Raw genomic sequence first — 72,089 nt, forward strand, 5'->3', positions numbered from 1 at the left:
TCACATCGCTTCTTCTTGTTTTGTTATAACATTTTTAATTAAATAGAACAGAAAACTTTGCATGCGTGAAAAACAAGCAAATAAGTCCGAAGTGTCTTGTTACACCAATTGTGGCTGCCACCATGGGAACGATGACGTTTCATATCCACTCACTTTGATTATCACCAAGAAAAGAGAATGAAACCTCTCTGGTGGAAGCCACATGGTTCCCTTGACTTTTATGTCTACTCCGCCATTTTAGGACGCCACACTAACCTCTCCATCTAGTTAGTTGTCTAATATCACAAGTATATTTTCTCGGATTCATTCAGTGATTATTAATCAATCTAGCGAAATGATCGTGTCGTTGTTGTTGTCTAGAACTTTCGTTATTCCACATCTTTTTCATTAACTCTGAACATCTTTTAAAGGAATTATAAAATAATCGTCCATTTTCAATGAAATATGAGAGGTAAAGAGAAGTCTAACTGACGTCATTTAGCTTTAGATCTACACAATAAAAGGTGAAAAAGAAAAATAACAGACAATAGCCACATGTTCATAAAAATTAAAAATGCAAACATATCTTCACTTTTGAATATCTTTTAAGAATAGTTCCCAAATTCATCGAATTTATATCTCATGAAGTAGATGTTTTTTTAAGTAGAAAAAAAAAAAACAACAAATAATTTTATAAAATATTTTACATAAATGATTAAAGCGATATTTTAAAAAATAAAAAAAAATAAAAATTCTGAGACTTTCAAGTTAATACACTTTTTCCAAAGAAGACTCTTGGATTCTATTTTGTTATCTTTTCTCCATTTTGATGGTGGTATTAACCTTGAAGGGTTAGCTGCTAATGGAGATTGAAAAGAATATGTTTGTTGTTATTGGCATTTGTTGTCAGTCTGAAATCGATATGCGTGTCTGCATGGTTGGCGCAAGTTTTAAACCGAAGAGTTTAGTCACATTTTTTAAAACATTATTTCATAAGGTTAATGTTTTTTTTTTTGTTTAACAACAACCATTAATAACACCGAATATATTATCTTCCTTCTCCACAAATGGCTGACCACTCTGGATTAATATCACCAGCAAACTGAAAATAAAAAAACAAACAAACAAAAAAAAAAACAGTCTTCTTTGAAAAAAGGTGTCTCACAATGAAAGTCTCAAAAACAAAAAATTATTTTAATCTTTTAATAAAATATTTCAGAAAATTATTTGGTCTTCTGAAATTTTCAAATTAACTTTGAAATGATTTGTTTTCAAAGATGTGACCAAACACTTATTTAAAATTTATCTTGTTTTAATATTTTTAAACTGTATTTACTTTTTGTAAAAAACAGTGCCACTTGGATGTAACGGGTTATTATTTAGGACCAAATCTACAGGAATACTCTGTAGGGAGTTGAGCAGCAAGATGTCTATTCATGCTACACTTGAATTTTTGCATGTTAGTACAGTCAGGGGAACAGGGACCCGGGAGGGAATTCCAAAGTCTAGCAATTAGGGGGAAGAATCTATTAGAGTAGAAGGATTTGTGGCATCTACACGCCTCTACAGTGTAGGGGTGGGATTTTGCTGCTTGTGAGTTAGTCAGAGGTATTTATGTTGAGGGGTACCTGGAGTTCGTTGAAGCACATTCCATTAAAATACTTATAAAACAGGGTCAGGGATGCAGCATTTTCGCAATGAGACAGAGGTTGGAGTTTGGTTGATATTATGGAACTTATTAGGTTGGAAATTTTCTTTCTGACTCTGTCCAAGAGTGAGGGACTAGTGGTAGATTAACTAACCTAAATGTGGCAGCAGCACTCCATGCATGACCTTGTGGAAATATAGAATATTCTCAGGTGTGAGCAACTTTCTAGCACAGTAGAGAACAAAACCTTCTTCACAGCATCTCTGGCAATATCCCCAATGTATTTGTTCCAATTCCTGTTGCCTGTGAATATTAAGCCAAGTGTTTTCAGGTTGTGTATTATTAGTTATGGTAAGAAGTGGTTGAGAAAGTTTCTGCTCAAAGTTTAAAATTAAAATCGCCTAAAAATAATTAAATTGAAAAAAAAACAAACAAAATAAATGAAAATTCTGTAGGACGAGCTGAAGAAAGCTTTCCCTCCCTTCGATGAAGCTATTAAGTCCTTACTCCTTTAACAACTGGCAGTTCGCCCACATGCCTTGATCGATAGAAGTGAAATCACCAATTTGGGATGATGAATATCGCCAAGTCTGAAATAAGTTTTAACTTTCAAAATTCGCTACTAAATAACACCAAATTGTTCTTTTTTATTTTAATTTTTAATACATTTTCTTAATTCCAATAACTTTTAGGTTTATCCAATGTGACTAATTTAATATATTTTATTTTTTGTCTGATAAACTTGTTCTTAAAAATACGATAGGACGTCTGTATCTTATGGCCAATGTCTGAAATTAAAATCCTGTACATGTAATTGAAACAAAAAGACTTTTCCATTTTGTCTTGTGCTTACTTCATTAACTGTCAAGAAAACACTCCACAAAAGAAAAACAAGTGAAACCAGTCGATTATATTCATGTATAACTTCTATAAAAAAAATGCTAACAATTTGGAGAAAATCTAGTATTTAAACTATTGTTTCACATGAAATGCAGATAGTTTATCTAAAATTTCTTAATATAGCATTTTATTTAATTAAACAAATATGCTTTTCTGTAATTAATTTTTATAAAATATTTACAATTTAAAAGATTAGACGGAGTTGTTTCCCTTACTTTTTCTTTATTTTATTTTATTTTATTATGGGTTGCTATTTTCAAATTATTATTATTTTATTATTATGGGTTGCTATTTTCAAATTATTATTATTTTATTATTATGGGTTGCTATTTTCAAATTATTATTATTTTATTATTATGGGTTGCTATTTTCAAATTATTATTATTTTATTATTATGGGTTGCTATTTTCAAATTATTATTATTTTATTATTATGGGTTGCTATTTTCAAATTATTATTTTATTATTATGGGTTGCTTTTTTCAAATTATTATTATTTTATTATTATGGGTTGCTATTTTCAAATTATTATTATTTTATTATTATGGGTTGCTATTTTCAAATGTTATAAAATGGTTTCAACGATGAAACCAAAACTTTAAAATTCTCGCCAAATCACATGAACTTTGAATTCAGATTTACAACAACCATTAAAAACATATTCTTTTCTACTTTCACAAAGGGTTGACCCCCTTAAGATTCATACCACAAGAAAGATTAAAAGAAAAGAAGCTGAATAATCAACAGTCTTGTTTTTCTAATATTTTTAAATTAATATAATTAATTTCAAAACATCTAAAAAAAAAGGAAAGAAATGACAAACTTTTTAAATCACATTCTAAAAAATAATCCCCAAACTAAAACAAAAAAAATCCTTAAAAACTGGAAAAATTTTGTCTCTAATATGGGAATATAATGAAAAAAAACCCCCAAATATTCTTGATTTTATTATTTAATCAATTAAAAAAATTTTTTTGTATTAATTCATTCAATTTTTCTTTCCAATATCAAATTTATTTTATCAACTCTACAAGAAGACATATTGGGTTAACTATGACGTAGACACTTGGGAGGGGGGGTCAATACGCAAAAGAGAAACTAAACAAAAACTCGGTTTGCCTTTTAAATTTATAGCAAACATTTACTTAATATAAAAGCGATTCTTTCCTTACTTCATATACTGAAAATTTCATTAAAATCAGTCAGTAGTATGAAAACGTTCCTGCAATCATATTTGGTATTAACGATTATTGGACATAACTATTTAATTCTAATCACAAATAGCTGCGATAGCACACATTGTGATTACAAGATCAGAAAAATCAAATCTGTTGCCAAGGTCGCTGGGAAAATGGTTGGATCATTCTATTGCTCCAGAAGGTATTACACTCTGGACACAATCCTCTACCTGTATAAGAGTCAAATACGTCCTAAAAAGAAGTACTCTTATGGGGTGAAGTTGCTCAGACCACCCTCTCCTGCCTCGGCAGGGTTCAAAATCGGCTTTGAAATCTTGTAAGTGATGTCCTTTTCTCTTCCTTGTAACCTTTTTCTCACATAAGAGACGTTGAGAGTCTTTTTCTACTCTATCTCAACTTCATAGCAAGTACTCAACTGAGCTTTAATTTATGTCCTCCTTGCAAAACATTCACAACACTTGTCTAGCTACAATCACTGTCAACTATTGTGTCTGAATCTAAACGCAAATTCCATGCATAAAGTTTCTTTTCTATAGTACGAGCTTTCTTTCCGGCTAAACAGAACATGGCTGTTTTCAAGTCCAATATAAACAAGTTCTTATTGAACCATCTCCTTAAATAATCAAATTCTATGCATTTTCCACCACTTACAATAACCACATTGTTGTCTCACTGATCACCTTACACTCATTAACTCTTATCCTCGAGTGGCCTTCAGTTCTTGATAAATGGTGATTCCTTGTGAAACAAAAAACTACCATAGTTCATTATAAACATTTGAGTATGCAAAAATGTTGTAATTTATGTTGTTAAAGAGAGATTGTTCTCATTGGAATGGACATAAATTGCCTTCACATACTTAAGTATTATAGCATTATTGCAAATATGGTGACTTGAATTTTAGAAATACATATTGCAAGAGCAAATCTTTAAAAGTAATTTCTAAAATATTTACATTTAATTCAAAAGATTAGACGGAGTTATTTCCCTTACTTTTCAACATTTTTACAAGGGACGCAACTCTTAAATTTGCATAAAAATCTCCATTTTTTTAAATGAATTTTAACAGAATAAAGACCTCATCGTTGACAGTTTTTTGATACATTACAACTTATAGGTTGGGGTTATATTAACCAAAAACGTCGTGAGAATAAGATACAAGTTGAGAATGCTTATGTTGAATTTGGAAATCTGTTTGAAATTTCGAACTGAACTATTATTATCCACGTGGAGCCGTGACAGAATGGATAACAATTTCCAAATTCAACATAATGATTCCTGAGTTTGAGCAGAGGCAACTGAAGAAGATAAGGTGGTTACATTGGCTGAAAGGTTATGAGAATAATATCCAATTCATATCATCAATACCTATCAAAAAAAAAAAAAAAAAAAATCGGAAATACATATTAGCAGTATTTCTTTGCATTAACTACATCCTAAAAATATAACACCCCTTTTTTGTGATGATGAAAGAAAAAGCTCTTGTCCAGAATTACCCTATATTAAAAAAACAAAAATAAAGAAAATTCTGCATATACCCACGACGAAACGAAAATATCATATTCCAAAAATTACGTAAATTGATTAAGTGGTTTTATTGTTAAAGAAAGTCATTTTTAAGTGATTAATGGGAATTACAACAAAAATCTTGCAAATTTGAATCATTGTTGAGTTATGTCCATGTTTTTTTAGGTTATTTTCAGAATGGCATTCCTAGAAAGTCATTCCTCTCTTCATTATAATTTGATTTTCTTAGTTAAAAATAAAACCCCTTGATCAACTCATATGATTTTTGGAGTATACTTTTGTTGTCACGTGTATGTACATCAAAGAATTTTCTGTATTTTTGTTTTTGAATTTGAATGTTGAATGTAAAAATAATAGACAAGTCAGTTTTTCACATTCCTACTGAAATATCTTTTCTCTTATATATGTTCTGAGACCAAGTTGGAATTGTTGCTACTTTTGTCACATTTCATCAACAAATTTTTTTCCCAGCATAAAATTTCATCCACCCATTAGAGGCTATTTACCATCTTCCCCTCCATAACAAAAATAATTGAATTTTATGCTTCTCTTTCTCAGAGAATGAAGTGAAAGGATGGGGAGCTGAGAAGAACTGATTTATCAAAACAAGTTATAAATTAGGTTCTAAAGAGGTTGGAAGATTCAAAGACAAGGATTTTTTTTTTCTAAGAGATCACCATTTATCAAGGCTTGGGGACAAGGTTTTATGCTGCAAGTGAAACAGTCACATTTGCAAATGATTTTTCCAAGTGGCGACTAGAAATAATAAAACGCTTATCTTTTGGCGATTGTGTTATTTTTTCATCAACAATCTTCCGAAGCTTATTACTGAATGAAAAATGATTTTTTAATCTTTATTTTTTAATACGAGAAAAGTAAAATTATTTAAACAATAAAAAATTTAATAGAATAATATACTCTTTTTTAATGACGACTGTTTAAAAAAACATCTGAAAAAATTCAAATGTTTATATGTTCAAGTATCAACATAAAATTTGCTGCATATTCAGGATTACACTTATTTAAAAAAATACAGAAAAATCTTTATTATATACGTACTCGTCACAGAACGAAGATTTCATATTCCAAAAATAATGTGGGTTTGGTTAGTAACTTTTCTATTTGACTAGTAAACAGAAATATTTAGTTGTCAAATGTCAACTAAAGATGAATTTGTCCATAGAGCCTTAGGGGATCACTTGATGATAAGGGTTCAGTTATGATTACCTCAGCAAGAGGATTTGAAACAAAGCTTACTTAAGGGGAATTGTTTGCCTCTGGAGACAGTTCAAGTGTTATTTCAAATTAGACGAAGACGATCATGCTGTAGTTAGTTGGGAAGCAGTGTCATTGTGTTTGTTCTACAGGAAGGATGTACTAGAAAAGAAACTGTTCTCATGGAAGTTTTTAGTTTTTGTTAAGGATAGAGAGAAAGGAAAGTTTCGTGCTGTGGTTGTAGCTAGACTAGTTCTTGCTGATAATCTAATATACCTATAAAGTTGAGTTTTTCCTCGCTATGACATTGATATTAGAAGAAAAAGATTTCTATTTAAAAATTATTAAAACACACTTCTTAATATGCTCAGTCATGAATATGTGAGCAACTTTATGAAGGTCAACTAATGTGCATATTCCTTTAAAAAACGAGTGTTCATTAATTTGATTTTTTATGGTTTCCTATTAAATGATTAGTTTCATTTAACTATTATACTTAATTCTTTTATGCACAGTTTCTACATTGTGCATAATTGCATAGAATTTAGGATGAAAACGTTCTAGTACATGGACTATATATATAAAAGTAACCTTGTCAGTAGGTCTGCAAAACTTCTCTATCAAACTCTTCTTTGAATATTTGATCTACAGAGTTGAAATTTGATGTATAGGATATTTGGACCTGTAGCACACTTTCGATTTAATTTTTAACTTGTAAAAATAGCTGCTAAGGAGTCAAAATTGAAAAAAAAAACAGTTAACTTTGGCAGAAGTAAATCAACTAACTTCTGAGCATGTGAACGTACACATTTTTAGCTTAAAGTAGCTTAATTTTTAGCCTTTTATATCCATCTAGCGATAGCTCAGATAGTAACGATGAAGGCTGGAGCACTGAATGTCATTTTAGACTGCACATCTCCATCTGGAAATGGAACAACATCTTATCTGGAACTTACTTCTCCATATTATATGATAGATTCTCGAAGGAATCAACTAAAATTTGATTTTCACTATTTCTGTGACTTTCACTTTGATCTATTTAGATCAAAAAAACTTTTGTACTGAGCTGAGAAAGTTATAGATATCATATATGAAATCCAGAAATTTTATCCATAAAAATTGTATTCTATGAGGCAAATAATTACATTGAAATAGTAACTATTTTTCATAGTAGAACATTTTGGTTGCTATGCAAATGTTGATAACTAAAACACTATTTTTCCGGTCAAACTGACATGTTGCACGGTTGTTACTGTTATCAAAGAGGATTCATACATCAAATTTGGAAAACATCAGAATATTAATATAATATTAATTGACCAATGGAGTGAGCAAAAACACACGACCACACCCAACAATCATATCTGAAAAAGAAAACTCATTTTTTATACAGAACTGGCTCCCAAAGCAAAAACAGCGCTGTCAACTATGTTCATCACAAATCATTCAATTAAAATCTTTTTTCCACCAAAACTAAAAAAAATGCTATCTGGAGTTGTTGACAAATTATGTAAGTTTAGATTTTCATTGAGAAAATAAATTGGAAAAAAAAATCACACATTTAACATCTACACGTTTCCACTTCTCTTCCACCTTTGAACTTGAGAAGCTAACATCAATTTTTCAACTCAGTCATATGCTTATAAACCCTGATAAGAAGCAACACACACAAAAACCTATACTGTTGCACACATATAAAAAAAAAGAGGCATAAATGCATTCATTTTATTGTTCCAAAGATTTTGAACTTTCTATGAAACTCAAAATTTCATACAATTACATAAAATGTTTCTTAATGTTTCATTTCATTCAACAAATATGTGTACTTTTTCTGTTTTCAATATTTTGTCAGCTTAATTGCCATTTGTTTCAAATCGCATCCTTTATTTAATCCACAATAGTAGCTCTTGTTCTGTTAGTGATTACTGTATAGAAATAATTCATAATTATATTCTTAGTATCACCCGCACTGTTAATTGAACCTTCAATCTTCAAGAAATTACCAAGATCTTTCTGATTTTCTTCTGATCCTGAGCACATGGTGCAATAAGGAAAAAGGTGGTTAATTTTAATGCATCGAAAACCAAGCTTCTCTCTTTTAATCATAATTGCTCTGACCCCCATCAGACCTGAATTAAAATGAATGGCTCTCGTCTTGGGAAGCACTATGTCTTGACAAGCTTCTGGGATTGACCTTCACTTTTGATCAGAAATGGAACACATACATCAAATCTGTTGCCAAGATTGCTGGAAAAATGGCTGAATCATTCTACCATTCCAGTATGGATCTCACTGCCAATGCAATCCTCCATCTGTATAAGAGCCAAGTACATCCTAAAATGGAGTACTGTTGCCACATCTGGACAGAAACTGCTCGGTGCACCCTATTTTGTCTTGATAGAGTTTAAAACCGGCTTCGAAACCTAATCAGTGATGCCCTTTTCTCTTCTCTGCAACCTCTTTCCCACAGAAGACACAATTGTCTCTGCTCTGTCATTATTTTCATGGCAAGTGCTCATATGAACTCCAATTTATGGTTCCCCCTAGCCAAACTTTTCAAAAAACACTCGACTAGCTACAATCACTATCAACAATTTCCCCCACTTTCTATCTGTGCCTAAATCTAAATGCTTTTTTTCCTACAGCTGCCTGCCTGTGGAACACTGTTTACCAGCCTGCTTCCTGATTTCCATGGCAGGTGCTCGTCTGAACTCCAATCTCTGGTCCCCCCTTCCAATCTTTCACGAAAAACACCCGTCTAGCTGAATCCACTGTGAAAAATTTCCCCCACTCTTTATCTGTGCTTAAATCAAAACGCGGATTCCATGAACAAAGCTTCTTTCTTAGAACTGTACGCCTGTGGAACTACAACCTGGATGTCTTCAAGTCCAACGTTAACAAATTCCTAATGAACCGCCCCCTTAAGTAAACACTTCATCAAATCTCCACACTAACGTAATGTACTTACAATAACCCTTATCCCTGAGTGGCTTCCGGGCCTTGATAAGTGGTGATCACTGTGTAAAAAAAAAAAAGAAAAAAAGTGCAATGTAAACAAGTTCTTGTTGAGTCATCTCCTGTAAATAATCTAAATTCTACTTAATCTACACCATTAAGAATTACTACCCTACCACCTTATATTCATTAACCCTTATCCTCAAGTGGCCTTTGAGCCTTGATAAGTGGTGACTCCTTTGTAAAAAAAAATGATGACTATTATTCATAACTGATTAACTTAGCACTTTTATCCATTGTGTCACAGATCTAAGATGAGAGCACTAATCTGAATTATATGAATTTCCAATTCTCATCTAAAAAATTCCAACACTGAAAAATACTTTTTAGATCACAGTACCTATTGAAGAACTAGGACCCTCACCCAATCTTGTTCATAAAAATAGATATTACAAATTCTAACATGAAAGAAATATTGTCAAGAATTTTTAATTTCTTCTTGAAGTTTTTCTAAAATCTTCTCTTTTGTAATTCCTCCATAGATTTTAAGCGTTTTTGATCGTGATTTTGAGCCCTGAAAAATAAAAAAAAATATTCTTTGTTAAAAAGTAAAAACTTATATGAAATTTTTTAAAAAGTTTACTTTTTATTCATAACAATGTGAAATAAAATTTTAAATTTCATTAGTCAAGTCATAGTTAACTAAAAAAAATGATCATTTATTTAGAATGTGAATAAATTTACAAACTGCACCAAGCAAATTTCTAGTGATTCTCATTTGTTACTTAGTTATAAGTTGATATTTATTGTCTAACAGAATTTTAGATTTTAAATTCAAACCAAGAAATTCAACATTTTATTTATAAAAAATCTTTTTTCTTATGATGAATATTTTACTATCCAAAAATAATGAGAAAAATGTTGTAATGACTACGAATTCCTGTTAATCATTTAAAAATGATTTTAAAAAAAATATAACTAGTTAATCGGGTTTTTGAATTTCATATTTTCTTTTCATCACAGGTATAGCCTTCATCCAGATTTTTTATTTAATTAGGAGAAATCTGGACAAGAAGTTTAAAGTTTTTAAAAAATCTAATTATTTTTAATAAAATATTTGCATCTCAGCATGGTTCCAAAGATATTTTGCCTGTTTATTCAAAATTTTTTATTTTTTTAAAGATGCTTCTAAGAGTTGTTTTTGACAATTCTAATTGATTCATTTATGTTTCAAACATCAAGAGAAAACTTACTATTATTATAATCCTCAAAGATTTTGTTTCTTGCATAGCAAACAAAATAGACAATTTCACAAACTCTTAACCAACTACTAATATAACCATACCATCTAAACTACCAAAAACCATATTATCTATCATGATTGCCACTTGAATTTGTCTATAGAGACATAACAAATACTAAGTTTATGCAAAATAAAGGGAGACTATCACTAACAGGTGCAGTTTAAACAAGATGATGGCGTGTTACACAGCGTGATCTGTTGATTACATAGTAAATTAGTCTGTCGACAGCAAAATTATAAATTCTTGTCCAGATTTCTCCTAATTAAATAAAAAAATCTGGATGAAGGCTATACCTGTGATGAAAAGAAAATATGAAATTCCAAAAACCGATTAACTAGTTATATTAAAAAAAAATATCATTTTTAAGTGATTAACGGGAATTCGTAGTCATTACAACATAAATCTTGCAAGTTTTTAATTAATGTTGAGTTATCTTTCTTGGTTTGTTGAAATTTTTGGAGACACTCACTCCTCAAAATTTGATTTTCTTATTTAAAAATAAAACCATTTGATCGATTTACATGATTTTTGGAATATGATATTCTTGAATTATCACTGGTATGTACATCAGGCAGATTTTTTTTTTTTTAATGTAAAGGGAATTCAAGTTTTTCATAATTTTGTTTGTAACTAAAAAAAGTGTCGGCCATAGTTGCCAAAAAAAAAAAAATCAACGTTGTAACTGAATTTTTTGTGATTTTCATGTGAAACATAAATACTGACCTTATCGAGGTTGACATCCGATTTCCGTATTCCAAGTAATTTAGAAACATATTTGATCAATTCTGCATTAGCTTCTCCATCGACTGGGGGTGCAGCAATCTGTATACCAATTCCTTCTTCTGTAATATCTGCAGAATCCAGATAGAAAATGGGAACTTTTTAAGTTTGTTACACATTTCCAACATTTCTTTTTAATTTCAGATCGAAATCAAGAATTAGTTTTATTTTTAATTTGGAGACCATAACAATGTATTTGTCAAAAATAAATAAGATTTATTTTAATCTAAGCTTTTGGAAATTACAATTCTCCTTTTTTCATATTCAGTCTGAGATGGAATGCAGACATCTAAGGTGACAGAAAAATTGTGTTGTGTATTATTTGGATTATTCTGACTGCTATCTTCATCTTGAGTTTTATTCACACGTTTTGGTCGATGTAATCTCCAACTTTCTTCAGGAGTATCTTGTCACATCCAGGAATCTGCACTGAGTTTCAGACAAAACCATTTATTTAATCCATAGGGGTAGGATGCTCTCATTTTGTCAGCCATGATTAGGTGGAAGTCTTAAGTAATTTGCAGTTATATTCTTTGTATCACCTGCAGTGAGGATTGAACCTTAAATCATGGTGGAATGGATAAAGTACTAGGTAAAATGTAGTTGTACGTGACACTCTTCAGGAGGTTGAATGTGAATAAAACTCAAGATGAAAACAATAGTCCAAATAATCTAAACCAAATCTTAACAATTCTCATCTTAAAAGCACTTTTTAAACAAAATGGCACTCAATGTTTATATAAAAACATTGGAGGTATGATTTACAAGCACTGATCCTATGGATTAGGAATAGAACAGGCATCAATTAGATAGTTGGAGGTTCAATTCTTGGCTTTGGATAGGTATTAGTCTAGCTGCACTGAAGAGCTGTGATACAGCAAAACAGTCTGCCTGTGGATCACTTATATATTATTTTACTCCCTACATTGGTAGAGTACTCATGAGGAAATTGCCAGAGGGCTACCTAACTTAAGGCATTGCTCATTAGGTAAAACTCCAATCTACTGAAAAGATGTTTACATTTTAGACATCTAAATTTTGCTTACATTCAGCAGGTGTTGTATGATAGTGCAGGGGTAGAGACAGAGATTGTCAATTCGATAATCAGGTTTCAATCCCAGCTTAAAACACTTGCTTGTCTAGCTGCACTGATGAGCTGTAAACAGCAAGACAATAGTGTCTGTGGATTGCCATATATATATATATATATATATATATATATATATATATATATATATATATATATATGCACAAATAAATACTCATTGATCTTAATAATAGAACAGAGGATATTTAATAATTCATTAAATTGTGAAGCTACTTGAAAATAGAAATTTACAAAAAAGTAAAGATAGAACGATTTTAATATTACAGCATTTATTACCTGTCACCGAAGTTTGTTTGGCTCCTGGCTTTGCAAGTATCTTCAACAATATTGCGTTATCCACTCCAACTTGAATTGAAATCTGGGAATCAGTTTTGTTAGCTTTTTCAACAATTTTATCAGACTGCAAATAAAAATGTGTAATCAAAATTTATTTCAACATTTATTAGAATACGAATTTACCAGATTTCTTCTTTCAGTTCATTCACTATTTATGGGGTAGAAAATGATAAGAATTTGGACAACTTTTGACGAAGTTACAAGTAAAGAATCCTAGCTCATCCTTAAAACTCCTCAACTTAACATTCACAAGCAACATGAACTGAAACAAATACATTGAGGGCATTGCTAGGGTTGCTGCAAAGAAGGTGGGCTCCTTCTACCATGCTAATAAAATACATCAGAGAGCATCCTATATTTTTACAAAGCCACAATTCACCCATGCATGGAGTACTGTAGCCACATCTGGGTTGCTGCAGTCTCTCACTTTTAGACAGCGACCAAAAAAGGGTTTCAAATCGAATAATTCTCGCATTATTGCCAAAACTCTAACCTATATCCCATCACTGCAATGTTGCACCCTTGAGCCTATTTTACACATACTTAATAATAGAAATGTGTTCTGATGAACTCTTAGCACTTGTGGCCCCTTGACTTACATACTTCTGATTAATTCGAAAAGCAGCAAAATCCTACCTCTTCACTGTTGAAGTTCCTAGATGCCAGAAAACCTTCTATTCTAATAGTTTATCCCCTCAGACTGCTTAACTTTGGAATTCCCTCCCTGTTTCTTGCTTCCCTAACTGTACTAATCTGCATAAGTTTAAATTTAATGTGAACAAACATCTCGCTGCTCAATTCCCCATGGTCCTCTGTTAGATATAGTTCCAAATAGTAACTGCTTGTGTCTCAAGTGGCAATAAACCTTGTTTGGGTTGAAAAGAGTAAAACAAAATTGTGTCTTTTCAAAACTAACATGGAAGTCAGGATGTAGCATGATGAGGGGGGGGGTAAACAGTTTAATTAGGAATTTGGACAATGCTATTGCATGTTAGGACTTTATTACATCAGTCAATGGAAAACGAACAATTGAAAGCTAAAGCAACAATGAGGTTTTCAAATCAGTTTTGATAGTTTATTAGAAATTTGAAATGGTATTTGCAAAAGTATCCAAATTGGAATTAATGCAAAAGTAGATGTCAACAATCTTACAAAATACAAACATGTCAACAATCTTACAAAATGCAAACATGTCAACAATCTTACAAAATGCAAACATGTCAATAATCTTACAAAATGCAAACATGTCAACAATCTTACAAAATGCAAACATGTCAACAATCTTACAAAATGCAAACATGTCAACAATCTTACAAAATGCAAACATGTCAACAATCTTACAAAATGCAAACATGTCAACAATCTTACAAAATGCAAACATGTCAACAATCTTACAAAATGCAAACATGTCAACAATCTTACAAAATGCAAACATGTCAACAATCTTACAAAATGCAAACATGTCAACAATCTTACAAAATGCAAACATGTCAACAATCTTACAAAATGCAAACATGTCAATAATCTTACAAAATGCAAACATGTCAACAATCTTACAAAATGCAAACATGTCAACAATCTTACAAAATGCAAACATGTCAACTATCTTACAAAATGCAAAGATCCTATCATATGCATGAATGATAGCATACAACCCACATATCTAACGTGTACTTTGCGAAATATAGTCAATGGTGAAAAATCAAAATGATGCAATTCCAGCGGCATGATGGCTAAAATTACTGGTCTCACTCTATAGGATTGCATGAGAAAGTGTACAACACAACACTCTCTTTATTTTCATGGCAAGTGCTCAACTGAGCTTCAATCCATGCCCCCCCCCTGCAAAACATTCACAACAAATCTTTGTCTAGTTACAACTGCTGTCAACAATTTCTCTTACTTTCTATCTGTGCATAAAATTATATGAAAATTTCTGTTACTAGAACCGGTTGCCAATGAAACTCTGTTTGCCAGCTGACTACAATATAGTCATTTTCAAGTCCACTTTAAACAAGTTCTTGTTGAGCAATCCTCTTGAATAATCAAATTCTATCCAATTTCTACACTGATCATCATAGTATTGTCTCACCAACCACCTGACACTCATTAACTTAAATGGCTTTCACGCCTTGATAAGTGGTAACAATTATGTAAAAAAAAAAAAAAAATGGTAAGCCCCATATTGATGCCAATAAACCAAAGCCATGTGATAGGTCACTTAAGACATAGAAAGAATTAGTTGATAACAACTTGATCCTTGCGGGCAACACAAATGTCAACAAATGGGAAAAGTTGGAAGTCATTCATGAAATGTCTAATTTCAGTGTGAAACAAGGAGACAAAACATAAAAATAATGTCTATGACGCGAATCATGATGCTAACAATAAACAGATAAACAGAGAGGAAACAGGCAGAAACTGGTTAGACAAAGTCAGAGGAGAAGGAGAATAAATGAGTTTACGTTAAACCAGGTAGAGGAAACAGTTCATCGATGCCTGCAAATGTATAAATGAGTCTTTGCAAGTATTTGTTTTTTAGATAAGTAAACAGAAGAGAACCTTTTTTTACAACCAAAAACAAACTGTACAAAGTTTTTGTGGTGTCTTGTGTATATTAACAAACACTAACCCAAAAATTACCAACAATCAAGAATTAAATCATGGAACAGCAACAAAAAACAGACCACAGTAGGAAGAGGGGAGGTTTTGGTATCAAATCAGTTACAGTCTTTGAATTTTAATTCTCTGTAATAAGCATGATGCTACAACATGAGGAGTTGGAGTTTTGTGCATGTTCACCGTAACTAATCGAAATATTAATACATCCTTTCTATCCTGAATCAGTAAAGGAGAAGTCCTTCTAAACGGAGGCAATTTTTATTTTTGTTTCAATCCAGAGTACTCCTTTCTGGAAAGCTGGATTAGCCCCCCCCCACTCTCTATTAAAACTCAATATACCCTCGTGGAGAGGCAAAGTAAATAGGGAACCGGGGAGTAGAAGAAAATTTATTGATTAAAAATTACTTACCATATGTTCTTATACGAGTCACTATTAACAACTTGCTCAAACTAAGGAATCTCAAATATAAAATTACACAAGCATTTTTTCTCCTTAATCAAGCCCTAAAATCTGCACTTAACCTGACCTATTTCTATCACAAAAACTTCCAGCATTTTAAGCAAATTACATAAAAATTATGTAATTCTCTTGATAATAATCTCATCATGAAAAAAAAAACTTTAGTATTTTGTTAATCTTCCAATTTTGGTATTAAGTATTAAATTCTGTTCATTTCCATAGAAAAAAATGAGCAATTATTTTTTTTTACTTACTACATAATAAAGTTATTTGTTTCAGCCTTTTATTGTGTGTCTGTATTAAACTACATGAGCATTATTTGAATATGTATGCCTCTTCATAAAGAGATTTTTTGTAGTGTCTTTAATTTTTGAAATTTTTTGCACAACTTCAGTTGACGTTTATCATGTAAGAGTAATAACTCATCTCCACTGATTTTTTGTTTTTTTTTATTTAAATGAGGATTTTTTTATTTCAATGACATTAAATTATATTTACAAAATCAAGGACTCCATTCAAATAAGGATTTTTTTATTTATTAAAAAATATTAAAAATAATTATTTTATTTCATTTTAAAAATTCTAAAAAGAAGGAATCTTTTTTATGACAGTTCAAGAAATTTACTATAAACTTCTTGTTTACGAAAACAAAGAATTTTTATTTAAAAATGTTAATAACTAAACAATATTATAAAAATGTTAACAAACATTGCAGAAAAACAGAGCAAATAAACTCATGAAAAAAAATTTAAAAAAACTACCTGATGAATGGATCTGGTGAACCAAGTGTAAGACAGATACAAACAATTTCACTTAATGGGACGCTTAGAATCTGAAAAAAGAGCTCTCAGTTGGAATGTATAAAATAGTAGGTCAATGTCTGGCATCAAATAGGATGCCCCATCTAACAAAAAATAAAAAAACTGGAAAGAGATATAACATCAAAATAAAGATTGTATTTAAATATTTAATCGAGATGAATTATCTCCCTTGCATCAACAACGAAAATTGCACCTAAAAGATTACCAGAAATATTACAATATTTCAAAAATAGAAGAGGTCCCCTAAAAGTCATTAAATGTACATGCGTGTATGTATTTCTTGTGCCTATGTAACTTTGATAATGTCACATTAAATTATATTCTTTTTACTATTAATTGAATATTTATTGAAATAATAAAAGCAATTGTGTAAAATAAACAAAATTTGTTTTAAATATTAAAAAAGAAATGAATCCAAAATGTTTTTAGTTTCAACCATTTTAATCTTTTGTTAATAGTTGAAAAAAAAAAAAATGAATGAAATTATTCATGAGCCTTCAAAATTTGGAAAAGATTTGTAAGCATTTAAACTGTCGATTTCATTGCAAATTTGAAAGCATCATAAAAAATATTTCTGGATTTAAAAAGCTTAACAAATCGTTGTTTTAGAAAATTGAACATTTTTGGAGTTATTTATAATTTGAAAAATAAATATTAAAACTTATCATAATAAAATTAGTTATTGTTTTATAATCATTTTTTACAATTAATAATACCCCTTTTTCATTTAACAAATCTTTTCCCTATCAGATGTGGCTTGTTCTTTGGCTATGGTGGCACTAAAACGAATTTTTCCATGAACCAATCATGTTGATTTGAATATGCTATTGCTTGAAGTCATCTTTGAATGTGTCATCCCAAGTCTTTCTTGGATTGCCTTCTCCTTGTTTACTCACATCTGTTTAATACGTCTATGCTGCTGGAGATGGTTGCAATGCAAAACTGACTCCAGTTTGAGTACCTTCAATCTCAATAGCAGAGAATCAAAATTTTGTTGGTTTGTTGCTTTTGTTTTACACTATATAAACCATTTTCGTGTTATTTAATGCCAAATCCAGTAATTTTGGAAAAAGTTTTTATGTTTCAAATTCTTTATATCATTTCTGACTAGGGCTGTGACAACAGTATATTTTTTTCATTGTTTTGACTCTTGAGTATATATCCGTTAATATCTTATATGTTTTTATAGAAATTGACGTGGTTCTCAATTGATTAAGTGTGTCTAACTGTGTCAGATATATACCCGAGAGTCAAAAGAATGAAAAGAATACTCTGTTGTCACAGCCCTATTCACGACTGGCCATCTACTAGATGAACATCTAGACCTCTATGTGTCAAAAACTTATTAAAATGTTATACATTTGTTTAAAATATTGTTTCTATCAGGAATACCTAGTATTGCCTGAGAATAAATGCTGAACTCAGTATTCTCTTGAGACGAATACTAAACCCAATGTTATTGTATTCTCATTATCAATATTTACCTCTCACTTAATGATATTGTCTCAACTACCCCTTTAACATTTTGGTGGATTTTTATAGAATTAAATTTTGAAGATAGATAGGAAACTGAAATGCATTCTGGTAAATTCTTATGAAATTATCATTTTTAATAGCCTTTTTAAAATTGCATTTTATTTTATGGTATTTGATTTTTCATTTCAATAAATATGTGATTAATAGTAAATAAAAGATAATTCAGTGAGTAAGAATCCAAGTTACATTAACACAAAGAAAACACAAAGTTATCTCATAAGTTTATTGATATATAGTTAAGTGGCACATGAGATATGTAACATTGTTCTTTTATGAAGACCAAAGTGATGGCTCGTGGGTTAGGGTGTTGGAAAGCCACAAGAAAACCCTGCTTGAGTTGTGAAAAGGGAGTTTAGATCAACTCCATTTTTGTGTGCTACTTGTAAGCATTGGCCACACTTTTAGTGCAGTGATTAAGGGATGACCAGTTTGTGTGCAAGAAGTGTGAAACAATTGAGACGGATGAGAATTCAATCGTGGAGGAAGTATATCAAGGCTATTGAGGTTGTTTAAAAATTTTGTTACCATGGTGATGTGATTGGAACACAGTGAGGTGCTAATGTGATTATAAGTTAGAAATGGATGGTAAAAGTTCAGGGAAATTTTGCCATTACTAACTAGCAGAGTATTACCACTGTCAACAAAGATAAGATTTTATCAAGCATATGTATGCAGTATTGATGACGTATGAAAGTGAAATTAGGTTATCGAGGGTTAAGGATATGCGTTGCATGGAGAGAAATAATATGAGAATGCTACGATGGATGTGTAAAGTCGTAAAAACAGGCTTAGATTTGATAATCTCAAAGGATGATTAAATCTGGAGAGTATAGGAAGATGTGTACTGATCAGGAGACTCCGATGTTATGGTCATATTGAACGATTAGATGAGAGTTCTTGGATTAGTAGATGTAGGATGTAGAACAGTAGAGTCAACCAGTTCCTTCCACAGGGGAAGACCAAAGAAAACATGGGAGGAAGTTAGAAGAATTGAGGGAAAGAGAGATAAAGATCTTTAACTGTTTTGACAAGCTTCTGGGTTTGACCTTTACTCCTGATCTGAAATGGAACATGTACATCAAGTCTGTTGCCAAGGTCACTGGAAAGATGGTGGGATCCTTCTACCGCTCCAGAAGATATCTCACTACTGATGCAATTCTCTATCTATATAAAAGCCAAGTACATCCAAGGATGGAATACTGCTGCCATATCTGGGCAGGAGCTGCTAAAAACAGCCTATCCTGCCTTGACAGAGTACAAAATAGACTTCGTGGCTTAGTGGGGGATGCCCTTTTCTCTACCCTGCAACCTCTCTCCCACAGAAGAGACGTTGCGAGCCTATCCTTGTTTTATCATTATTTCCATGGCAGGTGCTCGTCTGAACTCCAATCTCTTGTCCCCCCTCACCAATCTTTCACGAAAAACACCCGTCTAGCTGAATCCACTGTGAAAAATTTCCCCCACTCTATATCTGTGCCTAAATCAAAACGTGGATTACATGAACAAAGCTTCTTTCTTAGAACTGCACGCCTGTGGAACTCTGTTCCGTCTGCTTGCTTCCCACCGGACTACAACTTGGATGTCTTCAATTCCAATGTTAACAAATTCCTAATGAACTGCCCCCTTAAGTAAACACTTCATCAAATCTCCACACTAACGTAATGTACTTGCAATAACCCTTATCCCTGAGTGGCTTCCGGGCCTTGATAAGTGGTGATCACTGTGTAAAAAAAAAAAAAAAAAAAAAAAATTAGAGATAGGTTAGTGTGGAAGTCAATTCCGAAAAGCAGTTCAATGCCTGTAGACATTAAACAAATGATGACGATGATGATGATTAAGGATTTGATCAAATAGCATAAGACAGAACGAGTAACCCACATTTTGTATTTCCAAAATAGATACAATTTAAAAGTTTTTTGTTTTTATCAAAACTATTTTAGAATTTTGCTTTTTTGTTTGCGACTCATACTTTTGGGTTAATAAAGAGCATTACTTAAAGGATTTCCCATATATTTTTCAGTTGACCTCTCTTTTATTTTTTTAGTATTAACTTTAATAATAGCCCTAAGTACAGTTTTTTAATGTGAAAAAAATATTAAATATACTAGTTGTTCTAAAAAAGTGAGTTCATTTTTGAAAAAAAAAAATGGTTACTAATTCTATATTATATTATCTATATATCTATAAAAGTGACAATATGTACTCAACAAATTTTTAATTTAAACTCTTAAAAGTTGGTACATAGAGTATTCAGGCACATAGAAAACTTTTTGATCAGTTTTCATTGGAAAAAAAAAAGGCTGCTAATGGGTCACAATTGAAAGAAATGGTACTTAGGGGTCATCGGATTTTTAATTGTTTGTCAACTGTTTCACGAATACACATGTGTGAATCATTTATATGACAGATTACTTATGTTAAGAATAAGTAGGTTTGAAGACGCTATTTACAGAATGTGTCAAGCTGGCCTAACGGTTATCATACTTGGCTGTCTTTAGGTTTTGGTTTCGATCTCGGCTTGAGTATATATATTTTTTTACTCACAAGAAATGAACTGTTTAGAAAAAACAATTACTTGCATGCACATTTCTCAGATTCTTTCATTATTTTTTTTACTTCATTCTTTTAAAGAAATTTAATGTCATGTTTAATACCTACGGTATTTCTGTTTATAATAAATAAGAATTCTGCATTAATAAAAATATAATATTTATGCTTATTTAAAGACTGGAATATGCCAGGTGGCCTGCTAGTATATTATAGTCATTAAGAAGTGAATGAACAAGAAGACTTTCTATCATTATATGCTAGATTTATAAAGCAAATCCTCACTGTAAAATATTTTATTAAACTCTTTCGCAATATTCTCAGGGTGTTGATGTGTAATTACACTAAACGAAAAATAGAATAGCATCTTTATTTTCTGGTAGACAGTGGGGACCAACGGGCAGAATGTTAAAAAACGTTTGGTCTCAGTTAAAGCATCCTATGTATAAAATTAGATTCTACATTTTTAGGTGATTAAGTGTGAACACTAAAAAACTTGGCAGAAAACAAAACACAATTATTTTAGAATTTAAAGTGTGAGACCAGTTTAATGCAGAATGATCCCCCATTTCCTGGCCATTGTAGCTGTTTAATATAGTTAATCTTTCAAAGTTTTCCGAGTGGCTTTTTTGTAATTTTTTGGGGTCGTGGGTCATGCGGTAAAGTGAATACCATCCCCACAAAAGAACCTTCCCACAGACTTAATGTCAGAGTGGCAAAGTTCCTACTCCTCTTCACATTAAGCAAAAACACTAGCAAAACCTAAAAATATAACTAGAAATAACCGTTCTTCAAAATACACAGAATTTAGCTCTTATTGCCCTCAAACATTTAGTTAATACAATAATCGCTTGAAAGAGAGAAATTATTTTACAATATGTTTATATGCGAAACTGCCCCCCTCCGCCTCATCGAATTTCTGAAATAATTTTTTTTCATTTATTTAGATTTTCTTTTTGACAAATTTTTCAGATTGTTCATACATAATCGCCTAAAAAAGTAGAATCTCATTTTTTAGGGGAGGAGGTTAATTTATTGGAGGGTGTTAGTCTAAGAGAATGGCAAACATTTTTGTTTCATCTTTGGATATAATGTAAAAAGTCATCTTTGGATAAAATGTAAAGATTCATCTTTGGATAAAATGTAAAGATTCATCTTTGGATATAATGTAAAGATTCATCTTTGAATATAATGTAAAAATTCATCTTTGGATATAATGTAAAAATTCATCTTTGAATATAATGTAAAAATTCATCTTTGGATATAATGTAAAAATTCATCTTTGGATATAATGTAAAGATTTATCTTTGGATATAATGTAAAAATTCATCTTTGGATATAATGTAAAGATTCATCTTTGGATATAATGTAAAGATTCATCTTTGAATATAATGTAAAGATTTATCTTTGGATATAATGTAAAGATTTATCTTTTGATATAATGTAAAAATTCATCTTTGGATATAATGTAAAGATTTATCTTTTGATATAATGTAAAAATTCATCTTTGGATATAATATAAAAATTCATCTTTGGATATAATGTAAAAATCCATCTTTGGATATAATGTAAAAATTCATATTTGGATATAATGTAAAAATTCATCTTTGGATATAATGTAAAAATTCATCTTTGAATATAATGTAAAGATTCATCTTTGGATATAATGTAAAAATTAATCTTTGGATATAATGTAAAAATTCATCTTTGGATATAATGTAAAGATTTATCTTTGGATATAATGTAAAAATTCATCTTTGAATATAATGTAAAAATTCATCTTTGGATATAATGTAAAGATTCATCTTTGGATATAATGTAAAAATTCATCTTTGGATATAATGTAAAAATTCATCTTTGGATATAATGTAAAGATTCATCTTTGGATATAATGTAAAAATTCATCTTTGGATATAATGTAAAGATTCATCTTTGGATATAATGTAAAGATTCATCTTTTGATATAATGTAAAGATTCATCTTTGGATATAATGTAAAGATTCATCTTTGGATATAATGTAAAGATTCTTCTTTTGATATAATGTAAAGATTCATCTTTGGATATAATGTAAAAATTCATCTTTGGATATAATGTAAAAATTCATCTTTGGATATAATGTAAAAATTCATCTTTGGATATAATGTAAAGATTCATCTTTGGATATAATGTAAAAATTCATCTTTGTATATAATGTAAAGATTCATCTTTGGATATAATGTAAAAATTCATCTTTGGATATAATGTAAAGATTTATCTTTGGATATAATGTAAAGATTTATCTTTTGATATAATGTAAAAATTCATCTTTTGATATAATGTAAAAATGTAATTATGGCAAATTGTGTAGAATTTCGAGCAAAAAAAATAAAAAATCAATAGAGTGACATATTGTTACAACAAGCAACCTACTTACTTTTTTTGTGTTTTTAAACTATTTTATAACACTTTTATTTAAATTGTTTTATGCTTGCATTGATCTGAAGCTTAACCTAGCTTTACAAGACCCTCAGGTCTTGTAAACCCAGTGAATTAAAAACGGCACCAAATTTTACTCAATATGAAATGTCAATGCCAAGTTTAAAAACTTAAAAATACGAATTTAGGTAAAAATCGCATGGTAAAAAAGTGCACCAGTAAAAATGGCAAAAATTAAAAAGGTAATAATGGCGCTTTTAAATAGAAAATTAGGATGGTTGGAGAAGTACAGCTAAAGCTCCAATTACTCTAGTTTAAAATAGAGCCCCCCCCCAATAAATATTTTTAATAAGTATTTACACTAGTACGGGGGGGGGCAAAGCTTATTTTAATAGAGGTTAATCACAGAGTAAAAATGAAAATATTTTCAGCTAGTTTGGCCAATTCTTTTAGTGAATCAGTGTGAAAACTTTAGGGAGGTAGAGATAAATGAATATAACACTTTATTGCTTGTATATTCACTCTCTTTATTTCTCTATTCTTTGACTATTCATCAAAATTTATAACCCTAGCAAAGACATCACAGCACAAGCAGAAACACCGGGAGTTATAAAATAAACAGTAGGTTCTTTGATATAACAGGAGATTGTTCAAAATGAATGTTTCAGATTAGAGCACAATTGAAGCATGATACTTGACTTTTGCATTTTAAACTTCAATTCAAGCCATAAATAAATACAAATTATTTTATAAAAAATAATTCTAAAAATAATTTTATAACATCAACAGGTTCTCTACAGTGCAATATAGACAATAATGAATTGTGAACCAAGTCTCTGCAAGGAGACCTGTAAAGCTTCCTCCCAGTGTTTACATTCTTTTTTTGGAAATAGGATATTTTAAGATTTTCTTTTAGTTTTCCTTCTTATTTTTTTTTTTCAAATGTTAAAATTAGAGTTGGGGTACTCATGCAGAGAGTGATCCGTGCTGAAATAACAACGTTATTATTTAAAAAGCCATTTTTAACATGGGGAGGGGAGGGTGTTTTGTACCTATTCTGTAACCTTTGTGCAAGCCTTTTCTAGTCTCACACAAAAACATGCATTCACATTTCAAGCCATATTACTTGTCATATACATACGTGCACACGTCCACATATTCACGTTCGCGTACATACACTCACATTCACGTGTATACACACACGCTAACGTACACACATGTACTCACATATACGTGCACACGTACGCACACATGGGCGACGTCACTTCCCTTTCAAAGGAAATCCACACATGCGCAAAAGACCACCGGAAACAACTATAAAAGGAAGAGACAAGCTGTTTCCAGCCTTTTTCAGACCCGCTTCCGAGGTGAGTGGTCGGTGCACCAGCCTCCGCCGTTTCGGCAGGCACGCGCACGCCTCACGCCACTTGCTACTATGTGGGACAAAAAGCTAACAAACAGTACATACACTTTATACGCTTTCTCTCTCCATGAACTGGATTGACATTCTCACTCTTTCTCTCGCTATATATACAACTTGTCCCTGAGAACACCTTCGCGTAGCTGACTGCTAACTGATGTCAACCCTCTATCCTTTGTCTTTGTCTACATGCTGGACTATCATTCCCATTTTCACTACATTACTCACTTCTCATCCCACGCGCGAACAAACGATAGTGACCCGAACATGAAATGAACACACATTTCCTTTTTCCTTCTATACTACCAGTCCCGCAACAAACGATGGTTACACCCGAACGCGGACATGAACACGTGTTACACCTAAAACATTCACTTTTCAACAGTAAATAAACAACACGTTTATCTTATCCATCAATTGAGTTTTTGTTTACTTCTTTCCATTCATTGATTATTTTTCTTTTGTAACGGGATTAGGATTTATATATTCTAGTCCTCTACACCTTACAATTGAATAAAAAAAAACATAATAAAACTTTAATTAAACGTGGAAATACGATTTAAAAAATAGCACGGATCACTCTCTGCATTAGCACCGAAAACACTGGTCAACACAATATTTTTGGCAGGCAAAGTAAGACTGGTTTCTGGGGTTTTCAAGGGCGCTGAATCCGAATCTGACATTAGTTTTTTCAAATTGGCTCTAGTTTTTGAGATATCACAGGGGGGTCGTTTGTCTGAAATCACCCATTCGCGACCATAGCTAAACGTACAAAAAACGGCTAAATAGTGCATAAATGTCAGATATTGATTTTTATTATAATCTTAAACCACAAAGACAGTGTAAAATCTCAATCTAACAAGTTAAGTTAGATATAACATCATTTCATTTATCCTATAACTGAACACTTTTCATAGATTTCGAGGATATACAAAAAATTTGCTAAAAATTTGCTGAATTTTAATTCTCCAAGTGAAAAAAGAAACATTTACATAATCAGTTATATATCATAAATTAATGCAAAGCATTATACACTAGATTCTTAGTTACAATGAACACACAAAACAATATTTTATTCACAAAATTAAAATTGACGTTTATACGATTTTCGCTTGTGAGCAACTTTTGGGCAGTCTCTCAAAAGGTTCCAGCAGTAGTCTGCCAGCATGTGCTCATCCCATTTGCCTTGATACCTCTCTTCCATTGTTTTGATGTCTTGATGGAATCTCTCTCCCTGCTCCTCACTGTAATCACCAAGATTACCAGGAAATCTGTCGAGGTGGCTAAACAAGAAATTAACTTTAATGCTCATATTTGCCCCTAGTTTTCCGTATGCAGTAAGCATCTTACGGACCAATTGCTTGTAATTGTCAGCTTTGTGATTTCCCAAAAAGTTTGTCACTACATCTGTGAAGGACACCCAAGCATTTAACTCAACCGTGTTCATATGATTAGTGAAGTCAGAATCCCTCATGAGCGTTCGAATCTGAGGTCCATCGAAGATGCCACCTTTAGCTTTTTCGATGGAAAGACCTGGAAATTGCCTGCATATGTACTTGAAGCAATCCCCATCCTTGTTCAATGCCTTAAGAAACTGCTTCATGAGCCCTAGTTTTATGTGCAATGGAGGGAAGATGATTCTATCCCTGGGTACCAAAGGCTCATTGATGACGTTGGCTGTGCCAACTTCGAGACTTTCTCGTTCTAGCCAGTTCTCCCTTCTTCAGTGCTGGATTCTTGCTCTGCTATCCCACAAACAGAAAAAGCAGGGATACTTTGTGTACCCACTTTGCTGACCAAGCAGAAAATTCACCATTTTCAAGTCCACACAAATCAGCCATTTATGAGTGTTGTAATTCAGCTTTTCAAGAACAAATTTGATAGCATCATACTCTTCTTTCATCTTGGTAGAATGGCCAATAAGCAAACTTATTGCCATTGTGCAAAAGTACAATTTTTAGACTTGCTTTCGAGCTATCTATGAAGAGACGCCAATCTGCTGGGTCATATGACGAGATCCCCATGCAGTTAAGAAGTGCAGAAACGTCATTACAAAAGACCAGGTCGTCTTCTTTAGAAAAGAAACGAAGCAAGCTGCCTTCCCTTGTCCTATAGTATGTTACTTTTGTGCCAGAATGTGCCAGAATCAAGAATGTTTTTCTCTTGGAGTCGTGATGCAAGAACTTCAGACTGCTCCTTCGACAAACAAAGGTCTCGCACTAGGTCATTAAGTTCAGATTGATTGAAAAGCTGAGGGCCATTTGAGGGTTCTTCATAGTCACTACAGCTATCATCATTTAATATTGAAAGATCAGCTGGAATCTCTTCGGTTTCATCGATTTCAGGCAAACTGGTGAAAACAGGCACAGGTAGATCCTCAGAGTGCGCAACAGGACGGATAGCAGAATCCAGGCTCGGATACTGCCAATTAGCTTTCTTGTGCTTGTTAAACCCCGTCATGTCATTGAGACAGAAGTAGCAGTCATCAAAATGATTGTTGGGCTCTCTCCACACCATTGGTACAGCAAACTTCAACTTCAGCTTACCGTTGGTCCAACCGCGGAGACTTTCTACACAGGTTTTGCACACCATATGTGGGGCCCAAGACTTGTCTTGGTCACCAAGTATCATATCGAAGTATGCTTTGTACGCCCTCTTGACAAAGTCTGTAATATTCCTCTTTTGTTGTGCCATCATATACTGTCCACAGATGTAACAAAAGACATCCGGTTCATATCTGCAACATCTTCTAGAAGAACTCATTTTCTCTCTGAAACTCATTTTCAACTGTGGAATTAAAAAGAAAATTCTTAATTACTGTTTAATTTATACTTCAACTATATTTATGGAACATGTTATTAAGTAATTACAGTATATAATTATATAAAAATTCTCCCTATATAAATAATTATATAAAAATTCTCCCTGAAATACTTCAATATATACATAATCATTATAATGATTCAATAATATCAGAAAATTATTATTTACTGCTTCTTTATTGAAGTATTTCAGGGAGAATTTAGCAGTTTAGGCTTATTTGGGGCTATCAGTATCTTCTAAACTAGAGCCAATCTGGCAAAACCAATGTTATATTCGTAATCAGCGACCTTCAAAACCCCAGAAAACACTCCTAGATGGTCTGCCAAAGAAAAAAAATAAAAATTTGTTGACCAGTGAAATCAATTTAATATTACTTATAATAAAAAGAAAAAAACACTTTCAATCACTTTTTAAACTAGGACAGCACTATATAGAAAATAAACCGAAATGGCTGCAATGTGACTGACATTTTTGAAGTATTAATAATGGCTTAAAAACAAAAATAAAACAATATATTGGTAGTAACTCACTCAATAAATCGTGTCGGCGATTTTTTTATTCTCACATAACACTCGACACTACTTGTCTTCGAACAGAATAAACGTTTCACAGTCTATTGTAAAACAAGCCCAACATTCCTTTTATATATATAATTTTTTTTTCTTTTATTATTTGTAAATGCAAATTTCTAAATTAATTTAGCCAATTTTGTTTTTTTAAAAATCTTTTCGATTAAAAAAAATTAAAAACCGTGGGCGCCAGCGATTAAATCATTGAATTAAGTTTCCATTTTTAAGATCTAAAAAAACGGTGCTAGTGCAGAGAATGATCCGCGCTATTTTTTAAATCGTATTTCCAAGTTTAATTAAAGTTTTATGATACGTTTTTTAATTCAATTGTAAGGGTGAAGTATAGAATAGGTACAAAACACCCCCTCCCCATGTTAAGAATGGCTTTTTAAATAATAACGTTATTATTTACGTCCGAATCACTCTCTGCACTAGTGCACTGCAGCCACTGCACTAGTACTAAAAAAACAAATTGAATTTTGGTAAATATAGCAGCGATAAAATTTTATTTAGACTTTTTTCAAATTAGATTAGGTAAATTTTTACCACAGGCCCCAGTGAACCTGACCTCCCCATGTTAAGAACGGCTTTCGGAATAAACATCCCCCACCTCGAAAGCCGTTCTTAACATGGGGAGGTTGGAGGGGGTATCCAAAAGCCGTTTTTAACATGGGGTGGTTGAGGGTGTTTATTCTCTGGGACAGGTTGTAAAAAATTTACCCATAAATATTTATTATAAAATAATTATTAAATAAAATGTTATAACTATTCGTTTTGGTGCTTCTTCAGAATTCGAACCTAATCAAACCGACTTTTTCCAAACTAAAGCCCTATTTTAAACTAGGGGAATGGGAGACCAGCTTGAACAGCCCTAATTTCCGTTGTCAAAATGCCATTTTTACCTATTTTTTCACTTTTGTCATTTTTACCGAGCACCAAAAAAAAAAAAAAAAATACACCTAACCTAATAATTGTCATCAATCGATCGAAAATTTAATTTTCAACAGATCTGTATCATTTTATTAGCTTATATTTTTGTTGAATTTTTCAATTTTCAGTTTCACATCGAGTAAAATCTGGTGCTAACTTTAATCCTTCGGGTTTCCGAGGTTACGAATGCAAGGATAAAATAGTTAAAGTGCTTTAAAATACTTTAAAACACAAAACATGCAGAAAAGTAATTTTTAGTGTTTTTGGTAACAGTTATTTGTTGACTAGTTTTTTGTTTTTGTTTTTCAGCAGGAAATTCTACACAAGTCGCCAATTTATTAAATTAAATAAGATATTTAGACAGGAGTCGAATAGGTTTTGCCGAAATAATTCATAATAACAATTCGGTTCTGAGACGTTCCATTTAGACGTGTTGTAAAAACAAATCGAAGTTTTTTTTTTGTTTTGAAAAAAAAATATTAAAAAAAACGTCCAAACGATTATTGTTTAATTGTTCATACTTTGCCTTTTTTCTTTTTGTTTCCAGGCATTGTCGAAATTGCATTCAATACACGAAACCGGCTGATTTGAGAAGTACTAAACAAAGCCATAAAAGGTAACAAAGCTTTCATAAAATTGTCAGCGACCGGTGTATAAACGGTGTTTCGTTTTAAAAAGTCACTCTCTTATAAAAAGCCCGGCTTGAATTTTACATACGTGAACAGGGAGGTGTGGGGGATAGGGTTCGTTCTGTGCTTGGGATTATGACTGTCTTGTTACAGTTTCAAGCGAAATCTATACCAAACCAGAAATTAAAGTGAAGCTGACCAGAACTACTATTTTAGTCTTGCATACTCACAGTGGCGCGCTAGGTGTATCAGAATTTTTGGGGGAATTTTTGAGACGCCTAACACGAAACTGCGAATGAAATATTAAAAAAAAAAAACTCGTAATTTCTCTTTTAAAAGTGGGTTGTTTATTTTCTTTATGGATTATACTTCCAAAATAAACTATTTAAGTTATATAAAAAGTAATAGAAATATTTTTTATTTAAAAAAAAAAAAAACAGTGTTTACAAAGTGCCGGCCAGCGTCCATGCAGTCATTTTTTTTACGTAATGAAATCAATTGAATTTTACGAGTTAAATATTTTTCAATTTTTAAACTTTAAAAGTCTATCAAAATTTTTCTATTGATTCAATTTTTGCAATATTTTCAGGGTCAATGTGAAATTTTATGCTCTTTCCAATAAACCGAATATAATATTTTAGAAAAACGTTTTTCTTTACTCCCCCCATTTTGAAATGTCTATTAAAAAGTAAATAATTAATTTACTCACCAAATTTTTATATAAGACAAATTGAAGATAAAAGATCATTAAATAATATTTTCAAATTTAAAACAAAAAAAGAAGTATTTTTTTAGAAATTTGCCTGTAAAGTCCGAAGTTTAAACCCTTTTTTTTTAAACACGCTTTTTTTTTGTTTTGTTTTTTAATGAAACCTTATAATCTTCTTATATTGTACAGAAACTTTCGTTTTATTACGAAAGTTTTTTCTATTTCATTCAATGGTTTTTATATAGATATATATATAAAATAAAAAAAAAGTCACTCCATAAAATGGAAATTAAATATATTAAATCAAAAACTTGTGTATTTTTTGAGAAAAGAAAAAAAAATTTTTGAACTGTTTTTTTTTTTAAGGCAAAAAATTATAAATTAAATGTGACTAGTTTTCAGGTATGGAGGCACAAATTTCTTTACGCGCAAAGGTAGACGGCTAACGCGAACGAGTGGTTTTTACTTCCTTTTGTCCACCCGTAATTCAAAACAATAAAACCACTATTTCCGGTTTTAAATAAAAACGTAAAATGTTGGGTCGTACTAAAAATGTACGTCTACTTTATGTCCGTCTAATTGCTGCTGCTCCTGATGATTATGAAGCAACTTCTTTAAAGCCACTTCCGGTTTTGGCCAGTGGAAATTATCGTGTGCTATTTAAAACATATATATATATTATCTTTGTTAAAGAAAATAATATAATGTTCGGACAAGTGATCTTTTCCTAAGAATTTGTAAAATACAATAACAGATCTGCATAAAATAAAATTAGAATTATATTTAGTAATTTACACTAGATTTTGGGATTCAAAAACAAGAAAAGAATCGAGTTTTCGACCATGCGCATGCTGTTTGTTTTGTTTTTGCGTTAAACATTTTTGTAAAAAAAATCTTTTTTTTTATTTTTTTATTTTCAGAATTAGGGAAATATTTAAAATAATAATAATAATAATAAAATACGAGTCAAAAGTACACTCTGGCCTACAAAAATGCCCGGACGGTCCCATCGACATTTCCAAGTACGGGCGCCTCGGGCGACTAGCAACAGCAGAGCACAGCAGAGCAGCACTAGCAGTTATCTAATGCCTTTCGAAGTATTCTAAAACATAGGAAAAGAAAAAAAAAGCGTAACAGAAGATTAGGTGACTACTGACTCGGTGTGAGCAAATAAAACGCTATTGTTTCAGTTTTTTTTTGTTTGTTTTTTTTTCACAGTTTTGTGTTCGTTTTTAGTATTATATTATAATACTCATAAAAATACATCTTTATGAAATATTTATTTATATTTGGCAAGGTTTACTTGAAATGTCCACAAGATAGCGGCTGTGAACGAATGTAAAAAATGAAAATGGAACGGAACGCACATTTAAGCGAAACGAGATTATCGCGTCAATAATAATAATAATAAGCGTGTATTAATTTTTAACTAATCAATACTTGTTATGAATATGTTAAAAAAAAACACAGTAGTGCTAGTGCTAGTGCTTACTTTTTTTTTTTTTTGTTTTGTTTTTTTTTTTGTTTTTTTTTTGGTAAATAAAATTTGTTTTCTTAGGGGTTTTGGGGTCGCTGACAACGAGCCTGATATTCAACCCCGTGTAAATTGACCGTTTGCATGGTATTAACCCCTGAACGCTTGGACTACGCACGAGCGAGCGGTAGCATACACAAATTTACATTGGTCGTCGCTCGTCGACAAGTACTTTTCCTAATATTAATGCGTGCGTGTTGTTTACACTGGTCGCCATGTGTGCGCACGCAAAAACAACACATGGCGACCAGTGAAAACAACACGCACTGGATTAACGCATTAATATCAGGAAAAGTACTTGTCATCACTTTAAAGACAGGTGTAGGTGTGGAGGTTGACCTAATGTCAAGTCGTTTATGCGCTCGCGCGTTGTCCTAGGGTTTAGGTGTTAATACCATGTAAACAGTACATTTGCGACGGTCTTGAATATCAGATTCGTTCTCAGCGACCCCAAAACCTCCTTAAAAACAGTTGTTTTTAGTTGGGGCTATTATGGTATTAAACCATATATTTACCTTTTCTTTTGGTTGTTGTTTATTTTTTTCCACTAGTCTAAGTTTCATGTAACAATTTAATAAAGAAAACATACAGAAAAAATGAAATAACAGAGAAATATTTGTTTTTTTTCTTTTTCATTTATTTTTTTTTAATTCAACTAGGCTGTACTTTCGCATGACGATTTAATAAACAAAAAAATACAATAAAAATTAGATTTCATGTTCAATCTCTGCATAATTACCGAAAGAAAACAATGAAATAAAAAAAGTAAAAACTTCTCTTATAGTCTTCTCAATTATTAAATCAGTTCTCTCTGATAGGTTCATAAGAGTAGTAGTTGATGGGCAAAAATCAGAAGCCCACAGTATTAATGCTGGAGTCCCTCAGGGGCCCATCTTTGGCCCAACTCTTTTCCTGATCTACATTAATGATCTTACAAATCACATCATAGACATTTATGCTGATGACACTACCAGCACATCTAATACAGTAAACGACCAAGTTCTCTCCGATTCTCTCTCCTCTGATCTTGATCACCTTGTACAATGGGAAAAGGAGTGGCTGCTTACTTTAAATGCATCTAAAAGCAAGCTTCTATCTTTGCATCATCAACGTTCTGACCCCCATCTGGTATCAATTAAAATGAATGGCTCTCGTCTTGGGGAGGCCTCAAGTTTTGACAAACTTCTGGGCTTGATCTTTACTCCTGATCTTAAATGGAACTCGTACATCAAATCTGTTGCCAAGGTTGCTGAAAAAATGGTGGGATCCTTCTATCGATCCAGTAGATATCTCACTTCTGATGCAATTCTCTATCTATATAAGAGCCAGATACGTCCAAGGATGGAGTACTGTTGCCACAGGAGCTGCTAGATAGGACTTGTCCTGCCTTGATAGAGTTCAAAATAGACTTCGTGGTTCGTGGGAGATGTCCTTTTCTCTTCACTGTAACCTCTATCACACAGAAGAGATGTTGCAAGTTTGTCTGCTGTATCGTTATTTTCATGGAAAGTGTTCGACTGAGCTTCAATCTATGGTCCCCCTCGCCAAACTTTCATAAGAAACACTCGTCTAGCTGAAAACACTATCAATAATTCCCCCACTCTTTATTTGTGCCTAAACCTAAACGTAGATTCCATGAACAAAGCTTCTTTCTTAGAATCGCACACCTGTGGAATCGTCTTCCGTTTTCCTGCTTTCCAGTTGACCACAATATGGTTGTCTTCAAGTCCAACGTAAACAAGTTCTTGATGAGCCATTCCACTTGTTAACAAATTTACCGAATTTCCATAACTGACGATTACTATATTGTCCAATTAATTGCTGTACACTCTTAACCCTTATTCCCGGAGTGGTCTCTGGGCCTTGATAAGTAGTTATGCCTATGTAAAAAAAAAAAAAAAAAAAAAAAAACTTTTGTTTTCGTTTTTTTTTTTTTTTTTTCCAAATAGAATTTTATCAGCAGTGGACCAGTGGAGTCTTTTTTTTTTTTTTTTTTTTTAATGCTGTAAATCTGCATAAAATAAAAAATAGAATCAGTTTTTGTTTTTTTTTAAATTCTTATGCCTAAAACAATAAGCAATTGTTGCCGCGCCAGCATTCACCTGTAGGGACGCCCTAGGCGACTAACAGCTAGATAATCCCTTTTAATGTTTTTCTGAAACTTTTATCACAATATTATAATGTTGGATAATCGAAACTGTCCTTTAAAATTGAAGAAAACTATTTGTTTATTTTTACGCTAGTTTAATTTTTAATAGTAGATCCCCCACCTCCCCCCCCCAAAAAAAACAACAACAAACAAGCAGTGTTCATCAAGTTGCTTTATTCTACAAAATTCTCGGGCAGAAATATTGCGTTCAAATCTATACGTACATAGCAAGCAATCTATACGGACATAGCAAGCAATCTATACGTACATAGCTAGCAATCTATGTACGTATAGATTGCTAGCTATGTACGTATAGATTGCTTGCTATGTCCGTATAGATTGCTTGCTATGTACGTATAGATTTGAACGCAATATTTCTGCCCGAGAATTTTGTAGAATGAAGCAACTTGATGAACACTGCCTGTTTTTTTTTTTTTTTTTTTTTTTTTTTGAGGTGGGGGATCTACTATTAAAAATTAAACTAGCGTAAAAATAAACAAATAGTTTTCAAATTTAAGGAACAGTTTCGATTATCTAACATTATAATATTGTGATTAAAGTTTTAGAAAAAATAATAAAAGGGATTATCTATTAGTCGCCTACAGGTGAAAATGCCGACTCGAAAGCGATTGCTTATTGTTTTGGGCATAAGAATTACAAAAAAAAAGAAAAGAAAAACTGATTCTAGTTTTATTTCATGCAGATTTCCAGTATTTAAAAACAAAATTGTTACAAAAAAAAAATAAATAAAATAAAAAAAACTCGATTGTTGATTAAGTTCTATTTCGAAAAAAAAAAAAAGAAATTTTTACTTTTTTTACTTTATTGTTTTCTTTTGGTAATTATGCAGAGATGGAACATGAAATTTCATTTTTACAGTATTTTTTTGTTGATTAAATATTTATGCGAAACTAGTTTAGTTGAATTTTCCAAAGTAAAAGAAAAAAAACATTTTTTAGTTATTTCATTTCATTTTTTCGGTATGTTTTCTTTATTAAATTGTTACGTAAAACTTAGACTAGTCGAAAAAATAAACAACAACCAAAAGAAAAGGTAAATATGTGGTTTAATACCATATAGCCCCAACCAAAAACAATTGTTTTTTAAGGAGGTTTTGGGGTCGCTGACAACGAATCTGATATTCAAGCCCGTCGCAAAATTACTGTTTGCATGAATGCATGGTATTAACACCTAAACCCTGGTACAACGCTCGAGCGCATAAACGAATTAACATTAGGTCAACCTCCACACTTTTCTTTAAAGTGATGACAAGTACTTTTCCTGATATTAATGCGTTTATTATCCAGTGTTGCGTGTTGTTTTCACTGGTCGCCATGTGTTGTTTTTGCGTGCGCGAAAACAACACATGGCGACCAGTGTAAACAACACGCACGCATTAATATTAGGAAAAGTACTTGTTGACGAGCGACGACCAATGTAAATTTGTGTATGCTACTGCGCGCTCGTGCGTAGTCCAAGCGTTCAGGGGTTAATACCATGCAAACGGTAAATTTACAACGACAACAACAGCGACCCCAAAACCCCTAAGAAAACAACAACAAAAAAAAAAACAGAACAAAAGTAAACACTACTGTGTCTTTTTTTTTTTTTTAACATATTCATAACAAGTACAGATTAGTTAAAAATTAATACACGCTTATTATTATTGACGCGATAATCTCGTTTCGCTTAAATGTGCGTTCCGTTCCATTTTCATTTTTTACATTCGTTATCGTTCACAGTCGCTCGCTATCTTATGGACATCTCAAGTCAACCTTGCCAAATATAAATAAATATTTCATAAAGATGTATTTTTATGAGTATTATAATATAATACTAAAAACGAACACAAAACTGTGAAAAAAAAACAAACAAAAAAAAACTGAAACAATAGCGTTTTATTTGCTCACACCGAGTCGGCGAGTCAGTAGTCACCTAATCTTCCATTACGCTTTTTTTTACTTTTTCTATATGTTTTACATATGACTAAAAACCGTTTTAGAATACTTCGATAACTGATAGTCGCCCGAGACGCCCGTACTTGGAAATGTCGATGGGACCGTCCGGGCATTTTTGTAGGCCAGAGTGTACTTTTGACTCGTATTTTATTATTATTTTAATATTTCTCTAATTTTGAAAATAAAAAAAGCAAAAAAACAACATTTTTTTACAAAAATGTTTAACGCAAAAACAAAACAAACAGCATGCGAATGGTCGAAAACTCGATTCTTTTTTTGTTTTTGAATCCTCCAAAATCTAGTGTAAATAACTAAATATAATTCTAATTTTATTTTATGCAGATCTGTTATTGTATTTTACAAATTCTTAGGAAAAGATCACTTGTCCGAACATTATTGTATTTTCTTTAACGAAGATAATATATATATATATATATATATTTTTAAATAGCACACGATAATTTCCACTGGCAAAAACCGGAAGTGGCTTTAAAGAAGTTGCTTCATAATCATCAGGAGCAGCAGCAATTAGACGGACATAAAGTAGACGTACATTTTTAGTAAGACCGGTAAAATGTTTGCATGATGGCGGGTTTTTCAAATAGGCGTTTAAAAAATTATTTTATTTAAAAAATAAATGTTTTTTAAAATATAAATATCGATAAATTCTTAACAATGAAGAATGCAACCACACATTGATTAGTAATTTTTAAAGGTAAGTAGTTTTTTGGGAATTTCTATCGATTTTTTATAATCGACCTATGTTAAATTTCGTTTATTTTCTTCAAATCTTTTAAAGAAAACCGATTAAAAAAAAAAAAAAATTGCATAATTTGCTATTAAACCTGTTATTTTTTAAAAATTTTGGTCCTTGCTCCTTTAATTGAAAAAAAAAATTAGCTTTTGAATTACATTTTTCGAGTAGTTATAAGCTTGGAAAGACAGAGGGTCGAATTATTCAATATTTTTTCACACATTCGTAAGGTCAGTTTCTAACACACCTATAGGAGGGAAATGTTGTGCATTTCTCTCCTAATAATTACTTAAATAAACACAAGGCCAAACGACATTGCTTTTAACAAAACAATAACAAAGGGTTTATTTAGAAAAGGTGAGATTGTATCTCAGACTGAAGAGAAAGAAAAAGTGTAAATGTCTGTTTGAAGGTGTCGTCTGCCATCAGACTGCAGTCGTCAACAAGTAGCAGTGGTAGGGGTGAGTAAGATAGGTCTGTATATGCCGCTTGCTAGCATCTCTCTGGTGATCGCAGCTCAGATCCCAAAGGGCTAAAAATAGTCCTTAAGGGGACAGCTCAAATCAATGCGCCCTGCCAACTGATTGGTCAGTGTGGCCGAATCACATTGGAACAGGGCAATGATCTGCTTATAGTAAATAGTTTGTTAACTGCTACATCACCCCCTGCTTAGGCGAAAAGCCGATGAAGAAAAATAAATAGGTAGCAGTCTTTAGAAAAATACAGAACACAAGGCAACGTAATGTCTGGAAGTTTATGTTGCCGAAGAAAGAATATATAAAAAAAAATAAACCGAATTTACAAAGTTTTGCATGATTTTTTGGCTAATGTACATGGCGGCCACTACGTGTAGTAATAACATAGTTGTCATTTTCAGTATTCACTTCAGGTGTATGCTGTGTGAATGTAGGTGGGAGATGTGTGTCTTGTGTTTCTGAGTCAAGAAAAGCTCTTTTCACTCTGTCAACAGATACTGTTTCTTTTTTGCCCCTAATATCCAGGGTGAAAAGTTTAGAAGTGCGTGATAACACGCAATAAGGACCAGTATAAGAGGGGCTTTCACACAGTTTTTTCTAAGAAACACGTGTGTCCATGAAGAAGTGTCTTTGGGGACTGAAGATTTTATGGTCTGCTCCCTAGGTTTCATGGGTGGGAGCTTACTGAAGTAAGCTTGCAGTCTGTTTATAAACAGAGCTAGATCTGACAATCCTATCGGAATCAACATCTGACCTGGCAGCGATAGAGGTACTCCATAGACAAGTTCAGCTGGAGAGTATCCCAGGTTCTCTTTGATAGCTGCACGACAGCCAAGAAGGACAACAGGTATGTATTCGCTCCATCACTGTTGGTCAGGGTAAGCGCATAAGGCAGCTTTCAATTTTCGATGGAAGCGTTCTATCATCCCATTCGAAGCTGGGTGATAGCTTGTTGGGCGAATACGTTTGATCCCTAAAATCCTGGAAAGTCCCTGAAACAGGTGGGATTAAAACTGTGCTCCACGGTCTGTGGTAATTGTTGTCGGGACTCCATAGCGTGATATCCAGCCTGATATAAGGGCTCACACTACAGATTCAGCCGAAATGTCCTTAAGGGGAATAGCTTCAGGCCACCATGTGAAACAGTCTATGCAGGTCAGGAGATAAGTAAATCCCTGGCTGACTGGCCATGGTGTGAACATGGCTGAACCGAGGATCTGGCGTGCTGAATGTTCCCAGGGGTGCACGGATATGGTTGTGCACTTTTGACTTCTGACAGGAAACGCAGGAACGTGTCCAGGCAGTGATGTCACGCCTCATATTAGGCCAGAAAAATCTAGCTGTAATCAGCTTAACTGTAGCTTTGCATCCGGGTTGTGCCAGATTGTGTAGTGTGTCAAAGACAGCTTTATGATGAGTCATGGGAACAAACGGTCTCGGTGAATCTATTGAAGTGTCACATATGATCTGCATGTCCGAAGTAGGCACAGGCAGATATGCAAATTTGCAAGTTGCGAATTCAGATGACGACAGATCCAATGTGTCCAGACTTTGCTAGTCTAAGGCCATCTGTGGTAAATCGATATCCAAAGGTGAGGACAGAGAATTAATAGGGAGACGGGGTAAGGCGTCTGCCGCAGTGTTCTGTCCCCCAGGGATATGTCGGATAACAGCTGGTAAATTGCGAAACAAAATCCAAGTGACGAGTTTCACGAGGTGAATATTTGTTCGGCTTAGCACACAGTGCGAATGTAAGTGGACGGTGATCAGTGTAGATTACAAATTGTCGGCCCTTGAGTGAATGCTGAAAGTGTTTCACTGTGAGATACATAGCCAGGAGTGCGCAGCCAAACGTGCTGTAACATTGTTCTGCTAGTTTCAGCTGCCTTGAAAAATATGCGAGGTGTTGTAGTTGTTGTTGGTGCTGTTGTTGCAACACTGCACCTACAGCTGTGCTCGATGCATCCACAGTCAGTGAAAACTGGGCATCAGGCACAGGGTGTGCAAGTAATGTGTTGCTAGTTTCTCCTTCACTTCTTTAAAGGCTTTCAGCTGAATCTCATTCAACGAAATCTGCTCATTTTTATTCTTCCTGTTACGTAACAAGTCAGAAAGAGGAGACAAGAGATCTGCACAGTGTGGGAGGAAGCGCCTGTAGTAATTAAGCAGGCCGAGGAAGTGCCTTAGTTGGCGAAGTGAAGTGGGTGGTTTAAGGTCTTGTAGAGCCTCAACCTTTTCAGGTAAGGGAGATATACCCTCTGGGCTGATGATGTGGCCCAGGAAAACTAACTCTGAAGCACCAAAAACACATTTACCAGGGTTAATTCTAACCTGGTACTGCTGAAACCGTTCGAACTGTAGGCGGAGGTGAGTGACATGTTCCTCATCTATGTAGTTATAGACAAAGTCTAAATCACGCACTACCTCGTCCATGAAGCATTGAAAGGTACTAGCTGCGTTTCGCAAACCAAAAGACATAGTTAAAAATTCCAACGCTCTAAACAGAGTTGTTACACTGGAATCTGATGGTATGCCTTAACCGAATCTAGTTTGGAGAAGGTCTTACAACCGTGCAGTGAAGAAGCGAAGTCCTGTATGTGTGGGATTGGGTAACGATTGGATACCATAGTGGTATTCAATCGTCAGTAGTCCCCAGTCAGATGTCAATCTCCGGAACGTTTCGGGACCATATGCAAAGGGGAAGCCCATGGACTGGACGAGGACGTACGATTCCCAGTTGCAGCATATGGTTGAACTTTGCCTTCGCTGCTTTAAGTTTGTTAGCAGGGAGGCGTCGAGGTCGTGAGAATACAGGAGCACCTGTGGTCTCAATATGGTGAGCTGTTGAGTAAGGTGGTTTACTCACAACAAAATTCAAGTTAACTCTGGGTAGGACTTTAATAATGTATGATATGGATCATCGGCAGAAGCGATGAAAAATACAAGGCCGATAGATGTGAAGTTCGATTTTGAATCCGTGACGGAAAGTTCCGTATTAGCATCTATCAGCTGTTGTCTTGTCAACTAATAAGTTGAAGTGATGCAGAAAGTCTGTGCCTATAATGGGATAGGGCAAATCAGCTATCATAAAAACCCACATAAAGTCTCTATGTAATTCCAAGTCAAGGGAACGAGAAATTTGACCATACGTGGGAATAGACGAGTGATTTACCGCTTGCAGTGTGATGGATGAAACTGGCGGCTTCTCGGTGAGGAGTTTCAGTGGCCAAATGCTGCAAGCTGCTCCTGTATCAACCAAGCAATGTGCTTGGGATAAGGAGTCAGTGATAAAATAGGCATGGTTGTGGGAGGTATGTGGAGAATGTGCCATGCTCAGTTGTCCAGACGATCGTTTCCCTGGTTCAAATATGAACAGGGCATTGTACAGCGCCGTGCGTCCTTGCCAAAACCACTATGATAAAAGCATAGTCCTGGCTTGCTAGTGTGACGGCGGTGATGTGGGGATGGCAAACGGCTCTTGTAGCGGCGTCTGGGTGATTGTGATCTGGCCACACTCAGCTTCCTCACCTCTCTGGTAAGCCGCTCGAGAGCATCAAGTATAGCCAAGGAAGTGGCTTCTTGACTTGTGTCCCTAACTTTGGCTGAGAGCGTAGAGACTTCAGCCGAAGTCTGGGGGATAGCTGCGGTGGTAGGAACCTTGGTAAAGTCCATAACTTTATCTGCCGATGCTGCTACAACGTCGACAGAGTTTTTTTTCCAACATGGGAGCTAAAATGGCTTTCACCTGTGGCGGCAGCCTCGGAGAGAAAACTGTTTTATAAGAGCACAGTCAGCAGGGACGTCTTCAGCTAACTCTCTCATTCGCCGGAGTAGCTCACTAGGCAAACAGTCTCTCAAGAGCTCGTCCTGGACTAACGTTTGGAAGCGTTTTTCCGCTGACACTGACGTCTGAAGCAGAAACTCCCGCTTTATCGAGTCGTATGTGGAGTTAGGAGGGGTGTCAGTGATCAAGTCCTTGACCACTGGTGTCAATAACGCAGGGAATGCACTAAATAATATCGGCAATTGCCGATGCTCTTTAATGTCGTTTGCTGAAAAATACGACCCGAGCTGAGCGAACCAAACTCGGACGTCACCCGCATAAGCAGGCAAGGTGGTAGACATTAGATTAATAAGTAAAATGAACAGACAAAAAAATCAAAAGTCAAAAAGTGAAAAAAAAAAACTTCTTCAAAGAGACACGAATGAGGGATAGAAAAAAGAAGGAAAATAAGTCAGACGAATTACAAGTAAGATAAAAATAAATAATAGCAATAGTATGGATTGGGAAAGGAAAGATTTAAGAATTGTGTGTGTGTGTGTGTGTGTGTGTGTGTGTGTGTGCGTGTGTGTGTGTGTGTGTGTGTGTGTGTGTGCGAAAAATGAAGGGAATACTCTACTTACAGTGTAGTTGGCCGTTAAAAAATAAATAAATAAATATTTTTGGAACAAAGTTTTTCAGTTTTTTTTGTTATATATATATATATATATATATATATATATATATATATATATATATATATATATATATATATTTATATATATAGTTTGAATTTGTTGTGTTTTAAGAATGTAGTAGCTGGTCCCTTCAGTTAAGAAAATGGAAGACGAAATGTCGTCTGGCCGTGGTTGATGAGTGCGTAAAGAAAAACAAACTATTCGTAAACAAAATGTTTTTCGTTTTCTGTTTGTTTTTTTTTTCCGGGATTTTTTAAAATAAAATTCTTCAGTATTTTTTCTTCTTTTTGTTTTTGTTAGTTTGTTTTCGGGAAACTCGTTTGGAAGTTTTTTTGTTATTGTGTTCTTTTCGATTTTGAAAGTGCTGTCACTGTTTGTATCGGCGATGACGACAAAAGGAAAATGAATAACTTTCTTGTTGTTTTCGTCGAAGTTCTTTTTATGAATGAATATATATATATATATATATATATATATATATATATATATATATATATATGTATCTTCCAGTCTTTCTGCCTTTGTGATTTGGTCCCTTGTCGTTTTTTTTTAATATTTTACTCAAAAAAAAAGAAATGCCGCTTTGTAATAAAAAGGTCTGTGTTCCTTTCGGGTCACGATTTTATAGGAGGGAAATGTTGTGCATTTCTCTCCTAATAATTACTTAAATAAACACAAGGCCAAACGACATTGCTTTTAACAAAACCATAATAAAGGGTTTATTTAGAAAAGGCGAGATTATATCTTAGACTGAAGAGAAAGAAAGTGTAAATGTCTGTTTGAAGGTGTCGTCTGCCATCAGACTGCAGTCGTCAACAAATAGCAGTAGGAGGGGTGAGTGAGATGGGTCTGTATAGGTCGCTTGCTAACGTCTCTATGCGGATCACAGTTCAGATCTCAATGGTCTAAAAATAGTCCTTAAGGGGATAGCTCAAATCAATGCTCTCTGCCAACCGATTGGTCAGTGTGGCCGAATCACTTTGGCACCGGGCATTGATCAGATTTCTACCCTAAATTTTTAAATAATTGTTTTATTTTTTATCTTTCCGCCAAGTTTTTTAAGTCGTTAACGCATAATCGCCTAAAAAATAGTATTTAGTTTTAATTTAGAAGAGTAACCTAACCGAGAGACTCAATATACTACTATTACTACTTGTAAGTTCTTATATATTATATGTTTAAATATGGAAAAATAATAAAAAGTTATAAAAATAGTAATTCTTTTTTTTTAATCTATAAAACAGTTTAAATGTATTTAGAATAGATTTTTAGAAATACACTTACATTTTAATATTGGCAAAATGTCCATGTTTTTCAGTGGAAACAAACCACCCAAATGTTTCAAGAATTTACTCTTCTATACCCAACCAAGCTTAATTTTACAATTAGGTCACCAATCGGGTGTGCAGAAACGAATGGCCGACATTTTACTCTGATCATAGACCACAAGCCCTTAATAAGCATTTTTGGTTGCAGGAAAGGAATTCCAGTATATACAGCAAACCGCTTACAAAGGTGGGCAACTATGCTTCTGGACTATGACTTTTCTATAAAGCACCAACCAGCCAGCAAAATTGGCCAGACAGATGCACTATCAAGACTCATTTCTTCTCATCAGAAAGTAGTGGAAGACACTGCTATATCGGTGGAACCTGAAGTTATATCTGGACTTGTTTCCATGGTAACATCTTTACCTATCACTTCAGAGATGATCCAGGAGGCTACAACTGCAGACCAATTGCTACAAAAAGTCAGAAAATTTCATCTTTCAAGCTGGCCAAAAACATGCACCAACCAGCAACTTCAACCGTTTTTTTCAGAGATCATCTTTATCCGAAATTAATGGAACACTTCTTTTTGGAGAACGTGTGATTGTCCCATACACACTCCAGAACAAAGTTATTAGACAATTACACTATGGACACCAGGGAATAAATCGGATGAAAGCTCTGGCACGTGGCTATGTGTACTGGCCAAACATGGACAAGCAACTAGAAGAACTAGTAAGAACTTGTGAAAAATGCCAAATGGTTGCAAAATCTCCCCGGAAAACAACACTGCAGGCATGGCTTACTCCAGAAATTCCATGGTCACGACTACACAGACTTCGCAGGACCAATTAATGGACAAAACTATTTTATATTGGTTGACGCATACAGCAAGTGGCCAGAAGTCTTTCAAATGAATCATACTACTTCCAATGAAACGGTGAAGAGACTTCAAGAAATTTTCAGCAGGTTGGGTGTTCCTGAAATTTTAGTTTCCGACAACGGTACTGCATTTACCTCAATAGAATTTACAAATTTCTGTAAAAAAACGGTATCCAGCATTTACAATCTCCACCTTTCCACCCACAATCTAATAGCCAAGCCGAACGCTTTGTCGACACTTTTAAGAGAGCACTCTTGAAGTTGAAAGGGGTAGGAACTACTCGAGAGATCATAGAAGCATTTCTAAGTAGCTACAGAGCTACACCAAACCCAAATTGCCCGGAGGGTAAGCCTCCCGCTGAAGCACTGATGAACTGAAAGATGTGCTTACCAATGGATACAATTCGTCCATCATCAAAGAATCATCCCAGATGAAACAGGACAATTGAAAATCAATTCAATCGTTATCATGGACCAAAATCACGTACATTTCTACCAGGACAAGCCGTATGGGCAAAAGATTACTGAAATGGTAAAGAAAAATGGACACAGGGTCAGATAGTACGTCGTTCTGGGAAAGTCATATATGATGTGGATGTACAATCATCTATTTGGGTCAGACATGCAAATCAACTGCGTCATTCATACCTTCCAAAGAGACAATCAAATGACATTCCATTGAACATTCTACTGGACACATTTGAATCACCTCAGAGTGTTCCCGCAGCATACAGGAAACAAATTAAGGCTAAAAAGGAAGGTCCAATGTGCAAACCAACCTCAGTCCTACAAGTTGACCCACATCACACATCTTACAGGCATCATATTCAAAGGAGAAGTGTTAGATGGTCAAAGAGAGGTAACTCATAAATGAATAAATGCAGAGTTCCATCGAAAGTCATTAGTTGTGCCTGGCAGCCAGACAGGACAAAAGGAGAGATGCTGGACAATATGGTCGCTGCCAAATATCGTTTACTCTTTCGTCCTTTATAAACATTTCCATTTATTCTATATGTTCAAATAAATAATGTATTTCAAATGCATTCGGTGTTTAAGGGTTATTAATACCATTTCCAGTATGCAAATACAACCTAACCCCATACACATCAAACCCAAAAGCTCAATTTGTGCCATGCACTAACCATTCATTAAATCTGGCATGTGTGGCTTCTGCAGTGGTTCACTCTGTTACATTTGCATACTGGACCGGTTATTCTCGTTCTTTTCTGCATCTACACATGGCTGAGACGTCTTGATTCAAGTGGACTGTAGAAACTAGATAGAGTAGTCGAGCAGATATTGTGGTAAAAAAAAACTATTGGAAGTCGTCATTGCCCTAGAACAGCTCACAGAAGAAGGAGAAAATGCAACCACAAGATCAGATGCATCTTTAATTATCAACTCGGTATTGTCGTTTCCGTTTCTTTTATTTCTGAGCCTTTGGAAAACTCTTCTCCCAGAAATCAATGATGCTCAGGATATTTTCAAGAAAAGGGGCTGAATCTGCAACAAAGTTCTGTCAGGCTGACGGCGTTGAGAGATCGTCTTCTTAAGAACAAAAAAAGATAGTGGATACTGCAATAGACGAGTCAAAAAATTCTGATCTGAAATGGGGATAGGAGCATCGTATCTGCAAACAGAAACGAATGGGTGATGAACGATTGACTGATGCAGCATTGGGGTTTGATACTGAGTTGTGAGGGGAAATGCTGCCTGTCATAGATAGGTTGACTGAAGAAATATCTTGCAGATTTCAACAAGTTCAAAATCTTGCAAGTAAATACGCTTTTCTTACACCATCAAATCTGCTTGATGATAATTATGATTGTCATCTTGGTGAAACTAATGGACCTCTTAAACTTTTTAACTTTATACTTGGTGAAGTTGACGAAGATATAGATAAAGATAAATTCTTTGCCAAAAAGAAGAGATTACAGTATTTATGAAAGCTTCAGGAAAAGATAAAACTAATGGACCTCTTGAACTTTTTAACTTTATACATATATACCACCTTTAGGATTCCATCCCTAATATTGTGATCTTGCTGCGCATTTTCCTTACCCGAGCTATTAGCGTTGCCAGCTGTGAGCGTTCTTTCTCGAAACTAAAACCTTCGATCAAAAAAGAGCCAGACTTGGTAATCCTCACCATAGAAAGGGAGCTTGTCGATAGAGTGGATTCTGATAGTGTTATTGATAACTTTGCCAAAAAAAGCGTGAAATGTATGTTTGTAAATTTTCAACCGACTGGATGCCTTCTAATAGTTCTCTCACAAAAAAATAAATTTATACACTTATTTTCAATTCATAAATACATTTATTTAAAAAAAAGAAGCTATTTTAAAAGGATTGAAACATTATTAACAACAGCAAATTTCTTAAATTTTACGCTTAAACCGAGCGACTACACACACGGATTTCAAAAAGCATTGATGCAAGACATTTTTCTCTTCAGGAGGCTCGACTTCTAAATAATAACATTGTGAAGAAAAGAAAACTACATCGGAGTAACCTCTCCTTGATACAGCCATGTTTTTTTGTGAAAATTCGGAAATAACAACAATTAAAAAGTAAATAAAAATTATTTTATCATTTATTAACCTTTTCATGTTTTCAAATGTTCTCATTTAAATTTATAAATTTAAATTTCAAATAGTCTCATTTAAATTTATGTAAAAAAGTTTTCTAAAATGTGTGACTTCCCATTTCTTAAATTTTGCGCTTAAACCGAGCGATTACAGACAAGGATTTCAAAAAACGCTGATACAAGACCTTTTTTTCTCTTCGAGAAGCTTGACCTCTTAATTATAACATTATGAAGAAAAAGAAAAGAAAACCACGTCGAACTATGCTCTCTTTGATACAGCCATGTTATTTCGCGAAAATTCGGACTTTAACAACAACAAAAAGTAAATAAACATAATTTTATCATTTCATAACATTTCAGGTGTCCAAATGTTCCCATTTAAATTTATTATTATATTTGTTTGTGTAGCCAATTAATTTAACTTTTTTATAATTGGAATTATACGTTTTTGTTTTGAAAAACAATATTTGGTTTCTTTTGTTTCATATTAACGTTTACATAATTCCCTTCAGATTAATGTTTAAATACTTATTATTATTCAGATTATTAAAAAGAAATTGTTAAATTAAATTAAAATAAAAAAAGGCGGAATTGTGTAAACATTAATCTGAAGGGAATTGTGTAAACATTCTTCAATGGAAATAAATATTTTGAGGGCTTTTTGAAATTTTGAAGGTTTTAACAGGTTGTCATATGCCAGCAGTAGGGGGGCAAAAGAGGTAATCATATGCCAGCGGAGGGGGGGAGGTAATCATATGCCAGTGGGAGAGGAGGGGGAAACATGTAATTATATGCCAGCTGGGGGGCAAAACAAATAATTATATGCCAGTGGGGCAAATTTTACGACCGCGCCGGGCGGCAAAAACTGATGCTATGCCACTGCTATAACCTATTAACAGAGACTTTGGATTCATATGGTTAAGACTGCCTTATTGTGTATATTGATATATTGGCCTTTTGTTGTGGAGTCAAGTTGGGGCAGCTTATACAGTCAACTAATACAACTCAGTGCTACATCTGTAAGAACTATATAATTACAATCTATCTTCTTGTTCTCTCTCACAAAGTGATTAATACGTTTTCCATGCAGAACACTTTTGTGCATGGGTTCACATTTAGTGCATTTTATGAGAACGCAAATTTGCAAAAGAGGATCATTCCCAGGGTTGAATCCAGGATGACTGACATCTAAAGGCAAAGCTAAACGGTGCAGACAAAACAAAGATACGAGCATAGATAACAAAGACGTCACATGTTTTAAGCTGAGAGAAAACAACATTTTTCAAATCAATTTGTCTATGGTTCTTTGCGAAGGAGACATCAAACAACACTAGTGTACCATGGGTTGCATAAGGCAGTTGTTCGATCATGTAAAAAACTTTAATAACCACTAAAATGTTATCTCAATATTTCTGTCTGTCATCATTTCTGTTAAGAATAATAAAGAAATAATTAGTTAAGAGAACAGTGAAAAAAAAAAGAATGAAAAAAGAACGTGTACACAGACCGACAACCACATTCATGCGTCCGAGAACATGTTCGTGAACATGTCCGAGAACATGTTCGAAACAACGTTCAAGAGAACAGAAGTCAGAGAGGAGTGTGATCATAGTTCATTAAAAAACGTACCCGGAAATAAATGTTGTTATAACACAAAAAAGTGAGTTTGATTAATTTTTTTCTCTTAGTCTCCTTTATGACATAGACGGCATAGAACGTGTGTAAATGTGTATGTAATGTTACACATGTATAAAAATGTTTGCAAATTGATAAAGGCTGAATACATGAATCATTGAATTTTTTTCACCTTCTCCATGTCAGGCACACAGGAGGTATTGACCAGATGTTCAGGAATCTTGTTCAAAGTGCAGTTGGTGAAGTCTTATCTGTGTCTCTAAATTCTGACTGATTGTTTTATATGATTTTCTTACTTGCTTACTATTTCTAAAGGCTTACTTTTTTCACATAGATGTGTTACTTTTTTAGGGGTTTGAAATAATTTAAATTATTTTGAAAGTATTTTGAGTCTATATGTATCTGTGAAAACTGACTTGATAAAGAGAGTAAAAGGGTAGTAATTAAAGACATTTGCTTTTTAGCGTTCGTTGTGAATCACTTTTCAGTCCAACTACAAAATTCTTATTTTCTGGGTCAGCTGTTTTTTGAATTAGTGATAGTATTGTCCAATGAGGTCAGCTTAAAATAGGCCAACAATACTGTACAATGGCAGAAAATAATTCAAACTTCAAACATCCAAAATGAATTGATCTTCAAACCCAACTTTCCACAGTAATGTACTCCCACAGACCAAAACAAAAAAATCTCACTATACTTTTTTATGAAGAGTCCATGGCCTAATATTTCCAAGACAAGAGTTCTCATTAGTTATGATAAACAAGGGGGAGATAAAAACGTAACATGAAGTTAGCAAGTATCTTGAACTTATTTTCTCTACTGACATCAATTATCTCCCTTCCAACCATGAGTTAACTGACATTTTTATTGCTTTTAATGTTCAAACTATAGTGGTATGTGGAGATTTGTAATCCTTTCAGACTATTCGTCATCATTCAACTGTCAATCTATCAATCTCATTAATTTTTTATGCTCGAGTAGATTTTGGCCTTGATAAGTAGTTATTAGTAAAGAGATTTATTAAAACAAAAACTAACTTGGAATTGAATGAGTATCCCATATTACTTTCTTTTGGTTTACTGTCCCACCCCTCCCGTTTTGCCACCTAATATACTTGGAATGAGCTGAAATGTTGGAAAACTCTCTGAATTACTGTCTTGTACATATGTTTTACATTTCATTAAAATCGGATATACATATTTAAAGTTTGAAGGAGGTTCATGGATCAATTAGAGGTGAAGGCACACATATATTGGACACACAGAAGGTAACATAAAGATTCAGGACCACTTCCATTGCCTTCATTAGGGAATTTTAAACATACAATTTAAATTTCATTAAAATAGTGTGTGTGTGTGTGTGTGTATATATATATATATATATATATATATATATATATATATATATATATATGTGTGTGTGTGTGTGTGTGTGTAAAGAACCACAAAAACAATGGACCATTCGATCTCTGATGATGGATTTTCTGAAGTCCGAAATTAATAAGATACATTTCAGTTATAAAAAGACGAAATATCTAAGCAAAGATGTCGTAAGAAAAAACAAAACAAAAAAAAACAAAAAAACAAAAAAAAACAAACAAAAAAAAAACAAGCAAACAAAAAAAACCCCAAAGATGTCGTAAGAAGTAAAGAAGAAAAAAATCACATGATTTTTTGTTTTTGTTTGTTTGTTTGTTTTTATTTAATTAATAAAATGGATCCAAATGGGTTCAAAAGAACTTGGGTCAACAGTGACTATGACAGCTACATCAGTCAGTTCTTTCCTGAAACAGAAAAATTAAAAAGGTTGGAAACAATCCAAGCCAAAATATGCAGACAGGAATTGTTTTTTTAATGAATTCTACTATTATATAAAATGAACTTCATCTGTGTGTGTGTGTATGTGTGTGTGTGTGTGTGTGTGTGTGTATTGGAGAGAGAGAGAGAGAGAGGGAGAGAGAGAAAGAGTTTGTTCTCTATTGACTCCAAAACGGCTGGGCCGGTTTTAGGAAATTTCACAAGAAAGTACTTTATGTTCCTGGCAGTGTTCTTAGACTGATTTTGTATGAGAATGCCTTCAATAATTATCAAAAATAATGAAAATAAATGAAAGAAGAAACAGGCGATTTTGACTAAAATTAACACTTTATACAGCCTAACATCACAAGTGCATTCGAGAAGTTTTATTATCATGCAAGGGAAAAGGCCCGATACATAAAATCAACAGTAAGTTCTTTGATATTACAGAGGTGTGTTTGAAATGAATGTTTCTATTCAAAGCACAACTGAACAAGGACACTTGACTTTTTCATTTTAAACTTAAATTCAAGCAATTATAACCACACAAACAGTTAAGCCAGACATATAAATTCAACAGTGTTCTTTCATATGAAAGGGGCGCATTCGAAATGAATGTTTCTGTTAAGAGCATAACTGAAGCATGATACTTGACTTTTCCATTTTAAACATAATTTAAGCCATTATATATAAAAATTCATTTTATAAAATCAGAAGTAGGTTCTATACAGTGCAATGTAGACAACGATGTATTGTGGACTAAGTTACTGCGAGGAGGCATGTAAAGTTTCTTCTTGGTGCACCATGATGGATCCCCAACTAGAGACAGTAATCAATTGATTTGATTGAAAAATGTCTGATTTCTCCGATTTCGATGAAAATAAAACTATAGGTGAGTGAAACATTCATTGATCATCTTTTAATCATAGGATACGTCAGGTTTCTCTGCTGATATATATATATATATATATATATATATATATATATATATATATATATATATATATAGTCATCCACAGACAGTACTGTTTTGTAGCTTATCAGTGCGGCTAGACGGGTAACTACCTCAAGCCAGAATTGAACCCGACCGGCTGTACGACAGTCAAGGTTCCTAACCATTACGCTAATCGGCGGCTGCTGTGCGAGTCGTGAATTAACGATGTTTTGACATCGTCCGAAATACCTAAGCTCGATTTCTTTACTCAACGAGCATCGCTTTATAAGCTAATGGAAATTTGTTTATCACTGCTCAATATTCTCAACTCAAGATGAGGAGCATTATAGTCGTCCACATACAATACTGTTTCACAGCTCATCAATGCGGCTTATATATATATATATATATATATATATATATATAAAGCTGAATGTCTGTGTGTGTATATGTGTGTGTGTGTCTGGTGTCGAATAGGCTCCTATATGGTTGACTATTATAGAAAACTAACCACATATAATAGAAGATGTATCGAGACACAGGAATGGGTATGTTTGATCTGGCAGAGCAGTGGTTCATTATAATTGTGGGGTCTGCGTACGCGCCTGGTCTACAAAGTATGGAAATAAAAAATTAAAAAATTAAAAAAAAAACTTTACAAGTGTTTTTGATATAGATGTGCATAAGAATACTTTGATAAGTATGTTTTAGCTTAAATAGGGATGGTATTATAAAATTGTGAGGTCTGCGTTCGCGCCTGGCCTCCATAGAATGGAAATAGTCACAAACTTTAATAAAGACTTTTCATATCTATCTGCGTAAGTATACTTTGATAATTATGTTTCAGTTTGAAGAAATATGGTATAATAAAATTATGGGGTGTTCGTTCGCGCCTGACCTCCATAGAATGGAAATATGTCACAAAGTTTAACAAGGTTTTTTAATATAGATCCACAGAATATTGTGATAAGTGTTTCAGTGTGAACAGGTATGGTATAATAAATTATGGGGTTTATCTATTTTATTTTTACTCTCATCATATTTTGCTTTGGTTTTGATAGCCCCAAATTCGAAGCTATCTCATTACAATCCTTCCTTTTCATAACCTATCATACTTTCATAAATCAGAGTCCATTCTCTGTAGGCTGTTTTTGAACCCAGTCAACGACGGGTACTTTTGCTAGTATATATATATATATATATATATATATATATATATATATATATATATATATATATATATATATAAGCCATTATTGAATCTCTGACAAGACGTTTAATGTCATCCAACTATAGATTGATCTGCATACATTCTTTTCTGATGCTTATATAATTTTTTGAAAGCTTTACATATGTATTGCGCACTTTTGAAAAAATATTGTTTTTACTTCCATAAAGATTTTGAACTTATTAAATAATTATATATATATATATATATATATATATATATATATATATATATATACATATATATATATATACGTTTTTTTTTTTGTGTGTGTTTTTCTGTAAAAGTCTGAGGACGCTACAGACGGCAAAAAAAAACCCCCCGGCTGTGTAGCCGAAACAATAATGTAACTTAACAGAAAGATACGGTAATAAAAAAAATATAACGCATACTTGTTCTACAACAGTATTGAGCACTTTCTTCAGTTTTTATTAATTACCATCTCCACTATATATATATATATATATATATATATATATATAATGGGTTAAGAAATTCCAACGAAAGAAAGATGTATATTTAAATAAGGGAGTAGTCACCAACAATGTGTATTTTTTAACATTATTTTATTATTACGTGTCTTGGTTTTTCATTGAGAATTATGTTTGGATCATTGTAATAATGTTTTTAAGTCATTGAAATCGTTTTTACGCGCGTTTCAGACAGTCTGTGATGCGTCCTCGTCAGAAATTATTTTCAAATGTGTTGGCGATGTAAAAATTGTTGGTGACTACTCCCTTATTTAAATATATATGTATATATATATATTAGTTATGGTTCCGAAACCAGAAAATATATTTTATTCATTTTTTAATGAAGTAAGTCTTACATGTGTTTCTTTGAACAGCAGAAAATCACCAAACAACTTTTAGAAGACAAATTGATGTTCCCCCCAAAAACAGTTAGGAATTTTTTTTATATGGAATGAAATGGAGTTGAAGAAAAAAAAAGCAGATAAACTGAAATGGAGATATTTAAAGTCTGCAAAAACATAACATCCCCATAGTATATATATATATATATATATATATATATATATATATATATATATATATCCGTTCCTGTTTTCTTTTGTTTTGCTATCTAATGCTGCGTACCTATACGCTTATACCTCTATTGTCACTACTGATTTAGGATTATTTTAATGGGCTGAATTCCAGGATAACTGATGGAACTGTCTATGTTATTTGAACCATCCGTAACTATCAATGTCTGGTTTTCCAAAATAAATTCTAGCCGGGTAGTTGATTCTTCACCGAAACTCAATTCAGTTATTTTTGGTTGAGTATATGAGCAAGCAAAGTAAATGTTAGTACAACAAAACAAACATCTGTTAGTAGATGTTTAGCAGGAGGAGTGCGGGTGGTTGAATCATGAACCTGGCAAACATATATACAAATGTTATTTCTCTATAAACGTACGCAGTAGTCTGTCTACCGAAGCAATTTAATAGCTTTTGCAGATTTCAGCACTCGACAATAAACACAATTGTATATCGCTCTCTTCGTGTGTTAGCTGAGTATGTAAATAGACGTTTGCATTGCATAAGAAGTAACTTTCCCACATGTATTATAGCGAGTGGCTGTTAAAAATGGATAATGCTGGATTTACTTGAGGTCTAGTAAAAGGGGTTCTTCGCCACAAATCGATGACATGGAATCTCCATTGTAGTGGTTCCCAACCTTTTTTACAAAATGGCACGCCATTGAATTTTTGAAATTTTCACAGCACACCTATCACAAAAATTTAATATTTTCTGCGCATAAATTTGCCATAAAATATTAAAAACAAAGAAAATTATAGAAGGAATGTTGTTATTCACATAAAAGACTTTTTTTTTTTTTTTTTACAACCTTTATTTATTTTATATTTAGGAATTCTTTTATTTAGGAATTCCTTTATTTAGGAATTCTTTTATTTAGGAATTCTTATATTTAGGAATCCCTATATTTAGGAATTCCTATATTTAGGTATCCCTATATTTTGGAATCCCTATATTTAGGAATCCCTATATTTAGGAATTCCTATATTTAGGAATCCCTATATTTAGATATTTCTATATTTAGGAATTGTCTTGATATTGAAATTGATACTGAATTATTCATTTCCAATGTCGATTCCCGATACTTTGCAAAACTACTGATATTCCAATTACTCGTCCCATCACTAATATAAACCATAAAAACGCTTACCAATTATTATGCGTTAAATATGGGTTGGGAATCATGTAAGACTATTTTCAACGAATTGTTTAATCTCAGTCGATTATAAGGATTGTCATATACACAGCTGCTGTGTAGATGAAACGTAGCAGGAGTTCTTTCTCTCTTTTTATTTGTTCAAATGGAATTTATCATCTGCTCTAATCTTATATGGTAAAATAATGATTTTAAGGTTATTTAAGTAATAAAATAAACAATGACAGTACTAAATTATTTGGGGTTTAACTATGTTGTCTGGGAGTTTCTTTGTCTATTTCAATATATAATACATACAAATGTTACATATTAGGGATTCTACATTGAAGGTGATTAAGTTAGCTAGTATGAATTTTGACAAGTGGTCACACTGAAAACCTGATAACTCAGATCCGTAAAACAGAATCGTACTCAGGATTGCATAAATAATGGGTGACATGAAGTTGAAACAGGGAGCAACAAGTCAAATCATAGAATGATGATGAATTATAAATAATGTCATGATTTTCGAGCTGAGAAAGGTTTTCAAATCAGTCTGAAAGCCATGCAAATGAGACACCGCCAATAATGTAGAAAATCTAAGTGCAACGATACTGTTACATTGTGTCAATATTCCCAATTACGGCACATCAATCATTTTGGTGTGTTTATAAAAACAAAACTAAAGTACCTTTTATATCCTGCTTTCGTATCCCTTGGCCATGTCCTCGAGTAGTTTATGTCCTGACATTCATCGCATCCGGAACAAAAGCTTTCTCATGACAACAGACGCAAGTTTCATTTCTTTTTAGACAAATAGGTTTTATTCAGTCACCATAGTTTTCCACGGTTGAGGTCGCATCATCGTTTCTTATCCTCAGACAGAACGAGGGTGGGTGTCTCTATTTTACTATAGTTTTAACCCCCATTTATTTCTATCTCGTCACCTCGAAGAGATGTCTGCTGATCTATTCTCTTGGGGAATCAGAGACAGACTTTTTTCGATCTGCTCTCTCTGATTTTCCAAAATGGTTTGAAAAGAAAGTTTCATGAGAATATCAAATTCATAAGCGATCTCCAGTCGCTTGTAATAACATAGACTAATGTTAATAGCTGTATCAATTATTGATTAAACTTCTCATAATATGGTTAATCATGCAATTGACAATCTCAATCACGCTTATCCTTGAATGTCTTTTGGCCTTGGCAAACAGTGATTCATTAGTATATAAAATAAAAAGTACATTGTCGACAATGCTCACCCTTTTCTGTTGCAGTAAAGCATTTTTCCCTATTATCATTTCTGGCTAAAGTGACATGAATTCTACATGGCCATGCAGCTGTCCGATGGCTGATTACGCACAGTGCAAGGATGTCATTATTAGACACCAGTTTTAAGTAGACTAAATTAAAGCTTCTGTGGAACTTTGGTAAAGTTGTGGTAAACATCTGTAGCATAGTCCCTGGCTTTGGATGATGATAGAATCTTTGGGTATGGCCGAGAACCACATCAAAAATTAATAGTAATTGGGATACGGAAGTTATTTTCAATTATTTATACAATATACAAATATATGTTTGGTGAAGAAAGTTGGGTTAGTAATCACAAGTCAAAATATTCATATTGTGAATATGCATATGTAAGCAATATGTGTATGTGAGTATTTGACAGCGTGGTATTATGTATGTGTGGGCATCAGTTTACCTTGTTCTTAATATTGCGTGTATAGTTGCAAGATGTAATTCATTTCTGTTTGCCTAGCGGTTTCTAGTGGAATGTGCGTGAGATAGAGAAAGCTTGCATGTGAGTCATTAAGTCCTTTTCCTTTGCAACTTGCCCCCCTCAGTTTCAAAAAGCATGAGATGGTGTTATTAAACACCGTTCTTGAGTGCCTTTAGGTGTGGCCTATGAAATGTTATAGGAATCCTATATTAGCACTGGCTTATGACATTCACATGTACCTGATATATTCTGGAGCTTCAAACTATTTTAATTGGTTGAAAAATATTTTGAGTTCATACATTCTTGTGAAACTTATTTGCCTTAGGAAATGATAAAGAAAAGGGATCCAAATGAAGCAGAGAAAGAAAGAGGGTAAGGAATTAGAGGCATTTGTTTTTTAACATTTATAAGAATCACTTTGTGATTCAGTTGCCACACATCTCTATTACTCAGATAAAATGTCATGTTATATTTACAGCATTTAATTGTAAATATAACACAGAATTCCACCTGAGTGGATTAGTGAAACGAGCCATTTCGAAATTACTATAGCGTTAATGATTCTGGAAAAAAGGCATCTGATAAACAAAGGCCGTATAAAACAATAACCGAAATATGAATACTAAGAAGACAAACATAATATTAGACGGCAAAGAACACTTAGAAATTTCCATTCCACAATAATAGAAAGCTAATAAATAAATAATAAATAATGAAATTATTAGGTGAATTAAAAACAATCGATGTAAGAAAATGTTTATATTCAGTTGTGAAAATAATATAGAATCTTAATTTGCATTTATTTTTAATTTGTCTTTTCTGAATTTAGATTTAAAAAACTTTAGTCTTGAAAATTTGCGCGGTTCATGGAAGAAAATAAATGGATTTGAACTCTGCTCCATTAATAATGGACATCAACATTGGTCGAAGAGACTTTTTTTCCTAATGTGCCTATGCATCCAGAACACTGAAAGTGATACATGTAGGGTTACGCAAATAGTGTTGCATCAACACTGGCATGAAAAAGGTTCTTGGCAGAAAATCGAGTTTTTTTTTAATGAATCGCATTTAAAGATAAATAAAATATTAATAATGAACCATTTATTTTATAGAAATCGCTTTAGACAAGACATGAAGCCACTTGATATTTACAAGCTTACAAGAACGAAAGGTGATTATCATAAGGACAGGATATTCCTATTGGCTTTAGTCTTGAAAAGATCAGTATATAGGTAGGAGGAAAATAGTCAACAGGAATAGAGTTTCATTGAGAGATTGTAGTTCTTGGAAAGAAGTTAGTGAAATTGAAAGCTGTATTACAATGAGGTATCGAAACAGCTAAATAATTGAAACCACTAGACCAACAAGTCAAAGGAGCTGGAATAAAGAAGCCGCGAGTTGATCGGACAAATTTTAAGAACATATGGCTATCAACGTTACGTCTGTATGTGTGCGCGTGAGAGAGAGAGAGAGAGAGAGAGAGAGAGAGAGAGAGAGAGAGGAGTGTAGAGAAAAAAGAAAGAATGGGACCAATCAAATTACAGATGCGTTTCCAAATTTGCATCATTATTTTTCTGCATTATATGCTGTTAAGACATGTTAGAGAAAACATGCTTTTATGATGCATGTTTAAGTTGTAAATGTTGTTTCTTTTGCTAATTGGAAGAGGTTGTCTTTTCCTTTACAAATTTGGACGAAATTTTAAAAGACATTTAGTTAAAATTTCAGCTATCCTTTATTTCTTTTGTGTTATGTTTGCAGTTCTGTTGAAGTCACGGTGAACCAATTATCTCATCAATTTTCAACCTTACAACAATTCCATTTTTGAAGTTTTGATTAACCAATAAACAGTTACGCTCGACATCAATCCCACTTGACGGATTTGTGTAGCAATGGAATGTGAAAGATGCTAAAATAATTTACGAATATTTTACTAGTTTTGAGTTGAGTGGGATAAGTATATTAAGATTCTTGGCTCATCACCCAGATAAATAGGATCAACCACTGATATTGGTAACACAATATATGATGCGGGTTATTAAATATACATTTCCAAATTTTGGTTGGCATGAATTATAAAATAAATAGATGGAATTAATTTATGTTTTCTACGTATATTTTATATTATTATGCAGCACTGTCCGAATTACCTTGGGCATAGAAAATTGTGTATTGATATAATATTTGTACCAAAAATGAGATCCCTTACACCATTATTTGAGAAAATAGCAGTGAATATCGTCTACATAAAATTTTTTAATGTTTTTTTTTCTTCTAGTCTAAAGTTACGTTGTATTTAATTATAATAACATATTCCAATATAATTTCAGTTTTGATGTCATTAGATTTTAGTACATTGATACATATCCCTAACAGATTATAATGCAAAAGTTAGATCCATTATTTACTATGAGAAATTTAAGACACTCAACACTTTGGAAATAACTAATGGTATTTGTAATTTTAAATGTCCTTTGGAAGAATTCAACACCCATAATAATAATAAAACTAGGAGTTACATTGGTTTTACAACCACTACCCTATCATGCTGATTCACTATGCACCTTGTACATTTTAGCTCAATTAAACTGCATTTCAAAAATCTAACTGCTCTGCCTCTTCTGATTAAAGACAGCTCTTAGTTGATAACACGAAAATAATACATTTTAAAACCAATGAGAGAATTAAAAACCAGTAACAAAATTTTACAATGCTTGATGTAATACAATTTACCCTGTGATGCTGATTCTGGTGTCATAGAATTTAAATTGTTAACATCTCTCTATTAACTGCATAGGTGTAATATTTCACCTACGCTTTCTTAGCTGTTTTTTTTAAATTCCCTTCTTTTATCCAAGTTTTTTGCTAATTTGTTTTTGTCACTTGAAGATGATTCGACAAATAATCAAAAACATTCATGATATGTATGGAGAATTTTGTTTTACTTTGACACATACAAAGCTGGTTTAAAAATAGAAAATAAAAGAAATAAATAAGTTGATAATTCTGTTATTTTTAACAATGTTTGCTTAAATGAATGAAAGCTGCCTAAATGCACACGATATATTTATTATTAATAATTAGATATTTATTATTAACTAGCGGGGGTACCCAGCGTTGCCCGGGTGTTACGAGGTGTGTGTGCTCTTAAATCAAAAAGAAACCCGGAATGGGGGCGGGTAAAAAATTTTTTGGTAAGTTGATAGGATCGAACCCGAAACCCTGACGCAAAGTTGGAAAATAAAATGTGAAAAAAAAACAAAACATGACACCTTAACCGCTCGCCCAGCCAGAATGAGTTACTGAAAGATATTTGAATTTATTTAAGAAGAGAATTGACAAGTGCCCGCACTTCGTAGAGTAAACATTTTGTGCGAGCGTTACGACGACAACGACGTAAGCAATAGCTATTCAGCAGTTAACATTTTCTGCGGGACAGTTTTTAATCAGGTCAATAACACGTTTTTTTTTTTTTACCTAACTTTAAGGGAAAACAGCTCACCCGTTTATTAGGGGAGTGTCTCGTCTCGAAAGCAACCATCTGATATGACGACGGTAAGCCGACATTGACCAAACATTCCGAATCGAGTTTTGCTTTTTTTATACCAGAAAAAAACGAAAGCAATATGCGGCGATCCCAAAATGTTGAATATTTAACGTTTCAAAGTCGGGCAAATTAAATAGACAGGCGACCTCAGTCTGTAACTCGTAGATATTATGATTTCAACGTGATATAAAAAGTTCTAAAAATGAGCGACGGTCTCGAGAAGCTGCCAAAAAAATCCCGTTGTGAACATACACAAAAAGCGAATATACATACATATACACACTTTCGCTTTTATATATATATATATATATATATATATATATATATATATATAGACAGATAGATAGATAATTAGATATTTATTATGAAATGATTATATATACAATAATGTAGCTAATATGTAGTATGTTCACTTTGATTCTTATCACATATAGGATACTCTCAGTACTCTTCATGCTATATTAATGTATTTCATCTACTACATATGTTAAGGTTCTATGTATTTGTTATAATTTACTCACTAGTAGTTTTCACACAAGTCATCAACAGTGATTACTCACAGGCAAGTGGCGTTCATTAAAGTCTAAGTAGTAAAAAGTCCACTCCGATTTCCAACACTTTCCATCTTTTCAATACTCATTACAAATCATTTTCTGTTATTGCTTTGATTTCTCACTGTCAATGGCTGGTAGTCTTGTTTAGAATCTGAATGGCAATAAGCTTCCCCAAGCCTATAGTATTCTCTATGTCGTTCTAATGGAAGTTTTGGTTGAATTTCTGTCAGTGTCATTTATTTGTACTATTTGATCATCACTTATCAAAACAACAGCCAATCAAAGATAAAGTTAGTGAGACGAAATGGTTTTTATCCAAAAGATGACGATTATTATGGGAGTACTAATATAAATTGTATGAACTGCATTTGATTATGACAAGAATTTGTGACGACATTATAGTCAGCAGGGAAGCAGTTTCACGTTGTGTTTCATTTGTGGAAAGCACTTGTGAAGAAGTGCTGTTCATAGAAATTATGTTTATGGGCTGAAAATAGAAAGTCTTTCCTTGTTGGGGTAGGAGGACGAGTTCCTTGTGTGAATGTCTAACAAGGAGTAAGAAAATATTAGAGCTCAGTTGAGCGGCTTTGATTGAAACAAGGATAGAGTAGGGAGACACCAGCAACGTTCCTTCTGTGTTTAGGAGAGCAAAAATTGGATCTTGGTTTTACTTTTAGCAGCCTCACACCTTTCGTTTTCTTTATTTTAGTCCTTACATTCCATTACCAATGTTTCTGAAAAAGGGGGAAGAATTGTTGTTTTCTAGGTTGAAATCTATCCATCTAACACTTACCGTTTGCTGGTTTTTGACTTTCAAGTAATATTTTTCTTTTTTTTTTAGCTTCTTACATTAGGTGGCTTTATGCCTTATCTGGAGCGATCTCCATTAAAACATGTAAAAAAAAAGAAAGAGATTAATCCCACTAAATTTCGAAATCAATTTTGAAGTTTATCAAAGCAGAAATCTCTCCAGATATGTCAACAGAATACCATCTAAGGACGTTATCATTATCATTATTATTAGTAGTATTAGTAGTATCAATAGTAGAAGGAGATATATGGCATAATCACGTTGACACACCAGTTTTCGTCAGATCACTGAACTTAAGCAGCCTGGTTAGTACCAAATGGGTGACCATTTGGGAATTCTAGGCGCTGTATGTGCTCTCCGTTTATCTCGACATTTGTTTCAAGTCGTCTTGTACTTCACTTGCCGTTCGTATTTAATGATGTCGACTCAGAAGAAGTGTGGTTGGAGATTGCGCACCTCCTGCCAATAAGACTTTCACGCGCAGGCACCCCTTCGTGAGTAACCATAGTCTATCAAAGACTGAGGGAGCCCTTTAGTGGAAAGAGGGCGAGGAAGAGGTGGAGGAGGAAAAGAGGGAGAGGGATAGGAGGAGGGAAGAGAAGTAGAGGTAGCAGCATTAACCCATTAAGAGTATCAGTAATAGAAGCAGTAACAAATTGATCCCCTATGACATGCTTTGCATTACCATATTTTCTTATGCCATATTTGTTGAAATTCTGACAAATAGTTTTGAAGCATGTACGTGTTTATCGTGTTGAGTATTAATGGCAGCAATAATAGTATCAGTAGAATAAATATGTTAATCACTTCCAACAACACATGCACAGTAAAGTATGTTTCATGTAGTTGTTGCAATTCTTCAACCTATATAAATAAAACAGTAGACGTATGTGTGTGTGTGTAAATATCTAACAGGTAAACTCTTACACTACTGGTCACATAACACTGAAATTCTCAGGAAATAATATCCATGCACCAAGGGTGGTTTATAGCGAGTAATATCTTTGCCTACACGCATGTATATTGCATACAGACATCGGCAAATTTACATGTAAAATGTTCATTAAGCATTAGCTGACATTTTGTTTTTTTATGCGCATGCGCGTACATTTGTTTTTTTTCTCAGGCTGGAACGCTCGGTTCTTTTTAATTTCAATTCTAACTGATGACACCAACTCATTTTTTTATGTTTTTGTATTAAAAAAAACAACATAAAACGAAATCATACGTATATTTTACTCGCGGTTTGAAAGTTGTAAATATGAAAACAAACCCATATATCTTTTTTACGATCTCATATTTACTTAATTTCATACATTATTTTAAGATTGAGGAGGAGGAACGACACACGGATTACAGATAGTGCTGAAATAATAACGTTATTAATTAGAAAGCCATTCTTAATATGGAGAGGTGAAGGTATTATTCAAACTATTCTGTACTTTCACCTAATAATTTATTAAATAAGAAACTGACATTTTTTTACCTCTATTTTTGTTTAGTATTAGTTAACATTAAGTATCTGTTTCTCAATCCCATTTCTTGATTAGTTTATTGTAAAGCAAGTGTTGCCTAATCACTAACTGCACTTTGAAATATTTATTTTTTGAGTAGCTGAGTCATTTTCCGGAAGCACTTTGAAATATTTATTTTTTGAGTAGCTGAGTCATTTTCCGGAAGTGACGTCATGTGTTGATGATGGATGGAGGGGAGGCAAGCACGATTATGTTGCTTTAAAAAGTACTCTGGAAGCCGCCAGGGATTACCAAACCTTCTTTTTTAGATGAGGTTGGGGTGTGGTGAATTAGTGCCTGTCATTCTCCTAAGCATTACCACCACTTTTTCTGTTTAAGGAGAGGGGGCCAGTAGATGATTTCGCTGAAATGCTGTGTCAGAACAGATACTACACTTGTATCTTAGCCAAAAGGTCAAGTAAGCGTAATATAGTTTTCTACTAGGCATTATCTCCTAAAAAAATCCAAAATAACCGACATAGCATATATTTTAAGATGTGGGGTGGGGGATATGGAGTAAGTCATGTAAATGGCTGAAGCAGTTTACGATCTCAAAAATACTTTATTTCATATATATTTTTAAAAGAAGTGGGGATACGGAGTCAGGCCCGGAAGCGGCTGAAGCAGTTTACGATCTCCAAATTACTTTATCTAATATATAAAAACTGAAACAGTCTACGATTTAGACATTACATTATTTCATGTAAGATTTTAACAGTGGGGTGGGAGATATGAAATCAGCCCAGGAAATGGCCGAAACCGTTTACAAGTTAAAAATTACTATATTTCATTCATATTTTTAACAGTGGGGTTGGGAATATAGAGTCAGTCACGGGAATGGCTGCAACATTTTACAATTTAGACATTAATGTATTTAATGTATATTTTTAACAGTGGGGTGGGAGATAAGAAGTCAGTTCCGGAAATGGCTGAAACAGTTTACGATTTAAACATTACTTTATTTCATTTATATTTTTAACAGACATTATTACATAGTTATTATTTACGTAAGGGGGCATAATGTGGATTAAAAGATGAAAAGTGATTGTCATAATCAGTAACATATCCAAAAATGATGAAAAATGATGAAATGTGAGTTAATTGATTGGTGTTTTTTTAAATTAAATAATCGACCCAGACAATATATAAAAGTTATTATTTTCGTAAGGGGAGAGAGGCTATAATCTGCGTTAAAATAATGAGTAATGATTGTCTAAATTAGTAACATATCCAAAATAATGAATATTAATAAAATGTGAGTTAATTGATTGGTGTTTTCTTTAATGAAATAATCAACACAGACAATATATCAAAGTTATTATTTTCGCAAGAGAGTACGATAATAGGGGTTAAAATTTGTAAACTTATTGTCGAAATTAGTAACATATCCAAGAATTATGAAAAATGATGAAATGTGAGTTAATTGATTAGTGTCTTTTAATGAAATAATCAGCTGAGACAATATATCAAAGTTATTATTTTTGTAAAGATTGGCAGAGGGTATAAATGGGTTAAAATTATAAAAAAATGATTGTCGAACTTAGTAACATATCAAGAATTATGAAAAATGATGAAATGTGAATTAATCTATCGGTGTGTTTGTAATGAAATAGACAATATATCAAAGTTATTATTTTCATAAGGAAAGGGGGCGATAATAAAGGTTAAAATTATAAAAAAAATGATTGTCGAAATTAGTAACATATTCAAAAATTATGAAAAATGATGAAATGTGAATTAATTGATTGGTGTTTATTTAATGAAATGATCGGCCCAGACAATATATCAAAGTTATTATTTTCGTAAGGGGGGTATATAATGTGAGTTAAAATTATGAAAAATGACTGTCTAAATTAGTAACATATCCAAGAATTATGAATATTGATAAAATGTGAGTTAATTGATTGGTGTTTTCTTCAATGTAATAATCAACCCAGACAATATATCAAAGTTATTATTTTCGTAAGGGGGGGGGCGATAACAGGGGTTCAAATTATGTAAACTTACTCTCGAAATTAGTAACATATCCAAGAATTATGAAAAATGATGAAATCAGAGTTAATTGATTGGCGTGTGTGTAATCAAATAAGTGGCCTAGACAATATATCAATGTTATTTTATAGTAAGAGAGTAGGTGATAACGTGGGTTACAAATATCAAAAATGGTTGTCGAAATTAATAACATATCTAAAAATTATGAAAAATGAAATGTGAATAATTCGATTGGCGTGTTTGTAATGAAATAAACAACCCAGATAATATATCAAACTTATTATTTTTGTAAGAGGTGGTGGTGGTAATATGGGTTAAAATTATGAAAAATTATTGTCGAAATTAGTAACATATTCAAGAATTATGAAAAATGATGAAATGTGAGTTAACTGATTAATGTGTTTGTAATGAAATAATAAAGCCAGACAATATATAAAAGTTATTATTTTCGTAAGGGGTGGGCGATAATGTGGGTTACAATTATAAAAAAAATGATTGTCCAAATTAGTAACATATCCAAAAAATATGAAAAGTAATTAAATGGGAGTTAATTGATTGGTGTGTTTTTAATGAAATAATAAGCCCAGACAATTTATCAGTTTCTGTAGGTGGCCAACAATATTTTTCTGAATTATCAATGTTAACTTCGGGGAATGACGTCACAGGTGTAGTGGTGAGTAGAAAGACATGATTATGTTGCTTTTTAACGTGCTCTGGAGTTTTCTATGAATTAACAAACCTTCACTTTTGGGGTGGAGCTGTAGAGAGTAATGTCCATTTTGGGGTCACTATGCAATCTCCCACAATGTCATATTCCCAAAATAAGGAATAACTATGGAATCATATTCCGAAAATGACATCGTTTCTCTTACTAATGTGTTGTTAGCGGTTGTGGTAGTAAGGGGGGAGAGCTATATTTATATTGAAAATTGTGGTAAAATAAAAGTTGCTTAATGATCATTCGCATCAATGTATTTATGGAATTATTTGGAAAACCAGTTGAGTTATGGCCAAGAAATGATATAATGTCTGTTAAAATGATGGTGTCAGTAGTAAGGAGGGAAAGAACACAGTAATGTGGAATTTTGTAGTGAAGCAAGGGTTGCCTAATCACAAAGCTTCTCAACGTATTTGATTATTTTTTTTTGTAAAGCCGGCTGAGTAATCTTCCGTAAATGACGTTTTTTTTTTCCTAAAAGATTTGTTGTCAGTAGTGGGGAAAATGAAACAGAGTAATGTAGAATTTGATAATGAAGCAAAGGTTGTCTAATCACTTAACTGTGTCAATGTAGTTATGGATTAATTTTAAAATCCTACTGATGCATCTTCCAAAAATTGCATAATTTTTCTTACTGCCGATAGTGAGGAAGGAAAGAAACACAGTAATGTTGAAATTTATGGTGAAGCAGGAGTTGCAAACTCATTAACCAACACAATGTATTTATGTATTAATTTGGAAATCCTAATTATCCATCTTCTAAAAATGATTTCAATTTTCTTAAAATTATGGTAGCCTTGGTGGGAAGAGAAATTATTTCATATATGTTGTACAATACCTGTCGAGAGTATGTTAAATTGTTTCATATATGCATATAAATTACCCGTTCGAAGGTAGGTAAACATATATTAAATTTGTGTTGTAAATTACCCGTCCGAAAGAGATAAAAAATTTTCATATACATTCTGTAAATTACCTGTCTTAGGAAAGGTACAATTATTTCATACATGTGTAATAGCCGTCCCAGGGTAGGTAAAATATTCTTTTGCTCGAAATAGCAAATGATACATAGACATTAAAAATATTTCTCTCCAACGAATAACGATTATATTCAAAATCAACTTCAATTTTCTCATTGTTTATACGGTCCCGAGAAACGCTGGGTAGCCCGGCTTGTCTATAATAAAACCAACCGACAGACCGAAACCATTCAATTATAATAGATTATCTTTTTCGATAGTATTAGAGGAACAGGTGATAAAACATCAAGGCTCGAATGTTTTCGCCACGTGGTTCTGTCGGATATTCTTTCATAATTGACTTGTTGCTTTTATCTAATCGTCACGTGTTGTACTTGGTCAAGCTCATCATAAATTTCCTGCTTCATATTGCCTACAAAAAACTCTTATTAATAGATTAAACGGACATCAACATTCCCTGACTGGATTTGAGGTTGCTGCAAATTTCCTTGGAATTTATCAATTATCATTTAGTTATCCAGGTGGAATTTAACTCCAATTGAAACTTATTTGAATGTTATAATCATTAGCATAGCTATAAAACACGCACACAAAAAAAGGCCACAGGAGAGAAAACCAAGCAAAAAAACCCTAAGCAAAATTAATCCCAAAGCAGCAAAACTAACCTGCTAGGACATTATATATACAAATGTAGGTAAATTTGGGTGTATATTATTGGTTTGAAAATATGGGCTCTTTTTTACCAATTGTCATAAAATATTTACAATCTAATATGATTATAATCTTAAAAAAAACATTCAAATTTTCATGAAGTTTCGTTCCGTAGAACCAAAGATATGAACATTTTAATATTCATTTTGGCTATCAAATATATATATATATATATATATATATATATATATATATATATATATATATATATATATATATATATATATATATATATTATTTTCACAAAATCAAAACAATAAGAATATAAAAAAAATGAGAGCATCATATTGTGTATTTTCATATTCGTTAAAATTGTTCCGTGAACATTCGGACAATTTAAAACATTGTCATTCAGAAATATTCCAAAACAAACATTTTTCAAACAGCGAAATAAACTATTTATACATATATGAACATATTTTTAATATCTACTTAAGAGAGCAAACAGTTGAATATTTCAGAAATCTCGTTCAAATCAAGGGAAACAGAGTACGATTATGAATATCTCCAGTATCAAATAATCCTTATACACTATGAAATTTACTTTATGTATGAAATTCAAAGAAGGGAAATATAACATATGAGAAATATTTATCATTGATATGTATCTGATATAAATATAAAAAGAATAATATAAAGAAATTTAAAATAATATAATGGACGTTTGGAATCAAGCTTCCCCTTTCAGATCATTTGAAATCATATAAGAAAGTTTTAATCGCCCCTCCATCAAGGCCAGAAATTTTGTATTGAATTTTGTTGTAATAAAGTGCAGCGAATTAAGTGTATATATATATATATATATATATATATATATATATATATATATATATATATATATATATAAAGAGTGAGAATTACTAAAATAAATATAAATATTCTCTTAAAATTGGAACCTATCACGATAATAAATGCTTAATATACTATATAAAACAATAAAAAATATAAAAAATATGATGATGAAAAATAAAACTGAATAAATTACAATACATGGTTAAACAATAAAATTGTCGCCCTAGAAAAGACGACATGATTCAATTCCCGTTTGATGAAAACCAGTTTTCTTTTTTTGTTGCAGACCATCTACTAGTCGGCCAGTTGTGTACAAATCTCAAGAGCGATAAGAGCCTTCTATGGTGTCTGAAAGTGGCACAATGTTCAACGAGCGAGATCCATGATGCAGCGCTGTACAACTCATGCTCTCTACCAATCCACGTTATGACAACAGGCCAGCACCCTAAAAATGCAAATCCTGACGGTTTAACGCTTGAGAGCACAGCTCAATGAAGTTTTCAGTCACGGTTATGGTGTTTAGTATGGTTTCAAGTGAGGGCCAGATCATGCCAGCTCACATTTTCGAAGTCTGCTTGAAAATCAACACTGAAATGTATCTGGATGTGCTGAAGATTATACTGATCCCCTGGTGCAATCAGATGTCTGCTGGCAGACCCTGGGTGTGGTAGTAAGAATCTGCGCCAGCCCACAAATCCAAAGAGGCCCAAGCTTAGCGTCAGGAGTGCTACGATTTTGTAACCTTCGCTCACTGGCCCCATCGTTCCCGATCTGAAGCTGCCGGACTCCTTTGTTTGGTCATATGTCGAGAACATCACCAACATGACCTTTCAAAATATCAAACCAACCTGATCGCCGCCATTTGCCAAGCTCTCGCCGGCGCTTGTGGAAAAGGCATGCTCTCAGTTATGGACCTGTATCGAGGCGATGATTGAGGCTGAAGGCGACTACATTGAATAGATGCCAGCTCCACTACATAATCAAGTTACCTGGATCAATTTTTCAATAAAAGTTATAAAATAAAGCTGTAGTGTTATTTTCTTTGGAGCCAATTTTATCATCCCACCCTATATTTATTTATTCATCCAAAATTCAAACGAGAAAAATCCTTAACTCATAGATTTTTTAAGACAAGCATTTTTTTCATTAGCAAAAAATACATCAGTAGTTAACATAAATATAAAATATGTTAGCAAATATAAAAAAAGTAAATCAATCAATTTACTAATTAAGTAATTAATCAATTAATTAATGAACTATTCAAATGACGTTAAAATAAAAATCTGAAACAAAAGTGTGAATAATCAAAGAACGAATGATAGTAAAAAAAAACTTTGTTAAAATTTGAAATAGCAAATAACACTGGTCAACAGCAAATTTGGTGTCTCAGTTTTGTAAGCTGATATTGGACAATGTTGATGTGTTGAATCCAACATTACACTCTTTTTGCTGGGCCAGGTCGACATTTTAAGCTATCGTTAATTTTCTATTTTTTAACTTTTAAATGCCCGAGAAAAGTACAACAGAAGTATTAACCATTTACCGTTTAAAGTTCTATTACCTGAACAAATTTAAATTTTTTAGCACTAGCAATACAAAGAAGAAATCATTTGAATAAACAATTTTTGATTAAATTTTAATTAGGGAGTCTAAGTTTTGCGATTATTATGCGATATTTAAAGATAAGATAAGACTTTATTTGGCCCATACGGGAATTCTATTGTAAAACTTGTTATTAAAACACACCAACATATGAAAGCAGACGAGAAGGTAAGTCTTACGTATTGGTTCTGTGTGTTTCAGAGTCAAATTATTTCAGTACTGTGCGATTAAAATTGTTCGCAGGACATAGATATAATTGTGCCGAATTTTTTTATACAGACTTTAAATTTCATGGAGACAACGTACACAAATTTAATTTTTAATTTTTTTCAGGTATACAATGGCGACTCGAAGAATGTGTGTAAATAAGCCAGATGTTTTTTGCTATGTTTGTGGTGAATACACACTTGCACCAAATCGCAATACTGTCACCACCTTTATCAAGCGCGTTTACTATGCATATTTTGGCATGAAGCTCGGCGATCAAGACAAAAGTTGGGCACCTCACATGGTTTGCAAAAGATGCACAGAGCATCTCCGTCAATGGAGCAGAGGCAGGCGAAAGTCCATGAACTTTGGCATCCCCATGATTTGGCGAGAGCCTTCAAATCATGCAAGCGATTGCTACTTTTGTGCTATCAATGTCATGGGGATTAACAGAAAAAATCGCACAACACTGGAGTATCCCAATCTGCCGTCAGCTATGCGCCCTACTCCTCATAGTGCAGAAATTCCCGTACCTGTATTTGAAGATACAAGTATTGAAGAAAGCAGCAGCAGCCAGGATGAAACTCAAAGCATTACCACTACCGATGATCATCATGATGCATCCTTTCCCGATGACAATGATGAGCAGCCAAAATTTTTTTCCCAAAATGAACTAAACGATCTTGTTCGCGATTTAAATTTGCCAAAAGACTCTGTCGAACTTCTTGCATCTCGTTTAAAGGACAAGAACATGCTAAATGGTAAAGTTAAGGTAAGTTTCTTCCGTACCAGGCACCAGGAATTTTTAAGATATTTTGCTCAAGAAAAAGAATTAGTCTATTGCAATGACATAGTAGAGCTACTGAAACATCTCAGCGTACCTGAATACAAATCAGAGGACTGGCGACTTTTTATCGACAGCAGCAAAAAGTCTTTGAAATGTGTGTTGTTACACAATGGAAATCAATTTGCATCTGTGCCATTGGCACATTCGACAACATTAAAAGAACAGCATGAAGCAATTAAGTACGTCCTAGAAAAAATTTCCTATGACCAACATAAATGGCTGATTTGCGTTGACTTAAAAATGGTCAACTTCTTGCTTAGTCAACAGTCTGGATTTACCAAATACCCATGCTTTTTATGCCTCTGGGATAGTAGGGATCGTACTCAACATTACGTGAAAAAAGAATGGCCAGTACGTGAAGAGCTTGCAATTTGTAGAGCAAAAATCTGATAAACAAGCCTCTAGTTGACAGGGGACGTATTTTATTTCCTCCACTGCACATAAAGCTCGGTTTGATGAAGCAATTCACAAAAGCCCTGGATAAAGATGGACGGTGTTTTCAGTTTCTTTGTAAAACCTTCCCCAATTTGTCAACTGAAAAATTAAAAGCTGGTATTTTTGATGGTCCTCAAATTAGGCAGCTGATCAAAAACTCTCCCGCGTTTGAGGAGACCATGAATCCTGTTGAGCAACAAGCGTGGAATTGCTTTGTTCAGGTCGTGATGAATTTCCTAGGCAACACAAAAGCAGAGAACTATAAAGATCTAGTAGCAAACATGTTAGTGGCCTTTAGGAACCTTGGCTGCAATATGAGCATAAAAATGCACTACCTGTACTCGCACATGGACCGCTTTCCCGAAAATCTTGGCTCTTTAAGCGATGAGCATGGAGAGCGCTTTCACCAGGACTTGAGAGAAATGGAATCACGCTACCAGGGAAGGTGGGACATGGTGATGATGGTGGACTACTGTTTGAATTTAAAAAGAGATGTGCAAGCACCAAAACATTCGCGACAATCAAAAAAACGAAAAGACTGTAACAATGCAAACATTAAGTTTTCATTTTTAGTTACATGTACTGTACATGAAGTTTACGTGATTCTTTGTTAGAATACAGCAATTTTATCATAAAAACTGACATTTTGCCATTGAAACATCATTAGCAAATCTTGAAAACATTGTTTTAAAAAATATAAGTCGCATAATTTTAAATTCAAATTTACAAAAAAATTTAACCTCCGAGAGCAAAATGGATGTAATTTCTAGATTTAGCATGGCAAAAATATAGTAAATCAGTTAAAAATATCAGGCACCTTTTAAAAAGTTTCTTTTTGTTGACCAGTGTAATTAATGAAACTCTATTCAATGACGTGAATGCCATCACAGATGTGGAGGGATTATTGTAAAATCCAAAAATTCAATGTGTTCAAAATATTTACACTCCATAAGGTCAAACCTGATCACTAATGTAATTTGATGTGTGATTAGGATATAATGAAATCGACAAAGTTAAAAATAAAATGAAGGTAATAGAATTTCATAAGAATATCCATAGTATATGGTGTTTATAGTTAATCAATTTATAACCAAATAAATACTATACTTTATTCAATTTTATTTTTTAACATCAATTTTTCCTATTCATTCATTATATATATATATATATATATATATATATATATATATATATATAGATATAAATATATATATATATATTTAAATGGAATTGTAGAAGGCGGTACAATGCAGAAGTAACGGAAAGACACAGGCTGAAGCAGGTGAGAAATTTATTTATACAACTTATAAATACATGTGTACATATTCATATTTCATATACGCAGTATATTTATATTTGCACAGTAGTTGTTGTAAGCTTACAACAACA

At 33.0% G+C, this 72,089-nt stretch overlaps 1 protein-coding gene across 1 annotated transcript; it reads right to left on the bottom strand.

Annotated features, from left to right (window-relative positions):
* Positions 1-8,178: 8,178 nt before the first annotated feature.
* On the bottom strand, positions 8,179-29,772 carry LOC145258254 (UPF0235 protein C15orf40 homolog). The gene is made up of 4 exons (XM_080116232.1): positions 29,616-29,772; positions 12,891-13,014; positions 11,450-11,577; positions 8,179-9,996 (listed from the first exon to the last, which is right to left on the bottom strand). The coding sequence occupies exons 1-4, from the start codon at positions 29,724-29,726 to the stop codon at positions 9,901-9,903; spliced, it is 459 nt and encodes a 152-aa protein (XP_079972358.1). The 5' UTR covers positions 29,727-29,772; the 3' UTR covers positions 8,179-9,900.
* Between the last annotated feature and the right edge of the window lie 42,317 nt (positions 29,773-72,089).

Source organism: Euprymna scolopes, chromosome 33 (genome assembly GCF_053919585.1).
Source record: "Euprymna scolopes isolate OS-2025 chromosome 33, ASM5391958v1, whole genome shotgun sequence".
In the NCBI taxonomy this organism is placed as follows: domain Eukaryota; kingdom Metazoa; phylum Mollusca; class Cephalopoda; order Sepiida; family Sepiolidae; genus Euprymna; species Euprymna scolopes.

Bases quoted from the DNA above. Each gene is read 5' to 3' on its own strand.
- LOC145258254 (XM_080116232.1), bottom strand. From the start codon at position 29,726: ATGAAAGCTTTGTTACCTTTTATGGCTTTGTTTAGTACTTCTCAAATC. The intron at 13,015-29,615 runs GTATGAACAATT...TTTTATTTGCAG, and splicing joins ACAAAAAGAAAAAAGGCAAA to TCTGATAAAATTGTTGAAAA. The intron at 11,578-12,890 runs GTAATAAATGCT...TGGATTCTGCAG, and splicing joins CAAACAAACTTCGGTGACAG to ATATTACAGAAGAAGGAATT.